The sequence below is a fragment of the Primulina tabacum genome, chromosome 13 (assembly GCF_025594145.1).
Source record: "Primulina tabacum isolate GXHZ01 chromosome 13, ASM2559414v2, whole genome shotgun sequence".
NCBI classification, from domain to species: Eukaryota; Viridiplantae; Streptophyta; class Magnoliopsida; order Lamiales; family Gesneriaceae; genus Primulina; species Primulina tabacum.
In genome coordinates this window covers 3,553,113-3,625,201 of record NC_134562.1, presented here as the reverse complement: position 1 = coordinate 3,625,201, position 72,089 = coordinate 3,553,113, and the positions used below count along the sequence as shown (strand labels likewise).

Sequence of the window (72,089 nt, the reverse complement as noted above, 5' to 3'; positions counted from 1 at the left end):
TCCACTCAACAAACTTACTCAGAAAAATTCGAAATTCATTTGGAATGAAGCTTGTGAAAAGAGTTTCGAAACCCTGAAGACAAAACTCGCATCCACACCAGTACTCATTTTTCCCGAGGATGGTAAGAATTTCACTGTATAAGTGACGCATCAAAGGAAGGATTGGGGTGTGTGCTTATGCAAGAGGGTCAGGTAATCGCTTATGCCTCACGGAAATTGAAACCATATGAGCAGAATTACCCTACTCATGACTTGGAGTTAGCCGCAGTAGTATTTGCGCTTAAAATCTTGAGGCACTACCTTTATGGAGTAAAATGCAAAGTTTTTACTGATCACCAGAGCCTCAAGTACATTTTCACTCAAAAGAAATTAAACATGAGACAAAGAAGATGGATGGAACTTCTCAAGGACTATGACCTATCAATCAATTACCATCCGGGTAAGGCAAATAAGGTGGCAGATGCGTTGAGTCGAAGGAACCCTGGGAAGGTGAACTTAAATTCCCTATCAGTGCAACCAAACCTCCGAGAGACCATCAAGTTGAAGCAGAGTCAAGACACCTCCATCCTTAAAATTCAAGAACAAATCCAAGAAGCAAAAGTTCCAGAATTTCAAATTGATGAAAATGGAATACTCGGGATGAAAGGACGATTGTATGTGCCAAACGTCGATGGAATTCGAGAAGAAGTAATGGCCGAGGCACATAAATCGAGATTTTCAGTACATCCAGGGAGTACCAAAATGTACAGAGACTTAAAAAATAATTACTGGTGGAACGGTATGAAGAAAGACGTAGCTGTCTTTGTTGCAAAGTGTTTGGTCTGTCAACAAGTCAAGGCGGAACATCAAAGGCCTGGAAGACTTTTACAACCATTGGAAATACCAGAGTGGAAGTGGGATAACATCTCCTTGGATTTCGTAGTAGGACTACCACGATCAAGGCAGGGTCACGATGGGATCTGGGTAATCATTGACAGATTGACCAAGTCTGCCCATTTCTTGCCAGTACGGATGAATTATAATTTGGATAAATTAGCCACTTTGTATATGGACAACATAGTGAGGCTACATGGAGTTCCAGCGAGTATTCTGTCTAATAGAGATCCAAGATTTGTATCAAGATTTTGGAAAAGTTTCCAGAAGGCTATGGGAACCAAGGTTACTCTCAGCACGGTCATCATCCACAGACTGATGGCCAAACCGAAAGGACAATTCAAACCCTCGAAGATATGCTGAGGGCATGTGCACTGGACTTTTCTGGAAATTGGAGTGAACAGTTATCCTGATCGAATTCGCTTATAACAACAGCTATCATAGTAGCATTGAGATGGCTCCGTATGAGGCTTTGTATGGAAGAAAGTGTAGGTCGCCCCTATATTGGGACGAGGTCGGAGAAAAAGCTGTTATCGGACCAGAAATCATTAAGCTAACCGTTGATAAAGTAGTAATAATCAAGGAAAGACTCAAGGCAGCCCAAGATAGGCAAAAGAGCTGGGCCGACCTGAAGAGAAGACCCTTACAGTTGGAAATTGATGAGAAAGCTTATGTCAAGGTCTCCCCTATGAAAGGAGTAGTTCGATTCAGTAAATCCGGAAAGTTGAATCCGAGATATGTGGGACCATTCGAGATACTGGAAAAGGTAGGAACCTTAGCCTACCGATTAGCGTTACCACTGGACATGGCCAGAATACATAACGTTTTCCACATCTCACAACTGAGGAAGTATGTCCCAGACCCGAGTCATGTACACAAAGTTGCACCACTGATGATTGAAGGAAACCTCAACGAAGAACTCAAATACGAAGAAGTCCCTATTCGAATAGTGGACACAAAAGACCAAGTTTTGAGGCACAGGACAATACCTTATGTCAAGGTACAGTAGTCAAATCATACTGAAAGAGAGGCAACTTGGGAACTCGAGGACAAGATGCGGTCACAATACCCTCACCTATTTGAATGATCAAGCTAATGCAAGTTTCGGGGACGAAACTTTCAATAAGGAGGGAGGGATGTGAGAACCTGAGATTTTACGATCCCAATTAAATAAGGTAAGAAATACACGAGCTTAAACTTAGCTTAATCTAAGATCAGAATACTTTCATTCTAATTATAAACTTAATTATGAACTTAGATTTTCAGCTAGTAACTCGTGGAAGTAACTTTAAAGCTCAGGGATTAGCTCAACAGAAGGCCGAGCTGCAAATAACCGCATCCATCGGAGAATTGTCACGGAAGGAGTAAAACCCCAGCTCAAGGACACGATCTGTCAGCTCGAAGCAGCTCAACCAAGTTTGTCCTAACAAAACCAAAAAGGGAGCTATAAGTTGAGTCAAGAGTTCGGACAAATTAAATGTGCAATAAATGACCTTCGCGTTAAACCATGAAGGAGCTGCGGGAGGAGCTAAGAGCTAGGACATATTGATGATGCAGGAAATGACCTTTAGAAAATCAAAGTGACATTTAAGGATGCATGAACTTTTGAACCCACCATTATAACTAGTCTTGAACTTGGAGAACAAATGGAATTTTGGTCTACAATTAATCACACCATTATGGCATTTCTTGTGCTCCAAGTGGTCGACCAAGGCAAGGTGAAAGGGCAAGAATTTTCTATAAATACCACCTAAAGTCACATACAAGAATGCACTTCAAAAATCACTCAAAAACTCTCCCAAATTTTCGGCCCTCTCCTCACCCCTCAAGTCTCGGCCGAAGTCAAGGAAGAAGGAGGAAATATTTTCGTGCAGTCTAGTACGAAAACCTTGTGCCGAAGTGCTTCCCGATCAAAGACAGTGTTTGTTAGAGTTGCGCCGAAGTGCTGCCGAAATTTCAAGAGAAAGCTTCGTACAAGAAATCAGTAAGTGGGCTTTTTATATATATTAGTTTGTATTTTAAAACTTGAATATGTATATCATGACATGCATGTATGTGTGTCTTCATTTTCGAAAATTGCTATCTGTTCTATTTAAAATTTCGATCGATTATGTGTTCTCTTTTATGCTTCGAAATTCGTTGATTCCGCTGTGTCGGTATGAAAACTTTGAAATCTGAAAATCTGAAAATTTCTGGCTGTTATTTCTGAATTCTGTTGCACTGTTACGATTTGAAGTTGAAATGGGACGAGAATTGTGATTCTGTCTGGCCCCCAATGGTGGGTATAAAACCATTTCTGTTTGGCCCCCAATGGTGGGTAGAAAACCATTTCTGTCTGGCCCCCACCGGTGGGTATAAAACCGAGTTCTGGCCTCACCCCTTAAAGGACTAACATATTGGAGACAATTTGACCATGGAAATGAGATGAGTAACAGTGTCTTTGTCTGTTATGAAATGATCTGAATTGTTTCTGTTTTGTTCTGAATCATTTGATAAGTTAGGTCTATTATTCGATTCTTTTCTGTCTTGTCAAGTTAAGAATGTTAATTTTGAAAGTATGATAAAAAAAAGTTTTTTTAAGAATTAAGTTCTATATGTATCTTTGGAATCGATCGACCCCCACTTGCTGAGTGTTTTCCCAAAACACTCACCCCTTACAATTTCAGATAAAAATGAAGAGCAAGTAAACGAGGAAGAGCAAGAAGCGTTCTGGGGATGGTGATCAGATTTCGAGATCAGAAAATCGAGAATTGTACTCCTTTTCTTTTGTTTAGCTTCTGCAACTCTGATGTAAAAGTTTATTCTTTTGTCATTGTAAGACAAAACTCTATTTATGAAAAAGACTGGTTTGATTTGATACGAGGCTTTATTGTTTTTCAATGTAATTGTTAAACAATGCCGGATGCCACCGACACTTCGGACTCGGGGCGTGACAATCCCCCACTCTGAGATATATCACTGCCACGGTTAGGACACACTTGAGCATAGTGTCCCACCTGGTTACACAAGTGGCAAGCTCCCGATACTCCTCAACACTGATCGGTATAATTTCTACCACCACACTGACCACAAGTCGGGCCTGAATATCCAGTGCTCTGAACTGAACCAGATTGTCTCGATCCACTAGAACTCAAAAAATTACTATCATGCCTCTTAAATTGCTTGCTTCTAGCCCTAAACTGCTCTCTTATGTTGCCACTATTACCGCCAATATTAGCCTGTCTGAACTGCTGTTGATTATGTAGCTGTTGCGGTCGTTGAATATACTGAGAACCTCTCTGCCTAATGATTACGGTTTCAGCTCCCTTGGCTCGATCAAGAGCCTCAAAATATGTTAGGCCTTCCGGTATTAACCAAGGTAAATATATCAGGGTTAAGACCATTTATGAAGTGATCGGCCTTAGCTTCTTCATCGGATGCTACATGAGGTGCAAATCTCAGTAAATTTGAGAACTTAGCAACATATTCATCAACATTCAGATTTCCCTGCTTTAAATTTGCGAATTCGGCTCCACTGTCTTTCCTGTAAGAGGTAGGAAAGAAACGCTGATAAATTTAAGATTTAAAAATATCTCGGGTAACAGTCGTACCTCGACCCTCTAAAGCTTTCTTGGTCATGATCCACCAACTCTTAGCAACATCTAATAACTGATGAACAACTAACTTGATTCTACGATCATCTGGATACTTAAGAGATTCAAATAATTGATCCATATTCTCCAACCAGTTCTCACACTCTGATGCATTCTCGGTACCCTTCAACATTGGTGGGTGCAAAGACTGAAATCTGACTAACAGTATCTCCATCGGAGTCGGAGTTATATCCATCTGAGTATGATTAGCACTGCCCTGATCTTGTGCCACTTGTATGTTCTATCTAGGTCTACCACGACCTCTACCTCGAGTAGCCATGTCTGATATACAATAGATCAAACACATATAAAATCACAATATCATAATCATCTCAATCTTGTATCAATCATCTCTGGCTCTCGAGAATCAATAATCTCAAAAATCTCGAATAAAGCTCAACAAAATAATATCTCATGTCAAACTAAAGTAGTGAACCAAAGTAATCAAAAGATCATCAAATAGCTCCTAAGACCTGAGAATCCCACTCTAACTCGTATCTCCTCGCCTGGAGCTAGACTATGGCATCCCAAGTCTCGCCTCACCTACCGTCAAACACATGAAAACAAGAGGTAGCCGACTTGACGGTGAGTATAAACCCAGTATGATACAATCAATAATATATGAGAAGTGAAAAGACAAATAGCTCATATAAATTCATAAAGTTGCAATATAATGCAGTGCATGATCAGAAGTTAGGGCTATCAATAAATCTCAAGATCAAGTTAATCATATGGTCATAGGGTACCCAAGGAGACCTCCGCCATATCAAATCTGAATCGACAAGTGGCTCAATATGCAATGTAATGATGCAAATCAATATCATCATCTCAATATCACAACAAACTCATCTCAAGACAACAATCATCATCAAATCACAAGTAATTCATTGAGCCATAGAATTTTCAATTTAAAATAAAAATGATACTTTTACCTCGTATATTACCGATCATAACCTACCTTTCAAATATTACCAAAAGAGATCGAAATGTGTAGTTGAGAAGTCTTGAACCTCTGAAGTATACTATCTCAAGAACTCGAATTATTTATCATAACAGAGCAGTTTTTGTACAAAATTCATAATTAATTCAATACTGCTTCAAATCAAGATCCGCAAATTGGATATGCAAGAAAACTCAAAGCCCAACAATTATAATTCACAAACTTTTGTCAACAAAGTTATTTACTTAGTCGTTCATAATCTGAAACATACAACATCATTCCCACGAATTCTGCTTCAATGAATTTCTGGCACATTTTAGTATTTTGAGCATAATCTCCTCAATATCCAATGGAATCAAGCCAATTTAGTATCATTATGAACCAAATTCAGAATCCCAACCGATTAACACCAGAATTCGAATAAACAGAAGACATGGACACAAACGCGGGATTCTAGACCAGGTTTAGTAAACATAGCATATTTCTTTCAGTGATTCATGGAACTGAGTGATTCTTGAACCAAATCGAAGCTAACTCGATGATATACATATTTGATGAAGACCCTAACTCCAAAATCCAAACACAACTGTATCATATACACGAAATACAGAAGTTGTAAAAAGTGTTCTTCACACATAAACAAGAAACCATTCTCATATCCCTTTTAAATTCAAACAAACTCAAATAAAACATCTTTAACATTTTAATATCTCAAATATCAATTCTAAATTTCAACTCATTTCCAAACTTGAATAAAAATGGGAAATACTTACATTATCGTGAAGCCCGTGATGAGAGGATCACAAATCTACCTTCATTTCAAAATTTTCTTGAGCAAATCTCTCTTAGATTTAAGAAGAAATGTAGAGATGGAAGGAGAGAAAGGTTTTCGATGGAGAAGAAGGAGAAAATTGATTGGAGGTGTGAAGATAAGCTTACATAGTCAATTTTCATGTCTGTAGCGCCGCAGCGCCACTTTCCAGCGCCTCAGCGCCAAATTTGCTCAAAACTAGTGCCTAGGCACTACTATTCTATCGCCGCAGCGCTTGAATAGTAACCTATGAACATTAACTTTTTTTTCAGATTTTTTTTAAATTTGAGCATTACACTTGGAGTAGGTCCTCCAGAATCTGAGCCATCCTCTCTGACTGTCCGTATGTGTGAGGGTGGAAGGCAGTACTGAATAGCAGCTTAATACCCAATGCCTGGTGTAGACTCTTCCAGAACGCAGACGTAAACCTCGGATCCCTGTTTGACACGTTGGATACTGGAATCCCGTTCAGTCTGACTACCTCTTTGATATAAATCTCTACGTACTGAGTCATGGTGAAAGCCTTCCTGATCGGTATGAAATAAGCTGATTTGGTGAGCCAATCAACTATCACACAGATGGCATTAGATCTCCTAGTAATCCTTGGAAGCCCTGTCACAAAGTCCATGGTGATGTTCTCCCAATTTCACTCGATAATAGGGAGTGGTCTCAGCTTTCCTGCAGTCTCTGATGCTCTGCCTTGACCTGCTGATAAGTCAAATGCTCGGAAACGAATCGTATAATATATCGCTTCATGCCCGGCCACCAATAAAGAGTCTAAAGATCCTTATACATCCACGGGGCGCTGTGGGCCTCGCTCAAGATATCTGCTCTAAGGGAATGACTGTCAAGAATCTGAAGACGATCTTTATATCTAACTTTGCCGTCCACAACTGTGTACATTCTCTGGCCCTTAACCCCCTCCCTTTGTCTCGACTTCTGCAACTGCTCGTCTGAAGTCTGCCCTGCCTGAATTTTGTCTCTTAATGTCGGCTGTACTGTCAGAGTAGCAAGATTTGGGGCGTAGCCCCTGGAATAGACTTCAAGCTCAAATCTCTAAATCTCCGCCTGTAGCGGTCTCTGTACCAAAAAAAAAACAATCACTGCGTGCTTCCTGCTCAGAACATCTACAACCACATTAGCCTTACTCGGATGGTAGCTAATGTCACAATCATAATACTTTACTAGCTCTAGCCATCTCTTTTGTCTCATGTTCAGCTCTTTCTGTGTGAAGAAGTACTTCAGTCTATTGGTCAGTGAAAATTATGCCTTTCTCCCAATCCAGATAGTATCTCTAAATCTTCAAGGCAAATATCACTTCTGCTAGCTCGAGGTCATGAGTCGGCTAATTATTCTCATGTACCTTCAAATGTTTGGACGCGTAGGCTATGACTCTGTCATGCTGCATCAGAATCGCGCCCAAACCGAGCTTCGAAGCATCTGTGTTAACCACGAACTCTCCCTGCCCTGATGGCATAGCTAGAACTGGTGCAGTGGTCAATGCTTGCTTCAGTCTGTCAAAGCTCTCCTGGCACTCAGATCTCCATAAACACTTGGCGTTCTTCTTTTTCAAGAGGTCATAGGCACCGCAATGGAAAAGAAGCCCTGAATAAACTTCCTGTACCACCGAGCCAATCCCAAGAAGCTACGGATCTCTGTCACGCTCTTAGGCACTGGCCAATCTTTGACTGGCTCGACCTTACTGGGGTCGACCTCAATACCATCCGGAGATACAATGTGGCTCAAGAACGCCACTCTGTCACCCAGAACTTGCACTTACTGAACTTGTCATAGAGCTGTCTGTCCTATAGCGTCTGCAGTACGGTCCACAGATGCTGGCTATGCTCATCTCTGCTCGTCGAATAGATCAGAATATTGTCAATGAAAACTATGACGAACTTATCCAAATATGGCTGATACACTCGATTCATGAAATCCATGAAGATCGCGGGCGCGTTAGTCAAACCGAAGGGTATCACCATAAACTCATAGTGCCCATATCGCGTCCTGAAGGATGTCTTATGTACGTCATACTCTCTCACCTTCAGCTGATGTTATTTGGATCAGAGGTCTATCTTTGAGAACAATGATGCTCTCTGAAGCTGATCAAACGAATTCTCGATCGTGGGCAACGGATACTTGTTCTTGACTGTGACCCTGTTCAGCTCTCGGTAGTCAATGCAAAACCTCATGCTGCCATCCTTCTTTTTAACGAGCAGTACCGGCGTGCCCCATGGAGAAAATTTAGGGCGAATGAATCCCTTATCTTGAAAATCATGTATCTGATCTTTCAGTTCTTTCATCTCGGCAGGTGCTAGATGGTAGGGTGCCTTAGAGATAGGCACGGTACCTGGCATGAGCTCAATAGAAAAGTCCACCTCTGTCTGATGGAATGCCCGAAACATTGTCAGGGAAAACACTGGAGAACTCTTTGACCACATCGACGTCCTCTAGCCTTTGATTGACTGGCTTTGACAATGATACAAAGCTGGTCAAAAACGCCTGGCAGCCTCTCTTCATAAGCTTCCTCGCACACATGCAGGAAATGACGTGCGGCAACTGCTGGTGTCTGGATGCCTCAAATATAAACGGCTTACCACTTGGCCGTCGGACAGATACCAACCTCTGTCGAAAGTCTATGACAACTCCTTTCAAAGAAAACCAGTCCATACCCAGAATAATGTCAAACTTGGCAATGGTAGAACTATCAAATCTTCATGCACCGCATATTTCTGTAACCAAAGTTCCAATCCCTTCACTATCTTGAAGGTGAACATCTGATCCCCGGATGGAATCGATACTCTGAACCCTGAAGCCATTGCCACCGGTATGATTCCTAGTCTCTTTACGAAAGATTTGGATATAACCGAATGTGTAGCTCCTAAATCTAGCAATGCATGCGTGGCTACACCTGAAATATATATCCTTCCTGCGACAAAACATACCATCAAATCTAATCGAGTTGAAACTTAAAAAAATTTCTGGCCAGTCATTATCCCAAAATCCTCAAAAATTTGCTGAATTAATCCTAAGTATCCCACAAAAAGTTCAAAATAATTCTCAAATTCGGAATTTTCATTTTAGCCCTTAAAGTTTTGAAAATTGCACTTTGGCCCTTACCAAATTTTTTTCAAAATTTACAGTTCGAGCTCCAAACATTTTCGAATTTTAACCCCAAAAATCGTAAAATTGTCGAAATATTAGAATTAAATCTTCAAAATTTCAGAAGTTTGGAAAATATCCCCCTAAAAATCTCGATTTTAGCAATTAGGTCCTCATATTATCAGTTATTACACTCAAGTTCTCAAATTTCTCAAATCACGTAATCAAATACTTAAAGCCAAACAGGTGGAACATGCACCCTAATCTTCTATGTTTGTAATTTCAGCAATTACTTCCCATAATAATCAAATCACTTAATGCATTCAAAACGGTAAACACATAAAACTTAAGCGTAAAAGTTATCGGTGATCAAATTAGAATCTGGCTCTGCCTCTGCCTCCTTTGCATGCATCACATAGGCCATGTCAGTCTTAGGGCCCTTGTTCCTGGGCAATCAGCAGCCTTGTGGCCCTCCTCTTTGCATAAGAAGCACCAGAAGGAGCCCCACATGCATTTTCCGTAGTGCAATATGTTGCATTGCTTGCACACATGTCCCTCTACTGGCTTAGGAGCCCCGGGTGCCTGAGGTGGCCTCTGCTGTCCAGGCCTCTGAAACTGCCCCTGGGGCTTCTGCTGCCCCTACTGACTCGGTGGCCCTGAAAACTGCTTTTTCTGCGGCTGGGAACTAGACTGAGTCTGCTGTCTCTTTCGCTGCATCTCAAAATCAATGTCTCGCAGAGGTCTCGTCATAGCTCGTCGGTCTAATCAACGTAACAACCGGTTCAGGGTGTGTCTCAGTTCATCCATAAAATTCTTCAGCTTCTGAGCGGCATCTCTAGCGATAATGGGCACGGAATGGCAGCTCCTGTCAAACTTCCGGATAAAATCTGCCACGGATTAGTCCCCCTGTCGGAGACTCATGAACTCCCTCGTCAGGCGGCCCCTGACATCAGCTGGGAAATACTAATCGTAGAATATCTCCTTGAACTTGTCCTAGGTGATAGTAGCCAAGTCCACTACATGAGCGGCTCCCTCCCACCATAGGGATGCATCATCCCTCAATATATATATGGCGCACCTGACCCGGTCGCCAATTCTCATCTGCAGATACTCATAGTGCAGCTCCAACGATCGAATCCATCCCTCTGCCAAGAATGGATCAGTGGCACCCCGGAACTCCTTCGGGTTGAACCGTCTAAACTGCTCATAAACATCAGCCTGAGGTCGGGGAGCCTGCTGAGTCTGCTCCAAAAGCCTAGTCATACCCTCAAGTACCCGGGTAGCTGCATCCAATGGCGGTGGTGGTGGTGGTACTCTGCCACCTCCAGGAATATCGTCCTGCCGGTATACGCTAGGGTCGCGTCTGCGAGGCATGATATCTGAACACAGTCCAATTGTAAACGTAACACATCAGGCTATTTAATCTAATTTTTAAAACGGTAAATCCTTAAATCGTGAAATCATTTAAACATGTACTTTAAACCACTGTAAAAACGTAAATCATACAATGCAGGTGATAGCAGTAAAACATTTAAAACGTAAAAGCTTACAGACTTGATGCATGAAGACTGAGCTGCAGTAGCTGGCGGTGGCACAACCCTAAACAGGACCCTTGCTCTGATACCAACTGTCACGTCTGCTCATTTTAAAATTCAACTGAACATTTTTTTAAAGCTCGCATTATCAAAAATAAATATTCAAATATTTTGCATACATGCCACCCTACTGAAAAATATGCCATTTAAAAATAATCGTAAATTCTTTGCAGATAAAATAGTGCAGTTTAAAAAGATAGCTGACAAATAAAATATTACAGTTTCAAATTTGTCGACATGGACATAATACGTGTACGTAAAAATAACTCAAATAAACTTCCTGATAATCATCACCATAACAAAATCAACGTATCAAAATGTTCATGCCAACTCATACTCATAAAAAACGTGATGTGCGGAAAAGTGTGGTCCTCGGGTCGTGTGGGAACATCCAGCCCTGCCTACTCAGAATTCGGCACCTCCTGTCCCCTCATCGACATGCTCACCTACAACAATCACTCTTAGTGAGTCTAAAGACTCGACACACCTGTACCGTAATAACAAATACATATACATATCATGCAGCAGTTAAAAATATCGGAATCAACATACATTTCATGATCATGAAAAAACGTATGCATAATTGTAACCTGTAAAAACATAATAATAAGCATAGTACATATCATCAAATCAACAAATATGTGTCCATTTTCTTAATTTGAGTTCCGATTATTAGTTGTGACTTTCGTATTATCATGTCAGTCGATGGATCCATCTACGTGTAACCGCGGTATCCGGCGGCGGGGACATAAGCGACAACATTACCCGCCCACTAAACCTTGGTCTTACATATCATCGTATTAACGTATTTGTATTAGTTACAACCAAATCCCTTCCTTCAAACATGTCATCATATTCATCACTTAATAAAACAATAAAACATGCATATACATAGACTTTTCATAAAATCAAGCATGCAACGTAATTTTCATAATTACATAAAAATCAGACCAGCCCTTACTGGACTCAGATGACTGTGACTTGCTGCCCCATGCAGCCCACACGACGCACGCACCCACTAGCTCCACCCAAAGCACACCCGAGCCAACACCAACGGCCCTCGCTCAAGCGGCCTCTAACCTAGTCCCAGCCACGTTCGAGCCACTCCAGGCCACGGTTCAGAGCCACCAGGGTCTGGTCCAGGGCTAGGGTTAACCCTTGCGTAGCCGGCACCCTAAAACCCTCCATGCTAGCCTCGCCGAGAACAACCCCGAGGCATACGCACGGCTCTCAATCAATCCTGGACTCCTTACTCGACTCCAGCCTATTGTGTCTTAAAACTTGGCATGATTCAGCCCCATAGGAACAGCAACCAACAGCCCCTTGCACCAACACATGAAAAAATGTGAGTTTGGAACTTGCAAAATGCGATTTTCGTGCCAAAACTTGAACAAAAACATAACTACATGTTAGATCAAACGTTGGACATGCATTTACATATATTTCAGCAATACTATGGAGTGAATGAGGAAAAAAACAAAATACAAGCATGCCTTCATATGTAGATGCTCAAAAACTCGAAGGAACGCGCGTCGGAGAAGCACCGGAGAAACGGAAAGAAAGCTTGTTTGAAGAGTAATGGAGGACCGAGAAGCTGCTGAAACTAAAGGGGATGGGCGGCCAAATTCTTAGGTTTAGGGTTAGGAATAGTTTAGGGTATATATAAATGTTAACATTGCACTAATGGGTCAAAAATAAAGCTTAAGAGATAACAAAAAGGTGTTGGGCCCATTAAGCACTAAATCAAACCCAACAAGCCCAAAAATGCTCCCGAAAATTTTTTTGTTTTGGTTTGGTTTTGAAATTATCGCCTGAGCCCTCAAAAGTCCTCTGAATCGTTAAATTTGTCTACCGGTCAAAATACAACTAGACAAGTAAAAATACCCACCAAAGCCCATTTTCGAAAAAACCCTTAAAAACAACTATATTAATTAATTAAAATTAATCATGTTATAAAAAATATTTTTTTCCCGATAATCACTTGTCTCCGTTCTTCGTCCGAGCGCGAAATGCATCTAGAAACCCTAATGCGTGAACTTTTAAAAATGTCATGAAATTAATCCTAACCATGCAATAATTATGCATTAAATGCATAAGAATAAATAAACACATGATTTAAATAAAATCTTAGATTGCAATCATTCAGGTTACGTAAATTTAAATTTCCTGGACCTTACAAAACATGTCATCATAAACGTAATAGTTTTCCCTTATTGAATTCAGATCATTATGTAACGTACCGTATTTTGAACTACTTGAAATTTGCGAAAAAATAAAAATTTTCTTAAATATAAAATAAACTTTCAAATTGTGATAGTAAATAAACTGTCCAACCAAAAGTAGTTGCAATAAGATAGATCACATATAAATTTAGCTAAAGAAAAATACTTGTTTAAACATCATAAACCAAAACGTAAAATCAGTGTAGTTGAAGCATTGCAATAAAAACTTAAAAACACGGGCGGTCCTCGGGTTTAGCCTCCCGCTCAGTCCAAGCCAGCTCACTGGTCCTCACCTCTCGTCTCCTCAAATTCATCCTCACCTGCATCCATCAATTCTAATGAGTCTAAAGACTCAACATGCATAAATTGAAAATAACAAGTAATACGTAATAAAACCACATGCATATTTAAAATAAGACGTACATACTTGAAACTTGAATGTAATAGTATAAACGTACTTGAAACATGAACGTAGTAGCATAAACGTAGACGTGCCATCATCATAAGAACTTTCTTAAACAAATTTGCATCATACATACTTGAGCATACATAACATCATTTTGCGTAGAGATATGTTTCAAAGCAAGTGACCCATACATAAATACGCCTGATCAGACTAAACCACAGTACTGGGCTGGTAGGGAAAGTCCCCGAGAACTCCGTAGGATTCATCCTCCTAAACCTTTCGTACACAACCCTTGGCCTGGGCCTCGCCCCCATGTCCACTGCCGCCTAGTTCCCCGCAAACTGTGCGAAGAACTGAGTCATACCTGCAAGAATCTGTGCCTGCATATCCGGCGGTGGAGGAGGAGGAGCGTCTCTCCCCTCCTCTCGAGCCTCTCTGTACTCATCCTTTGTTTCCCGGTTAATCATGCGTCTAGGAGGCATACTGTTCCAACAATTTACCCAACACGTAAAACCAATGTGCATGAATATAATATCAATAGCATAAGATGCACGTAATTTGAACTTAAAACATGGACATGCTGAAATCATGAGTTAATGCTTAGTACATGGAATAATTCAAAACCTTAAAACTTACATACTTGAGGTGTGGCTTCATGAGCTTCTCGCAACTGGCAGTAGGCATAACCCTTTACAAGAACACCGCTCTGATACCAACTGTAACGTACCGTATTTTGAACTATTTGAAATTTGCAGGAAAATAAAAATTGTCTTAAATATAAAATAAACTTTCAAATTGTGATCATAAATAAACTGTCCAACCAAAAGTATTTGCAATAAGATAGATCACATATAAAGTTTGCTTAAGAAAAATACTTGTTTAAATATCATAAACCTAAACGTAAAATCAGAGTAGTTGAAGCATTGCAATAAAAACTTAAAAACATGGGCGGTCTTCGGGTTTATCCTCCCGCTCAGTCCAAGCCAGCTCACTGGTCCTCACCTCTCTCCTCCTCAAATTCATCCTCACCTGCATCGATCAAGTCTAGTGAGTCTAAAGAATCAACATGCATAAACTGGAAATAACAAGTAATACGTAATAAAACCACATGCATATTTAAAATAAGACGTACATACTTGAAACTTGAACGTAATAGCATAAACATACTTGAAACATGAACGTAGTAGCATAAATTTAGACATGCCATCATCATAAGAATTTTCTTAAACATACTTGCATCATACATACTTGAGCATACATAACATCATTTTGCGTAGAGATGTGTTTCAAAGCAAGTCGGGATTTGACCTCGTTTAATCATTGTACTAAATCATAACATCAAACCCCAAAACAATCCCTAAAAAAATAATAAAAAAAAAAAATTTTAAATTTTTTTTAAAAGGGACACGGACCCCGTGTAAGGATCCGTGTCGGGGTTCAAGTAGATGCTGAAAAATTGCATTTTGAAGGAAAAATGGACATGGACTCCTTGTAGGGGTCCGGGAAGGGGTCCGGGTAGCCTCTGGACTTGTAAACTCGCGAAAATTCACTAACTTGTTGATTCATTCTTCCAATCCAAGCCTAGGGACCATGAACCAACACCTCGAGACTCATCCTAGGATGATATTACATTGATTTAAACTCAAACAAACGCCCCAAAACAAATGCGCATCACAAACAACACAACTCAATCCGTGAACTCGACATTTGACACAAAAACACATCCTACCACTTCTAATGCAAACAAGTGCCTATCGACGCGATCCGACACACCACAAACCATCCCAACATCATACTCAACATACTTAAACACAGCAGCGATCACCCGTCGGTTCCCAACGAAGCCTGCAACAATAAAACTTCAAGAACACATCAAGAACGTATTTTCCGAAAAACGCAGTTTGAGCAGTCCAACTAAAACAATCATAACTCACTCATTTCTTATCCAAATATTTCAAATTTACTATCAAATCGAAGGTATCAAAAATTTCTACATTTTATATGTTGAAAGGTTTTCCAGAAAATCGGCCAAAAAGTCGCAGTATTTAAAATGACAGTAAATTTCGAGTTTTCAAATCTAAAATCGTTTCAAAACCGATCCAACAAATTTTTGCTCAAACTTTTTACAACATACATGGATTTTTACGCATAATAAACGTAAGGACATATAATATAACAAGATCGATGCAGAAACAAAAGATTATACATGTCTTTTTATATTTAAAAATACCGAAACGACGACATCGAAGCGGGATAGATGCGAGGGACGATCCGGGACGAATGTGGCACGATTTTCTTGAAGAAAATCCAACGAAATCGCTAAGAAAATCAGAGAGGAGAGGCTTCTATGAACCCTAGGTTTTGTTCTCAAAAATTAAAACAAGACAAATGACATATGTGTGTGTGTCTCTCGTAAGTTTAGTGTGTGTAAAAATATGTGTGTGTGTGTTTTTGTGTGAGTTAATAATAGGGTTAATTAGGGGCTAAATTGTGCTAAAATTAATAATTAGCAAACAATTAAAAATGCTAACCCACTTTTAACTTAATAAAATCCCTTAATTTAAAATGAAATGCACACTTGCTAAACTTTAAAAGTTTTAAAATCTTAAAATCACTAATTAAATCAATTAAGCTTTAAAAATGCTAAAAACTAAATAAACCTTTTAAAATACCTCAATCCTAACTTAAAATAAAATACCACATTTTAAAATCGCCATAATCGTCGTCGGTCTCTTTTCCTCGATCCCGCATCGAATAATCGCCTGAAACATGAACCTCAAGAAAATATTTAACGTGCATAACATAAACATAAATAATTAAAATAATGCAATTTAAATAGATCATGCATCGTTATACATCATTTTAAACTTAAATAAATAATTTAACAATTTAAATAAATGCATGGGTTTTACATGTACTGAATTTGGGCTCTACACATTAATTGTGACTTTCGTATCAGCTGTTGTTCGATGGATCCATCTACGTATAACAATGGTACCAGGTGGGGGGACATTTGCGACACTCTCACCCATCAACTGAGCCCGGGCCTTACATGTTTCGTGTTCTTATAGTCACGACCAAGTCACCTTCTTCAAACATGTCATCATATTCCTCACTTCATAAAATTTTATGCACATACATAAATTTTCTTGAAAACAAGCATGCTACGTATTTCAGCATTTTTATAAAAATTCCATATTCATGTCAAATAAACATTTTAAACATGCATTACAAGGTGTCAGTAAACTAGCAGGACATCTTGAAAGCGGATCGGTTACGGTGCCCGGATACACAACGAAAGTTTCAAAACAAAATTTTTTACAAGAAAAACCGAGCACCCCTACATATAGTGTGTAACAAATAACATAAAACACAAAAAATGACATTCATAGTGTGTTTAGTATTTTACCTATCAATCACAAAGGATTGATGATGGCTCCAACTAAGTTGTTAAACAACTTAGCTCTTCAATGAATAGACAAATCTACAAGCCTCTTTTGAACACTCCTTGCTCAAAAAGTAAGCCCACCACCAACTAGGAATATCCCCTCTAATTTTGCAATAGAAAAATTAAAGGATTTTTCTTTTGAGAATATTGTTCTATCCTCAACAATTGAAGAAGTAAATTTTTGAGGGAAAATTACATCAAAATTTTGGCCAAGGCTTGTGGCGAGAAGGGGAGGATATTTTCTTGGTTGTGTAAAAAGTTAAAGGGTAAAAATTGCATGTGCATGCCATGCCATTAACTCAAAAGTTACCTTCAACCCTTCACTTTCCAAACATGCAATTTCTTTGAGCTTGTAACTATTACAAGGCACATGGACTTTTATTTAAATTTCTCAAACACATTTGAGACAATTTAAAGTTACTTGATTTTACTCAAACCCACTAGTTGAATAATTATTTCTAATTGGGCTTTACGAGGCCCAATGTTATGTAATTAATTCAACACTTGAATTAATTTAATTATTTGGACTCTACTAGGTCCGCTAGTGTTTAATTAATTCAACATTTGTATTTAATTAAATTTAGTTCATAATAATGTTTATGAAAATCACAATTTTTAAATACATTATTTATTTGGCCAACCTTTAATTTAGGAACATTTCCACAAATTAAAAGTCACATTCCCCATAATCCTCTTATAGAAGTCGTACTTCTATTTTGTTAGCGCTTATAAACTTCTTTATAAGCCGTTCAATACATTGAACTATTTTTCATCTCAACGGGATCTAGAAAGTTAGTACTTGTGTGACCCTCAATAGTTCAATGATACAACTAGCCGTGGGTTCACATCTCAATGTGATTCGGGACTAAACATGTCATTATATGAGCATACTCCAGTTGATCCATTCTTACTTATCAACTCCTTGATAATAAGAACATCAGAACTCAAGTATGATAATACCCAACCAATCATATTAAACACCTAGCAGCATCGCTTACATGATTCCCTAGGTATCAAATGATAGTGCCTGCAAGAACCAATCTATTATAGTTAGTGTACAGTACGGTCCCTTCATCTCATATATCCCAACCGATTCGACAACTATTGGTATATCGAGAGCTGTCAAAGAATCGATATTATGTGTCATGTCGTAGTTGCATCGATGGTGTAATCTATGAAACCCATTGAATTATTACCACCAACACTCTGATCAGAGATTTCAAACCACATACACATGAGATCACATAGGATATCCGGACCCGAAAGTAAGTGGTGAATCCCCGTACAATGCATCGACTCCTATATGTTTTAACAAAACACCCAACCTTGCCACCTGATGACCCCATGAGAGTCGGTAAACAAGTCAAAGTGCAATGCTAGCATATAGAGTTTCAATGTTATTCCGGGTCATAAGGACTAATGGTGTACAACCATAAACTAGGACGTTTCCACTCGATAATTGAGAACCACTTGGAATGTCCTTTATGGAGGGTTGTTCAGTGCACTCTACAAGAAGCACCTATCTGCATGTTCGGACATCACAATTTCCCCTACCAATGAAACATGGTACTCACATCGCAGATACTAGTCTCAAACTTGAGCAGCCTTTATCCTTCTTAACGGCGGCTGAATCGATTAGGAACTATTTAGAATATACAATATTTCAAATATGAGTTTCATGATACTCATCTTATGACATGTAAATCTCTTCCTTAATATCCCCATTAAGAAAGGCTGTCTTAACATCCATCTGTCATATCTCATAGTCATACCATGCAGCTATGGCCAACAATATCCTTATAGACTTGAACATTACAACTGGAGAAAAGATTTCCGCAAAGTCAACTCCTTGTCTTTTAGTATATCCTTTTGAACCCAATCGCACTTTGAAGGTCAATACCTTCCCATCCATCCCAATTTCGCTCTTGAAAATCCATTTACACCCTATGGGAACAGTTCCCTCAGGTGGATCCACAAAATTCCACACTTGGTTCGAATGCATGGAATTCATCTCAGATTCCATTGCTTCTAGCCTCTTGGATGAATCGGCATCAGATAACGCTTCCTTGAAGGTTAATGGATCAATCCATTGTTAGGCTCATCACGGACCTCTTCATGAAGCAGACCCTACCTCATAGGTGGTCTCGAGACTCTCTCGGATCTTCTAGGAGCTTGTATCTCCTCTCTTGGCTCTTCGAGCGTGGGTTCTTCAATTGTGAGTGTTTATCGAACCTCTTCGAATTCTAACATCTCCCCTTTTCTATCTAATAGAAATTTTTTTTCCAAAAAGGTTGTATTCCTAGAAACAAACACCTTTGTTTCTTGATGATGATAGAAAATGTATCCAACTGAATTCCTTGGATATCCCAAAAAGTAACATAAATGGATCGACTATCCAATTTATCTCCCACTGTCTGCTTCACATAAGCAGGACATCCCCATATTTTAAGAGAAGAATATTTCGGAGGCTTACCCATCCTTATCTCATATGGTGTCTTATCAACTGCCTTTGAATGGTATTGTTCAACAACAGTGCCGCTGTCTCAAGTGCATATCCCCAAAAGGATGGCGACAACTCCGTGAACCCCATAATAGACCGAACCATGTCCATCAAAGTCCGGTTACGATGCTCCGAAACACCATTCAACTGCGGTGTAGTAGGTGGAGTCCACTGCGAGAGAATCTCAATCTCCCTAAGATACTCTTGAAACTCGGCACTCAAGTACTCACTACCTCGATCCGATCGAAGTGACTTGATGTTTACTCCCAACTGTTTCTCTACTTCACTTCTGAATTCTTTGAAGCTTTCAAAGACTTTAGATTTGTATTTCATCAAATACACATACCCATACCTCGAAAAGTCATCGGTAAAGGTGATGAAGTAGGCATGTCCATGCTTAGTGGTAATGCTAAGCGGACCGCACACATCGATATGGATCAAATCCAATAACCCTTTGGCTAGCTCCACGTGGCTCTTTAAGGGAATTTTAATCTATTTCTTTTCAGACAGGATTCACAAGTCGTGAGATAATTAATATCAGACATATCAAACATGACTACTCCCACTATCTTGTTCATCCTTCTTAGGGAAGTATGTCCTAATCGAGCATGCCATAATTGTGCCGAATTTAGAGTATCTTGTTTTTGTTTGTTTGTTGTTGTTATTGCTTGGACATTTTTTAGTGGAATATCTTTCAATTTTAAGTTATAGAGATCGTTTTCAAGTTCTCCAGTACCAATTACACATTCATTCTTGTAAATGTTGCAAACACCTTTGCTAAATAAACAATAATATCCATCTTTATCAAGCATAGAAATGGAAAAAATGTTTTTAACCAAATCAGGTACAAACAAAACATCTCTTAAAATTAACTTAAAATCATTGTTCAAAAGCAAGAAACATCTCCAATATCCTTGGCAGCAAATCTTGCCCCATTGCCCATCCTCAAGAAGGTCTTACCTTCCCTTAGTCTTCTACTTCTTCCCATCACCTGCAAATCATTACAGAGATGTGACCCACAGCCGGTATCCAATACCCAAGAAGTAGAGTTAATTGAAATGTTTACTTCAATATAGAACATACCATTTCCAGAACCTTTCGAGGCAAGATATTCTCTGCAGTTACACCTCCAATGTCCAGGCTTCTTGCAGTGATAACAGATATCAGAAGTCTTGTCAGCCTTTACTGGTGTGGCTGCCACAACGGGATTCGGAGCTTGTCTCTTCAAGGGCACATTCTTTTTGGGGCGTTGGAAAAAACGCTTCTTTCCCTTCCCAGGTGGACCAGTCTTCGTATCAGATGAAGAACCCACATAAAGAACCGGCTTCTCTTTCTTGATGGTGGACTCAAAAGTAACAAGAATGTTGACCAACTCCTCAAGGGTAGGCTCTAGCTTGTTCATGTTGAAATTCACCACAAAAGGATCAAATGAGCAAGGCAGTGACAAGAGCAACACGTCGGTGGTCAACTCCGAAGGCAACGTAAGATCCATGCCAACGAGCTTGTCCACAAGCCCAATCATCTTTAGGCCATGCTCATGGACCGAGGCCCCATCTCGAATGTGTAAAGTGATCAGCTCCTTGACGGTAGCATGCCTAAGAGGTCGAGTCTTCTCACCAAATTGCTCTTTGAGATGCAAATGAATGTCAGCAGCACTCTTTGCATCCTCAAAACGCCTCTGCAGTTCATCATTCATAGAGGCCTGCATATAACACTTAGGTCGCAAGTCATGGTCACACCAATCCTTGTAAGTCTGCAATTCCTCAGGAGTGCAGCTAGTCAGAGCCTCAACAGGGGGCGACTCAATAAGTGTATATGCTATCCTTTCCGAATTCAAGACGATTTTCAAATTTCTTAGCCAATTGAGGTAATTAGATCCAGTTAAAACATGTTTGTCGAGTATTGCAGATAACGTATTGCGAATCGAAAACATTGTCAAAATTTGTACTGAAAAGTAAAACAGATAAATGTTAATAAATATTTTAAAATATTTAGTAAGATATAAAGTAAGAACTTTTACTTCATAAATTTTTGCTCCCACTGTATTGACATTTCTCACTACCCTCTAGTGAAAACGGGAAACTCCTTTCCTCAGTAGGTACGTAAGGTCCAATTAGCAAATTATGATCCCGAATAATATCAGTCAATCATAATTTCTAAAAGGTAGTTTTCAATTACATCTCCATGCAACCCTTTACGTAAACTTTTGTCTCACGTTTGATTAGGATCCAATAATATGACGTTGATCGAGCAAAACTTGCACTGTGGAATCCTTATTAAAAATATGATTTTGTATGCTCGAAAACTAATCGCAAGTACACGATGTCAAATAATAGTATAATGTACGAGAGTACGAGTATCGTTCCACTGAAGACTGTATTTTACAATTATTACTTCCAGTTATCAAATCTTTAGCAACGAAATTTGAATGGTTGTTTATTACTACTATGCTCAAATAAACATGCAAATAAAAAGGTTCAGGAATTTAATAATGAGATATAGTATATAGAATGGTTTATTAAAATTTAATGAGAAATGAATTTGTTGGGAATTTCTGTTTACCGACCCCTCGTTCATTAATTAATTCGTTCGATAGTGATTTACGCTTCCGACGAGATTTCCTATTCGATTGAACACGCCCTCTCTAGCTATGCCAAACTAACTCTACTCAATGAAGTAATTAAATGTCTATAATTATTTATCAAGAGTGAGTCGCATGTCGATCTATGAAATCCCCTAGTTTTCGTCCTACCAGACTATGACTATCGGCGTGTATCCAATTTCATATGTCTATGTAAATTGTAGATCCACGGACTATGCTACTCGATCCTATCACAAGCTATTCTCACGAACTCACTCGTAATATAAAACGTTGTGAAAGTTAGCTACACTTTAACAACACAATGAAAAACAGTAGCACACTCAAGAATAAAGCAAAAATCAAAATATAAATTAACTAAATCAAAGTTCGGGGTATGATCCCCTTAAATCCCAACAAATATTTTAGTGAGCTACTTGAATTCATAGTAAAAATAAATGAAACAATGTTTAAATGATGAATATTAAACAAGAAATACTAGACAAGACGAGATCTGTGAAGAACGATGCTCGGAAATCTTCGAATATTCAACTCCAAGCAATTTCTCCCTCTCTAGACTCCTTGGCTGCTGAATCAATCTAATTTCCATGCCTAGGGTTCTTCCATATCCTTCTCCATTCAGAAATAAGTAAAAAAATCGGCCAAGAATCTTTCCAAAATTACAAGCGCGCCCGGGCGGACATAAGTTTCCGCCCGGGCGGATGACTTTCGCAAATCTTGTTCCACATTTTAATCGACGCGCCCGGGCGGACATAAGTTTCCGCCCGGGCGGATGACCTTCGCGAAAATTTTTCTTTCTCACACCTTGCAGGCACCGAGCGGACATAAGTTTCCGCCCAGGCGGATGGCCTTCGAAATTTTATCATTATTTTCAGTTCAGTAAGAATTACCTGTATTTTCAACCAAGAGCCTTATGAGCAACCAGAAAACATAAATTATGCTAAAATAACACAAAACGCATGTAATTTAAACGATATATGCAACACAATGAGCTATCACACAATATTGAAAACACGTAAAATCCACCTATATCAACCCCCCAATACTAACCTTTTGCTCGCCTTCGAGCAAAACAGGTGACATGACAAAACGGGACATGACACAAAGTAGCTCGACAGTGAATTCATAGTCATCAATTAGCCTCGGCGAAACTCAACATGTTTCCTTGTCGATCAATGTAAAAGCACAACTCTTCGCACTTTCCTTGGTCTAGACATTGTTTCAAATAAAACCTGAACGTGTATGTGTGTGTCGCTAGTCCTAGCATCAGAAATGACAGAGGGATCCATTCTGAACCATTATCAGAGATTTAAATCGGCCTGTTAGTGTGAATCTTACTCTCCTCTATTCCTCTGCAGTAAGTAATCACCAGCAGCTTCTCTTTTATCTTTTTTCTTTCTTTTTTTTGACTGAATTGGAATACAGTAATAAAAAGACTACGTTAGAACCTTTCATTTCAGATTCAAATCCATGTGTTTTACAATTTTATCCAGGAATATGATTGCATTCCTCTATTCGGCTCCCCAACACCTTGCATCTCCAACTTTAGCCAGGAATAGGATTCATTCCTTTATTCGACTCTCCCACACCTTACATCTCCATTGTTCTCTTTTTTTAACGCTGCTGATAAATACCTCGATTCAAGAGAATATATTCAAGCTCAATTCATACCTTCAAACCTCTTCGTTCCCCACTTTGGTTTTAAAATTTCACCATCTTATCATGCATGCTTCTAGTTCTAACATTCGTGCAAATAGAATTCAATGTTTTAAATAAAACTTCATGTCTTCACCACATTATGTGATAAAGAAGTGCGAGTACACGACAGACAGGGCATGTCTCATCACCTCTTAATCATCCTTGGCTAACAAGTGCTACTTCGAACACTGTCGACTGACACACACACCAATGCAAAACGACTAAAACTAAATGCCATCAAATAAAACCAACAAAGCAAAAAAAAAAAATTGAACACACAAAACAACACCCTTCCACCCCCCCAATACTAAAGTCGAGCAGTGTCCCCAATGCAACAGACGATAGAAAAAGAGACAGATAGTGCAATACAAAATGGATGCAAGATAACCCAAGCATGCAACATAAACAGAAATAAATAAAATGATCTAAACGAAATGCAAGAAATAAAAGAAGGGACAGAAGTGACTCCCCTCTCAATGATCATCCTCCTCGTACTCCTCCAGGGGAATGACGCCAGCTTCTGGCTCTGGTGCATCGGCATAGTGGAACTGAAACGGCGGTAAGAAGGCTGGCATAGGCGGTGGCATGAGGGCCGGGTCAATACCACTGTGGCTCAGGGACAGACGTAGCATGGCATCAGTAGCGGTCTGATAAGTCTAACTCACAGCCTGCCACTGTAACTGATGGTCAGCGAATGCAGCAAATCCATCCATCCGGTCCTGAAGAAGGCAACGTCGAGGTCGCGGGGCTGGTGGTCGGGGCTGCTGTGGCAGTGGATCGAACATCAAGCCGTCCCATATAGGGCCAAACTGAGGAAAGGCCTTCCGCCGTACCGCGGTCTTCAATAGCCAGCTGGCGTCATCCAGGGCCTTGGTCAGTGGCAACCACTCATCGTCATCCTGAAAACAACCCCGGAGCCCGCACACAGCTCGGTGAAAATGTGGGGAAAGAATAATGCCACATTCGGGTTGTGGATACTCAGCTGGATCTGTGAATGAATAATTTTCCCCACATTGACTGGCATATGGGTTATTAGTGCGTAAAGCAACAGTCCCCTCTCCCTCTGTACTTCGCTAGTGTGCCCGACTGGCATCAATCGTGTGGCCAAAAATGCATACCACATCGCAGCCGGGACTAACAAATATTTCTCGGCAAAACAAGTGTACGATCCAGGTGTCTTTGAGGAGACCCCGGATAGCAAATTCTGCGCATCATCAAATCTAAGTCGGGGTCTGCAGCCCATTCCATATATACCGAATTATCCACACCCGGTGTCTCAAGCACCCTATTAATCTCCATTGAACTAAAATCCACCAAATTCCCTCGCACAATTGCTTTTTGATCGCTCCTCTCAGCCGCATTGGCGTAAAACTCCCGCACTACTGGCGCCACCGCGGCTTGCGGTTGGCTACAAAATTTTCCCCATCTTCTATTTTCAATTTGATTTATAATAAAAATTTTTTACACAAGCTGAAAACCACGTTCCCGAATCGGGGCTCGATGTATCTTTTCATGTTCATATCGTTCCTTAGCAGCATTATTCACAAATAATTGGGAATTACGAGATGATGAGGAAGAAGCATCGTGACTTACCCGAGCTTTCTTAGGCGGCATAGTTTATGATTTGTGAAGAACAAGATGCCCATAGTAAGTGGCGTGTCGCCGGAAGAATTACTCGCCGGAATCCGAAAGAGGAAGCGTCGTAGAATCACAGTGGCGGCTGGAAAGTTGCAGCGGTGGCCGGAGAAACAAAGGGGTGGCCGGAAAATTGACTTCTTGATGCTTGGTGAAGGTGGTGATGCAAGATTTTACCTGAAATTTGCACCAAACAAGTGATTTTAGTGACATTGAGAGAGGAGGTGGCGAAATTTTGAAGGAGAAGGAGTAGGGTTCGAATGGGGAGAAGAAAAGGGGTCTGCATCTTAAAAAAAAATCGATACCCGCCGGGCGGACATAAGTTTCTGCCCGGGCGGATGACTTGTGACTTTTTGAATTTTTTTTTAAAAGGGGGCGCGCTCGGGCGGACATAAATTTTCGCCCGCGCGGACCTCGTTCGCTGCCCCTCATTTTTTTTTGTAAATCGAAAAAAAGTAGAATAAATAAATAAATAACGAAATAGTAAAATCGGAATAAGTAGGGAGAAGAGGTGGTTCTCAATTTATAGTCGAGAGCTGGACTGTCGGTCAGTTTCAGTTCAGATTATCCTGGAACCGGGTGATTCCAAGTTGTGGCTCATTTGTTCCACCCATGTAGTGCTTCAGTCGCTGGGCATTGACCGTAAATGTCCCATCCTTTCCATTTTGCAATTCTACAGCTCCCAATGGGTACAATTTAGAAATCACGAATGGACCAGACCATCGTGACTTAAATTTTCCGGGAAATAGTCGCAACCGGGAGTTGTAGAGTATGACATTTTCGCCTTCTTTGAATTCCCTTTCGATGATTGGCCTGTCATGAGTCCTCTTTGTCTTTTCCTTGTATGATAGTGCGAGATCATATGCCAGATTCCGGAATTCTTCCAACTTATCCAATTGAAGAAGACGTCGATCACCTGCATAAGTAAAGTTAAAGTTTAGTGCTTTTGTTGCCCAATATGCCCGATGCTCTAACTCTACAGGTAGATGACATGCTTTACCAAACAATAACCTATATGGTGTAGTGCCTATAGGTGTTTTGAAAGCAGTCCTATATGCCCAAAGAGCATCATCTAACCTCATTGAACAGTCTTTACGACTGACGCCTACCATTTTTTCCAAAATCTGCTTGATCTCTCTATTCGACACTTCCACTTGACCACTCGTCTGGGGGTGATAGGGGGTAGAAATCTTATGTGTGACACATTATTTACTCAAAAGTTTCAAAGAGTTTGTTACAAAAATGGGTGCCACCATCACTAATGATTGCTCGTGGTGTCCCAAACCTGTTAAAAATATTTTTCTTCAGAAATTTCAGGACCACTTGAGCATCATTAGTGGCATATGCTTCTGCCTCTACCCACTTAGATACATAATCAACCGCAACCAAAATATATTTTTTCGTGAACGAAATGGGAAACGGTCCCATGAATTCTATCCCCCACACATCAAAAACCTCACATTCAATTATATTATTTAAATGCATTTCATGACGGTTTAGGATGTTACCTGTCCGCTGGCATTTATCACAGGCTAGCACACAAGAACGAGCATCTTTAAAAAAGGTTGGCCAAAAGAAGCCACATTCAAGTAACTTAGATTACGTCCTTGTTGGTCCGAAATGACCACCTACCTCAAGGTCATGGCAATGGTTGAGAATTTGACCAAACTCTTCCTCTGCAACACACCTTCTGATCATAGAATATGCACATATTTTTAACAAGAAGGGTTCCTCCCAAAAATAATATTTCAGGTCCGAAAAGAATTTCTTTCTTTGGTGAATTGTTAAATTTGGGGGAGGGGTGAGCCTGTAACAAGAAAATTCACAAAGTTTGCAGACCAGGGACAATTTTTCACCACTAGCAGCTGCTCATCCGGAAACCAATAATCTATCTCATCGTTTTCACAATTTGTACTAACATGCTCTAGTCTAGAAAGATGATAAGCTACCACATTTTTTATCTTTTATTTCGAGGTCAAACTCTTGGAGAAGTAATATCCACCTAAGCAATCGTGGTTTGGCCTCTTTCTTAGCAAGCAGATATTTAAGGGCAGAGTGGTCAGTAAACACAATTACTTTTGACAAAACAAGGTATGAATGGAACTTGTTAAGTGCAAATACTACTGCAAGTAATTCTTTTTCAATGGTGGCATAGTTTAATTGCGCTTCATCTAGAGTCTTACTTGCATAGTATATAATGTGAAATACCTTGTTCCGCCTTTGGCCAAGGACAGCACCAACCGCAGTATCACTGGCATAGCACATGACCTCGAAGGGTAGATCCCAATATGGTGCCACCAAGACAGGATCCGTCACCAAGCGCTCTTTCAAATCCTCGTATGCCTGTATGCAGTCAGAATTAAAATCAAAAGGCACATCTTTCATAAGTAAAGGAGGATAGAGGTTTGGCAATTTTTGAAAATTCTTTTATAAAACGCCGATAAAAACCGGCGTGGCCTAGAAAACTTCTAACTCCCTTTATGGATGTCAGAGGTGGTAAGTTCTTGATAACTTCCACTTTTGCCTTATCCACCTCTATTCCATGTTGTGATATCTTGTGCCCCAACACTATGCCTTCCTGCACCATAAAATGGCACTTTTCCCAATTTAGTACCAAATTCGTCTCCTCGCATCTCATCAACACCACCTTCATATTCTGCAAACATTCATCAAACGTTGCAACAAAGATAGAAAAGTCATCCATAAATATTTCAAGAAATGTTTCAATCATATCATGGAATATAGCAGTCATGCAGCGTTGAAATGTACTAGGGGAATTACAAAGACCAAAAGGCATACGGCGAAAAGAAAAATTTCCATAAGGACAAGTGAAAGTGGTTTTCTCTTGGTACTCAGGTGCAATAGTGATTTGATAATACCCCGAATACCCATCTAGAAAATAGTAAAACTCATGCCCCGCTAGTCGCTCTAACATCTGATCAATAAAGGGAAGGAGAAAGTGGTCTTTACAGGTAGCATCATTTAATTTCCTATAGTCAATACATACTCTCCACCCCATAACAGTCCTCGTGAGAATAAGTTCATTCTTTTCATTAGTGATCACCGTAATCCAACCTTTCTTAGGCACACATTGAACAGAACTTACCCATTCACTATCTGAAATAGGATAGATAATACCTGCATCGAGAAGCTTAATAGTTTCGGTCTTCACTACCTCTTGCATCTTTGGATTGAGTCATCTTTGAGGCTGCACGAGAGGTGAGTACTTTTCTTCCATTAATATCTTATGCATACAAACCGATGGATTGATCCCTTTGATATCCGCCACTTTCCATGCAAATGCGCTCTTGTGCGCTTTCAAGACTTTCAACAGTTTGTCCTCCATCACATCTGTCAAAGAAGAAGAGATAATCACAGGAAGTTTATTATTCTCGCCTAGATAGACGTATTTCAGATGTGGAGGTAATGACTTGAGCTCCAGAGTTGGTGGCTCCTCTAGGCTTGACTTCTGAGGGATCAAGTCTCTTCGATCCCCCAAGTCCTCTAATCTCATCCTTATTGGCGGCCTCTTCCATGGCTAGTTGGCATTGAGGTATGCCATTATCTCGGCTTTCTCTGCATCCAATTCGTCTTCTCATGATTAAGTAATGAGAGTGGCTTCTAAAGGGTCCCTAAGAGCATCCTGCACATAAATGAACACAAGAGAATCAAAAGAATCAATTCTATAACAACTATCAGAATGCAGTGTGTGCTTAAGTGCATTAAAAACGCCAAAAGTAATCTCCTCTTCTCCCACTCTCAATCTCAACTTCCCTTCCTGCACATCAATTAGAGCCTTGCTAGTTGCAAGGAATGGTCTCCCCAAAATTAAAGGCATCTCTATATCTTCCTCCATGTCGAGCACCACGAAATCTGCAGGAAAAATGAATTTGTCCACTTTCACTAGCACATTCTCAATAACTCCCCCAATCCAAGTTTCCTAAACACAGACAAAGGCATAAGATTAATACTCGTACCAAGATCACACAAAGCTTTATGCAAAACAACATCACCAATCATGCAAGGAATAGAAAAACTCCCTGGATCCTTAAGTTTCGGTGGGATCTTGTTTTGCACCAAAGCAGAGCAATTTTCAGTTAGATTAACCGTGTTGTGATCATCCAATTTTCTCTTGTTTGCTAAGACGTCCTTCAGAAATTTAGCGTAGCTTGGCATTTGCATTAGAGTATCAGAAAAGGGAATATTGATGTGCAATTTCTTGAATACTTCTAAGAACATACCGAATTGCGCATCTAATTTCGCCTTTTTTAATGCTGCAGGAAAAGGTGGAGGGATAACAATTTTAGATTGTGCAGTGGGTGCTGGTGTAGAGTTAGAAGACTTACCTTTTGATGACTTAGTCTGTTCATCCAGTACTTGATTTTTTATGGCCCTCTAGACTCTAAAATTTTTCCACTCTTCAACTCGATGGCCTTCACTTGCTCTTTGGATTGATCATTGTGTTACTTGGCAAGGTGCCCGGCTCTCTACTTGCTATCATCTTTGCTAACTGTCCAATCTGATTCTCTAGCCCCTTTATCGATGCATCTTGATTTTGGAGTCTAGTTTCGGTAGATGAGATGAATTTAGACATCATCTGCTCCAAATTGGACTTTTCTTCTATAGGAGGGTCAGATCTGTACATTGGTTGTTTTCCATATGATTGTCCTCCCTATGGTCGATTCTGACTATTTTGGCCACCCCATGAGAAGTTGGGATGTTATTTTCATCCAGGATTGTATGTGTTCGAATATGGATAATTACATGGACGATTTTGGACTCCCACTTGATTCACTGGTGCCCCTTCTTGCACATAAAAAGGACCACTGTCTTGAAAGTCCTTAATATAGTGTTCTCCTCCGCATTTTTCACAAAATATCTCTTGAAGAGGCATAGCCGTGCAACCCATATTCAAGCCGTCCAATTTTGTATTCAAGACATCAAGTTGTGCAGTAATAGCGGAAATGTCAGTTACCTGATGAACTCCTGCACTTCTTCGCTGGTTGTTCCTTTCAGATTGAGGATGATAGCTGCTAGCAGCCATCTCCTCTAATAACTCGTATCCTTCCTCAGCAGTTTTTCTCAAGAGGCTTCCACAAGCAGCAGCATCTATCATAGTACGATTAGGAGTAAGCAAGCCATAGTAAAAGGTTTGAACGACTAACCCAAGTGGCAGTTCATGATGAGGGCATCTTCGTAATAAATCTTTGAAACGCTCCCATGCCTCATATAAAGACTCCTGCTCGAACTGAGCAAATGTGGTGATGTCTGCCCGCACCTTCATGGTCTTAGATGGAGGAAATTATTTAATGAGAAACGCTTTCGCCATGTCCTCCCATGTGGTGATCGAACCTACAGTAAAACAATTTAACCATGCTTTAGCTTTGTCACGTAAGGAGAAAAGAAATAAACGCAACCTAACAGCATCATCAAAAGCTCCATTAAATTTAAAAGTATCGCAAATTTCAAGGAAATCTGCGATGTGCGTGTTTTGGTCATCTACTGCAGATCTTCCAAACTGGACTGTATTCTGAATCATTTGAATTATGGCTGGCTTGATTTTGAAGTGGTTTGCCCGCACAATAGGCCTCACAATGCTGGGGCGTGCACCATCCAAAGAAGGGTGGGCATACTCTAGCATCGGTATGCGGCGTGGCATCTCAACATGTCTGCCTTCATGGTGTTCCTCCTCATGCTCGTGCTCGTGCCTCTCCATCAGTTCCTTCAGTCTCTGCTGCTGTCTTCATCTGCGGAAAGTTCTTTCAATTTCCGGATCAAACTGCTCAAGCTCCACGTCAAGTGACTTTGGCATGCACTGGAAAAGATATTTGGAATAGAATGTGGAGTGTTAGCTCAAGAAAAATAAAACAATGCTAAAGAAAATAACTAAAAATAAAATTTTGAATTAACAGTCCCCGGCAATGGCGCCAAAAACTTGATCGAGCAAAACTTGCACTGTTGAATCCTTAATAAAAATATTATTTTGTATGCTCGAAAATTAAACGCAAGTGCACGATGTCAAGTAATAGTATAATGTACGAGAGTATGAGTATCGTTACACTGAAGACTGTATTTTAAAATTATTAATTCCAGTTATCAAATCTTTAGCAACGAAATTTGAATGGTTGTTTATTACTACTATGCTCAAATAAACATTCAAATAAAAATGTTCAGGAATTAAATAATTAGATATAATATCTAGAATGGTTGATTAAAATTTAATGAGAAATGAATTTGTTGGGAATTTCTGTTCACCGACCCCTCGTTCATTAATTAATTCGTTCGATAGTGATTTACGCTTCCGACGAGATTTCCTATTCAATTGAACATGCCCTCTCGAGCTATGCCAAACTAACTCTACTCAATGAAGTAATTAAATGTATTTAATTATTTATCAAGAGTGCATCGCATTTCGATCTATGAAATCTCCTAGTTTTCGTCCTACCAGACTATGACTATCGGTGTGTATCAAATTTCATATGTCTATGTAAATTATAGATCCACGGGCTATGCTACTCAATCGCAATATAAAACGTTGTTAAAGTTAGCTACGCTTTATCAACACAATGAAAAACAGTAGCATACTCAAGAATAAAGCAAAAATCAAAATATAAATTAACTAAATCAAAGTTCGGGGTAGGATCCCCTTAAATCCCACCAAATATTTTAGTTAGCTTCTCAAATTCATAGTACAAATAAACGAAACAATGTTTAAACGATGAATTCTAAACAAGAAATACTAGACAAAACGAGATCTGCGAAGAACGATGCTTGGAAATCTTCGAATCTTCAACTCCAAGCAATTTCTCCAAGCTTTTCTCCCTCTCTAGACTCCTTGGCTGCTGAATCAATCTAGTTTTCGTGCCTAGGGTTCTTCCAAATCCTTCCCCATTCAGAAATAAGGAAAAAAATTGGCCAAGAATCTTTCCAAAATTATAAGCGCGCCCAAGCGGACATAAGTTTCCGCCCGGATGGATGACTTTCGCAAATCTTGTTCCAACATTTTAATCGACGCGCCCGGGCGGAAATAAGTTTCCGTCTGGGTGGATGACCTTCGCGAAAATTCTTCTTTCTCACACCTTGCAGGCGCCCGGGCGGACATAATTTTCCGCCCGGGCGGATGGCCTTTTAAATTTTCCCATTATTTTCAGTTCAGTCACGAATTACCTGTATTTTCAACCAAGAGCCTTATGAGCAACAAGAAAACATAAATTATGATAAAATAACACAAAACGCATGCAATTTAAACGATATATGCAACACAATGAACTATCACACAATATGAAAAACACGTAAAATCCATCTATATCAGACAGCGTTCATCTTTACGTGCCAAGACTTACCCATCGATATTGAACCTTAATGAACGGTCGCCATGAGTTCCCTCAATAATATGAGCCGAAATCATGGGAGTTTCACGTAGTTCATATCACCATGTCAATGGATGTCACAGCTTTCTGGTATCCAGGGCTCTCCCAATAATATGAGCCGAGCCCCGAGCACGGGTAGCATTCATCATGCTTAATGAACGGTCGCCATGAGTTCTCTCAATAATATGAGCTGAAATCATGGGAGTTCCACGTAGTTCACATCACCATGTCAATGAATGTCACAGCTTTCCGGTATCCAGGGCTCCCCCAATAATATGAGCCGAGCCCCGAGCACGGGTAGCATTCATCATGCTCCCATTGTCGATGGAAGACATGGAAATTATAAACACATTTATAATTCTCCTTTTCGGGCTTGATATTAATTTTGAATCTTATTCAAAATGAGGGTTTTTAATTTTGAAAGATCTCATCATTAATTTTGTTTAAAAGCTCGCCATGTTTGATCGTATGTTTTCCGGATTCATGCAACTTTGTTATTATCATAATAATAACGCATATACTCATTATTTATAATATATCATGCATATATATTATAAATAGTAAACTAACCAAGGAGATCAATCATCCCAAAAACTAATGGCCCGTGTGAGCCAAACACGAGCCTAGGTCCAATCATAGGGAATGCATTGGATTCAAATGCACAATTACATAAGCCTCCAATATTTACATGTCTTCGATCTTCATAAGAATCATGGACACCATCTTCCAATCTTGATCTTCCACTATACTAATATTTACAAATAAATATCCATAGCAAATAGGGATACATCTCATGGGGTGGGAACGGGCTATAAACCAAGCCATTTATAAATTGATAATTATTACAATCATTCAACACAAAATATCCTAGCATACACCTAACAAATTGGGCTTGGGCTTTTGATCATCCTTCATGCATAATATCACATATCATACACCATCAATTAATTATCACAATAATTAATTGATCTAATATTATATATATTGCTCCAATTACTAACCGTCACGATTATAAATTAAATCAACAAAGTAAACAAACTCTTTTGCCAACTTTCTAATTAATTTATTTATAACCGAATTTCTTGTAAATAATAATTTATTATAAATAATTAAAGTCAAACTTCAATTATTTATTTTATGAGAAAATATATACAAATTTTGTGGATTTAAACTTAAGGGCCCAACAAGACATTTTTAACAAAAACATTTTGGCCCATTTAAATTCACAAATTGTGTTAGCCATCTAATGGTCCAACAACTCAAGGCCCATGACACTTTGATATTCAAAAATATTTTTGGAAACCCTAGTCGTCATCGCCGTTGCCGGAGCTACGTCTCCGGATTCTGCCCGAAATCCTCCCAAAACCGGCCTTGATTTGTTGCGACGAATTTCTCATGCGGTTAGAAATAGGTTCTCAATATAATATCTTGTATTTGCTACACAAAATAGTAACCTTAGCTAATGATACCACTAGAAAACGGATCGGTTACGGTGCCCGGATACACAACGCAAGTTTCAAAACAAAATTTTTTAAAAGAAAACCGAGCACCCTTACATATAGTGTGTAGCAAATAACATAAAACACAAAAATGACATTCATAGTGTGTTTAGTATTTTACCTATCAATCACAAAGGATTGATGATGGCTCCAACTAAGTTGTTAAACAACTTAGCTCTTCAATGGATAAACAAATCTACAAGCCTCCTTTCAGCACTCCTTGCTCAAAAATTAAGCCAACCACCAACTAGGAAGATCCCCTCTAATTTTGCACTAGAAAAATTAGAGGATTTTTCTTTTGAGAAGGTTGTGATATCCTCAACAATTGAAGAAGCAAATTTTTGAGGGAAAATTACATCAAAATTTCGGCCAAGGCTTGTGGAGAGAAGGGGATGATATTTTCTTGGTTGTGTAAAAAGTTAAAGTGTAAAAGTTGCATGTTCATGTCATGCCATTAACTCAAAAATTGCCTCCAATCCTTCACCTTCCAAGCATGCAATTTTGTTTGGGCTTGTAACTATTACAAGGCTCATGGACTTTTATTTAAATATCTCACACATTTGAAATCATTTAAACATTACTTGATTTTACTCAAGCCCACTAGTTGAATAATTATTTCTAATTGGGCTCTACAAGGCCCAATGTTATTTAATTAATTCAACACTTGAACTAATTTAATTATTTTGACTCCACTAGGTCAACTAGTGTTTATTTAATTCAACACTTGAATTTAATTTTATTTAGTCCTTAATAATGTTTATAAAAATCACAATTTTCAAATACATTATTTATTTGGCCAACTTTTAATTTAGCAACATTTTCACAAATTAAAAGTCACATTCCCCATATTCCTATTATAGAAGTCATACTTCTATTTTGTTAGCGCTTATAAACTCCTTTATAAGCCGTTCAACACATTGAACTATTTTTTTCCCAACGGGATCTAGAAAGCTAGTACTTGTGTGGCCCTCAATGGTTCAATGATATAACTAGCAGTGGATTCACATCTCAATGTGATTCGAGACTAAACATGTCCTTGTATGAGCATACCCCAGTTGCTCCATTCTTACATATCAACTCCTTCATAATAAGAACGTTAGAACTCAAGTCTGATAGTACCCAACCAATCATGTTAAACGCCTAGCAGCATCGCTTACATGTTTCCCTAGGTATCAAATGATAATGCCTGTAAGAACCAATATATTATGGTTAGCGTACAGTATGGTCCCTTCATCTCATATATCCTGATCGATTCGACAACTATTGGTATATTGAGAGCTGTCAAAGAATCGATACTATGTGTCATGTCGTAGTTGCATCGATGGTGTAATCTATGAAACCACTTTCATAATTACCACCAACACTCTGATCAGATATTTCAAACTACAAACACATGAGATCACATAGGATATCCATACCCGAAGGTAAGTGGTGAATCCCCGACTACAATGCATCGACTTCTATATGTTTCGACAAAACACCCAACCTTCCCACCTCATGACCCCATGAGAGTGGTAAACAAGTCAAAGTGCAATGCTAGCATATAGAGTCTCAATGTTGTCCCGGGTCAGAAGGACTAATGGTGTACAACCATAAACTATGACGTTTCCACTCGATAATTGTGAACCACTTGGAAAGTCCTTTATGGAAGGTTGTTCAGTGCACTCTACAAGGAGCACCTATCTGCATGTTTGCACATCATAATGTCCCCTACCAATGAAACATGGTACTCACATCTCAGATACTAGTCTCAAACTCGAGCAGCCTTTATCCTTCTTAACGGCGGCTGAATCGACTAGGAACTGTTTAAAATATATAGTATTCCAAATATGAGTTTTATGATACTCATCATATGAGCATCTCATATTCTTTCTTTCTACTATTTATATATTCAAAAACTTTATCTATGCAACTAGCATGGTTATACAGATAAAGATGTGCCAAAACAATAATTTGAAATATAATTAAAATAAAGATTGTTTATATATAAAGTTTCAACATAAACTATCGGCCAACACTTGGCTCGATGGACACCTACTCTAACACATTTAACTCAATTCTAGTGCAAAATGACCATTTTTCTCTTGAAATCCTAATTTAACCATTTTACCCCTGGACCTTAAAATTTCGACTTGAATCCATCCAAACTTATTATAACACATTAAAACATACTTATAATCATTTCATAGACGTAAACTCGAGCACATGCATTACATTCAAACAATCATTTTAAAACATGGACCCGAGTCCCGGTCGGGTCCCGGTTTTAACCCGAATCAACCCGAAACGCAACCAAACATTCCCAAACTTAAACCATGACTTAACGACACCTAACCATGCCTAAAACACTCATGTTCAGACCATACAAGACCCTCAAAAGACCCTTGCAACCCGCTGGAGTTTCTGCATCTAAGGACCGAAACCCTATCTCCAATCCAAGCCCATATCTCGACTCTAGCCCAAACCACGCCAGACCAGCCTCGAACCTACCACCCCTAGGACTTACCTGAACCATCCTGTACCGACCAAGCCCCTGGCTACAACCCCTGCTCACTAGATCGCTCGAAAGAAACAAGCATGACCTTCGCCCGGCTTACCCTTTTTGACCCAAGCCACACGTTACCACCAGCCGTACATGGGCTGTCTTGAGCCTCTGTCCAGACCCCCAGGGTCGGAACCATGGCTCCAGTCGGTCCCATGCACACTTACCCTCAACCCTTAACCGATTGAGCCCAAGAACGTGCCAAACCAATAAGATCCAATCGGCCACCTACGAGAACGTGTTCTAGATCTGATGTTCCACCTAAATCCATGATAAACCTGTTGTAAATCACCTTCACAATTCGATCCAGGCAGCCCGTCCAACCATTTTAGAATAAACTCGACTAAACTTATTAAATTTTTTAGAATAAATATTTTCTTAACTAAAAATAAAATTTTAGTTTTTAAATCTTTAACATATTAATCATCTTCGGTCCTCCAGCCCCGTCCAACCATTGATATTCGTATGAAAATATTTAAATTATGGAATCAAACAAAATACACAATTAATAATTGAGTCACTCAAAATATATCATTCATACGTCCAAAATCATTTAATTAAATTAATTTCCTAATTTTATAATTTTCATGCATGGGGTCTACGTTGTTATACCTATATGTCTGCCCAAATATTTTCGACGATTTTATTTATTCCCCCAACAGTTTGCTGTTCCACGGAAGATTTCTTTTCTTTCCAAATATTTCTTCTGCAAAGCTTGTAGTTTTTCCTTTCATTGTACTTAATCGAAAATATCCATTTATAGAATTTTGATACAACTTAAACGAAAAGTTAACTTTGTCTATCTATGTGAGACAGAGCCATGATCCCCATGCTCGTCTAGTGAAGATGTCATCTTCAGTGAGTGATGAAACAAGAGGTGTTTAATTCTCCGGAGGATCCTTGATAAACTTCTGAATGTTCATATCTGGTCTTCTCAACTTGATGAAGTGAAAGGTCATGTGAGGCTTTCTTGGCTAGTTCCAGCGCTGTACTAAAAAAATAAAGCTCTCAAATATCTCATATTGACAAATAATGATTACAGATTATTTGTCCATGTTTCATAAACAGCTTCCTAGATTTTTGATAGTGCTGAGATTTCTGAGAAGTTGGGTGATGTAGTATAAACTAAGACAAGAGTCCCAAATTCATACCATGTTGTGAGTGTGAGTAAATCTAATTCTCAAAATATGGTGAGAGGAGAAAAAGATGATGAATATGATATGGAAGACGATATGAGAATAAGAATGAGAATTGGGTAAGGAATGGACGTGATCAGGGATTCGGGAGAAAAGAGGCTGTACGTGGGAGATACAACAAAGGATGTAGTGAACATGGTAACATAGGTAGAATTAAAATGAAGATTTTGTCATTTCATGGAAAATCTGATCCAGAAGCCTAATTAAAGTGGGAAAAGATGGTAGAGTTTTTGTTCGACTGTCACCACTACTCCAAACTCAAAAAGGTTAAGTTGACGATGGTTGAATTTTTAGACTGTGCACTTATTTGGTGGGATTAGCTTGTGATCACTATGAGAAGGTAAAAAAAAAAAAGACCAATCAATACGTGGAATGAGATGAAGAGGGTCATGAGAAAGAGATTTGTGCCCACCCATTACTATCGTGAGATGTTTAAGAGGCTACAAAGTTTGATGCAAGTTACTAAGAGTGTCGAATATTACCATAAGGATTTCAAAGTAACCATGATAGAACCAACATATAGGAGGACGATGAGGCTACAATGACACGTTTTCTATGTGGTTTGAACATTGAGAGTCAAAGCCAAGTAGATCTTAGGCACTACATGGACTTGGATAAGATTGTGCAAATGGTGATCAAACTAGAGCAACAAATCAAGAGGCGAGAAGTTGATCTCACCAATCAAGTGGGAAGTTCATCATTTTCTAGGCGTCCAAACATTTAAAAACGTGAAGGTAAAGTGGTGACCAAGCCCAAATTCAAACCCAAGCAAGAAGAACCTATGCAAGGAGTGCAAGATAAATCTAAAACTCGTACAATAGTTCTAGAGATATTAAATGTTTTAAATGTAAAAAATTTGGTCATATTGTTATCCAATGTCCAAAAAAGAGAGTTATGACAATGACTGCCTATGAGTAGTTGGAATCTGAAAGTGAAGAAGATAATGAGGGTGATGATGATGAGATGCCCTAGTTGAAGGATCCTGATGAGGAATAAGAGATTGTTGTAGGTGAAGCACTTGTAATTAGACGTATCATGGGTACACAATTTAATGAGGAGGAGACTAATGAAAGGGAAAACATGTTCCATATATTTTTTGTGAATGAGAAGGTTTGCAAGCTTATCATAGATGGAGGGAGTTGTATCAATGTGGTTAGTTGTGAACTTGTGGGGAACTTGGGTTTGCCTACTTTGAACCATCCACAACCCAATAGATTAAAGTGGTTGAATGAATGTGCTGAAGTGAAAGTGAACAAGCAAGTTTTTTTATCCTTTTCGATTGAGAAGTATGTGGATGAGGTGTTATGTGATGTAGTACCAATGCATACTTTTCATATTCTATTGGTAAGACATTGGCAATACGATAGGAAGGTGGTACATTATGATTTCAAAAATAGGTACTCATTTACTCTAAAGAAGGAATCTATTACACTTCTTCCATTGTCTCGAAAGCAAGTGTTAGAGGATCAAAAAAAAATTGGTCAAAAAAATAGTGACCAAAAGAGTGAGGTGACCATAGAAAGGAAAGAAAATGAGAGAAAAGAGGTCGAGAAAAATACTTATATGACCCAAAAAAGTGAGTTGAAACAAATCCATCACACAAATGATCCACTTGAGTTAATTATTTATAAGGAGTTTCTCCTAAACACAAGTGATATAGCTAGATTACTTCCGAGCATTGTTGTTTCCCTTTTTTGTAGGATTTTGATGATGTATTTCTGGATGAGCTATCACAAGGACTATCACCGTTGAGAGGAATTGAACACCAAATTGATTAGGTACCCAGAAGTGCCTTGACATACAGACCAACATAGAGGAAAAACCCGAAAGAGTCTAAGGAGCTTCAGCGGCAAGTAAATGAAATTTTAGATAGAAGATTTGGACTTAGTAATGCGCCAAGAATTTTTCTGAGATCGGTTGAATATGTTTTGTGTGCGCATATAGGAAAGTTTGTTGTGGTATACTTTGATGATATACTAGTGTATAGCAAAAACTTGGATGAACATGTTGAGCATTTGAAACTTGTTCTAATAACACTTAAAGTTGAAAAGTTTTATGCTAATATAAAGAAGTGTAATTTTTTCACAAACAAACTTGTTTTCCTTGGTTTTGTTGAGTTTACAAGATATACAAGTGTATGAGGATAAGGTAAGTGCTATTAGAGATTAGCCAACACCTATTACTATTGGTAAAGTTTGAAGCTTTCATGATATTGCAAGCTTCTATGGGAGGTTTGTAAAGGATTTTAGCACGTTAGCGGCACGCATCACGATGGTGATTAAGAAGAACGTCCAATTCAATTGGAGCAAGGAGCAAGAGAAGTCTTTTAATGATATTAATTACAAATTAATTAATACTCCTTTACTTATTTTTCCTGAATTCGCTAATACTTTTGAAATTTAATCTGATGCATCAGGTGTATGTATTGGATGAGTGTTGGTCCAAGGAGGATGAATCATTGCATACTTTAGTGAGAAGCTGAATGGAGCAGCCCCGAACTACCCAACCTATGACGAGGAGTTATATGCTTTGGTGAGATCCCTTGAGACGTGGAAACACTACCTTAGGCCTAAGCATTTGTGTTTATACGGATCATGAATGTCTATATCACCTAAAGATGCAGCAAAATCTTAACAAGAGGCATGCCAAGTGGGTCATATTCATTGAAACATTATTTTACGTGATCAAGTACAAAGAAGGTAAGGAAAATATATTGGCCGATGCACTATCACTGAGGTACGTACTATGTTGGATGATTACTTTAAGGAGATTTTATAGACATGTATGCATGGTTCACATAATAAAGTTTACTTGCATAATGGTTTCTTCTTAGAGAAGATAGATTGTGCATTCGTAGATCTTCAATTCCTGAACTGCTTGTTAAGGAGCACATGTGGAGGTTTTATGGGGCATTTTGGTGTAGCTAAGACATTGAATACACTGCATGAGCACTTTTATTGGGCTCATATGAAACGTGATATTGAACATGTTTGTGATAAGTGTATAACTTGTAAGCAAGCTAAATCTAGAACATAATCACATGGTTTATATACTCCACTTCCCCTTCCTAACGAACCTTAGGTTGACATTTCTATGGATTTGGATTTGGGGTTTCCTAGGACTAAGAAGGGGAGGGATTACATATTTCTTCTTGTCAATAGGTTTTGCAAGATGACACATTTTATAGCTGGTCATAAAACCGATGATGCGTCCAATATCACATACTTTTTCTTTAGAGAAGTTAGGTTGCATGTTATGCCTAGGACAATTTTCTCTGATCTTGATGCTAAGTTTTTGAGTTATTTTTGGAAAATTTTATGAGCTAAACTTGTAGTAAATTGCTAATTTCAAATGCTTATCATTCACAAACGAATGATCAAACTAAAGTTGTTAATATAACTTTAGGAACATTGTTACTTACCATAATTTTTAAAAAAATTAAAGAGTTGGGAAGAGCGCCACTAGTAGAATTTTTGGTTTTTACTTCGCCACTGGTTACTTCGACGATTATTAATTATGCAGTATTATATACCAATTAACTTCGGTAATAACACCGGCGAAGTAAAACATTATTTTTTACTTCAAAATTTAAAAAACACGGACTTCACTTCTAATTTTTTGTAACATTTACTTCGACAGAGTAGTTTTGATTAAGTAAAAAGTTCAAAAAATTAACATTTATATTTAATAAAGTAAAAAAATGAACCATACTTAACTTTTAATTTCCTTTAATTACTTTGTAAAAGATGAACCGGTAGTTAACTTTTAATACAACCCAATAATTGTGAAGTCATTCTTTATTAATTACTTAACTATAATACAAAAAAAAGTCTGTCAAATCGACTAATTCGTCAGTAAATGTAAATTGTGAAGTAACAAAATACCAAATACATCAACAAATAAAATTATGGTGAAGTTATATAATATATTTACTTCATCATAATTTCATAACAACGAAGTCGTTCGTATCAATTACTTCAGCATACAAAACCTATGAAGTTATACAAAACATTTACTTCGTCAATAAATGTAAACTATGAATTCACTACAAAAAAATAATGAGGTAAAATCGGAAAATTTTGCGAAGGTTGTTACTTAAATGGTCGCTAATTAGCGCACTTAGCAACAGTTAAATATAGCGACGATTTTTGGAAAAAACGTCACAATTAGCGACGGTTTATTGAAACCGTTGTTATATTTAGCAACAGTTTATTGAAACGTCGCTATAATTAGCGACAATTTAATATAAATAACAATGGTTTTTGGATTCTTTATTAATTACTTTACTATAATACAAAAAAAAATTGAGTCTTTCAAATCGACTACTTCGTCAATAAACGTAAATTGTGAAATAACAAAATACCAAATACTTCAACAAATAAAAATTATGGCGAAGTTATAGAATATATTTACTTCATCATAGTTCCATAACAACGAAGTCGTTCGCATCAATTACTTCACCAAAATATAAAACCTATGAAGTTATACAAAACATTTACTTCGTCAATCAATGTAAACTATTGATTCACTACAAAAAAATTATGAGATAAAATCGGAAAATTTTGCGACGGTTGTTACTTAGACTGTCGCTAATTAGCGCACTTAGCGATATTTAACCATCGCTATTTATAGTGACTGTTTTTGGAAAAATCGTCGGAAGTAGCGACGGTTTCAATAAATCGTCGCTATATTTAGCAACAGTTTAATATAAATAGTGACGGTTTTTGGATTCTTTATTAATTACTTCACTATAATACAAAAAAAATGAAGTCTTTCAAATCGACTACTTCGTCAATAAATGTAAATTGTGAAGTAACAAAATACCAAATACTTCAATAAATAAAAATTATGGCAAACTTATAGAATATATTTACTTCATCATAGTTCCATAACAACGAAATCGTTCCCATCAATTATTTCACCAAAATACAAAACCTATAAAATTATACAAAACATTTACTTCGTCAATCAATGTAAACTATGAATTCACTACAAAAAAAATTATGAGGTAAAATCGGAAAATTTTGCGACGGTTGTTACTTAGACGGTCGCTAATTAACGTACTTAGCTACGGTTAAATATAACCATCGCTATTTATAGCGACGATTTTTGGAAAAACCGTCGCAATTAGCGACAGTTTATTGAAACCGTCGCAAAATTTAGCAACAATTTATCGAAACGTCGCTATAATTAGCGATGATTTAATATAATTGTCGCTATTTGTAGCGACGATTTTTGGAAAAACCGTCGCAAGTAGCGACGATGTATTGAAACCATCGCTATATTTAGCAACAGATTATTTAAACATCCCTAAAATAGCGACTGTTTAAATAAATCGTAGCTCATTGAGACCGTTTGTCCAAAAATCGTCGCTATTTTTTCAAAAATCGTCGCAAATTGTCTATAATTAATACCTTCCCACTAGGTTCATGTTCCTTCACACCACTTCACATCTGTGATAAATTTATCTTTAGGCGATTTTAGTTTCGATTTGCGGTAAGTTTTTTAGCTTCAATTTTTGGTAAATTTTTTATGTTGGAATCATGAATTTTGTTATCATGTATCCACTAATTATAAAATTAAATTTTTTATTGAATTATAAAACAAAAAATATTATATATATATATATAAAATCGTCGCTAATTAGCGACGGGTTTTGATATATTCAGTCGCTAATTAGCGATGGTTTATTTCAAAAATCGTCGCTAATATCTCTAAACCGTCGTTAATTAGCGATGGTTTTTTAAATAAATCGTCGCTTTGATTGCGACGGTGACTTTAAAGTTCCGTCGCTAATTACAAATTTTTTTTTTGTAGTTTTATAAATGCTATTATTTCTGAACTTCACGAAATCGATAAAGTAAAAGACGTTGTTTTACTTCGGCACCTGTCTAATTCTGGACCGGTTTTCTCTCATTGAACCGGCCAAATACTTCGCTAATTTCTTGGATACGACTTCGGTTATAATGCGAAGTAAAATGATACCATATTACTTCACGTGCGTCTACTTCGGCAATTTTCTACATATGACTTCATTGAAAATGCGAAGTAAATCAAAGATATTCTACTAGTGAGCATTTGACTTTTGTCGAGTTTGCTTATAATCGTAGTGTGCATTCTACTACGAATTTTTCTCCTTTTGAAATTGTTTATGGATTAACTCACTAATTCCTATGGACTTATTATTTTTTCTTATGAGTGAAACGTCAAACATGAATGATAAGAAAAATGCGGAGTTTATTCGAAATCATGAGAGAGTGAAGTCCAACTTTGAGAAGAAAAACTTGCAATACATGAAGCAAGCCAATAAAAGGAAGAGTAAGATGACTTTTGGACCGAGATACTGGGTGTGGTTGAACTTGAGGAAGGAAATATTTTCAAAAAAGAGGTGTTTGAAGCTCTTACCAAGAGGTAATGGACCATTCCAAGTGATTGAGAAGATCAACAAAAATACATACTGACTTGACTTACCAAGTGAGTATAATGTAAGTTCAATTAGTGATCTTTCGTTGTTTGATATAAGAGATGAGCAAGATTTGTTGAAAAATCCTTTTTCAAGAAGGGGATGATGTTGCGATCATGGATGAGCCTCGAAGTGATCAAGCTTCTAAAAAGGCATGAGATCCATTTAAGTTGTCGGAATGACCAATAACGAGATGACGAAGCATAAAGTTTAAGGATGCTATTCAAAGACTCATGATGAGCATCCAAGAAGTGCCCACAAGCATGGCGTCGAGACTCGAATGGTTCAGCATTCATGAGAAGCAATTTAGAGATCATTTAAATATCATTCAAGTAGTAAAAGTTGAAGAAGACAGCATGCCCCATGCTACCGCGTGCCCGGACCGCGCAGCCACGCACACATCACAAATTGGCTATCAAGACCGCTGATGCCTCGTAGTCGCGCACCAACGCCCAAAAACAGTGTGGTCATGTGTCCGCCTATCTGATGCAATAATTTCAATAACATCAACACACCTGAATGTTTCTAGGGCACACTGGCACACGATGACGCACAAAAAATATTTTTTTTATTTTTGACAATCTATACGATTTTACCTCAAAAATAAGAATACTAGAAGTGAAAATTTTAGATCTCAACGTAAAAGTTTTAACATCAAATAAAAATGTAATATAATCTTAACATTTTAATCTGCACGTGACATATATCCTCGTACGATATTCTTTAATCTTTGATCAACACGTGTTTTTAAAGCAAATCCCCTTCCTTCCTTCCACCCTTAACCTTCATAGCCAGAATTTGATGATTAAAACTTTTAGCCATCTCCATTAAAATACTCCACAAATTTTCAGCCTTATTCTTTTTCTCTCCATGCACAAGAGAAAAAATATGAGGATTTCCAGTGAAAAAGACCTTCCCATTTTCGCTCTTCTTCTCCTTTCTTGCATAATATCAGCAAAAACCCAGGAAAGATCCGCCGATCACGATGCTGTTTCAAGCGTAGAACACGCGCAAGCTGGCTCGATAAACCCCACTTTAAGTTCCAAGAATCTTTCAGCTTCTCTGGGGAAGAAGAAATCTCCATCCCCAGAAGTTGATCGCGCCGCGGATTGCAGCGTGTGGAGCGAGGCTTGTTCGGAAGAGATCCTGAGAATCGCGAGGAAACCCTGCAACGTGAAATGGATAAAGTCGATCCGGAGGAGGATCCATGAGAACCCTGAACTTGCTTTCGAGGAAGTCGAGACCAGCCGACTTATCCGCCGGGAACTCGACGAAATGGGAGTGCGTTACAAGTTTCCGGTGGCGAAGACCGGAATCAGCGCCTCGATTGGCACCGGCGGACCTCCTTTCGTGGCCATCAGGGCGGATATGGACGCTTTGCCCATTCAGGTTTCACTTTTTTTTTTTTTTACCCTTTTTATGTTTAGGTTGTAATGGTCCATCAAACATAGGAATTTCACGAAAACTTGTGGATTTCCACTTTCCTTTCTGCTGTATGGTTGGCCTCTTTTGATGGTGTTTTTTCAGTTCTTTTTGTATTGATATTGATGATGGCTTTAAATAAGTAGAACACAAGGGGCCCATTAATGTACGTAATAGGAATAAAAGGACATTTACTTTGGTAAGTTTGGATGGCTGAAAATCGGGGGAATTTACTTTACATTTATGTCTTCTTAGGAAGAAGTTGAATGGGAGCACAAGAGTAAGAATGCAGGAAAGATGCACGCCTGCGGTCATGACGCGCATGTGGCTATGCTCGTGGGCGCGGCTAAGCTCTTGAAGACACGGGAAAAACACTTGAAGGTTTGCTCTCTTTTATTTTTCCATTGTCGATCATGCTGCGTCAAAACGATGTCTATCATGATGATAATATAGTACAAAAAATATAAAATAAAATAATCAATAAGAACAAAAAAATTCGCATTGTTCATCCAATATAGGCAAATAGCATCAACAGAGCGAGCTACTGCAAATCTTTATTAAAGAGAGAAAATTGCAAGTATGTACAAAACATTCAATATTTTACAGTCTCGACCTGGGTATAACCGTGAACATAATTTCTCAAACTCAATGATAAATAAACTTATTTTTTTTCATTTGAGTTGCTCTCTTGAGCTTGAGATGCTTAGAAAGCTTGGATGAGATATCAAGCAAAATGATCAAATGAGCTATATAAGGCAAACTCCTCAAATGTGAAAACCAAATATAAATTCTAACTTTGCTAGTCACCATTTGGGTAGTAATGCAGATGTTCGCATTGGACGACATATGTGAACATAGACAAAATTTTCTTGCCTACAATTTTTGTAACGTACCGTATTTTGAACAACTTTAAAATTTGCGGAAGATTTAAAATTTTCTTAAATACAAAATAAACATTCAAATTACATTACAACAAATTGCTCATCTAAAACGATTGCAATAAAACAACCACAACCAAGTTTGTCAAAAGTAGTAATCGTTAAACGTCATAAACCACTTCATGAAATCAGAGTACTCGAATCAACATGGATAAAAACATTCTTAAAAACATGGGCGGTAATCGGGTTTAGCCTCCTGCACAGTCCAAGTCGGCTCATTGATCCCCACCCCTCGTCTCCTCAAATTCATCCTCACCTGCATCAATCAAGTATAAAGACCCAACATGTATACACTGGAGATAGCAAGTACTAGATAATAAAACCACATGCATCTTTAAAGTAAAACGTACATACTTGAAACTTGAACATAATAGCATAAACGTAGACGTACCATCCATGCTTGCTTCATACATACTAGAACATACATAAACTTCATCATTTTGCGTAGAGATATGTTTCAAAGCAAGTCACTCATACATAAATGTGTCTGATCAGACTAAACCAAAGTACTGGGCTGACAGGAAAAATAAACTGCAACATACAAGAGATCCCCGGTCATGCTTTACCGGGTGGATTGGTCCCAAGTCATGCTTTACCGGGTGGATTGGTCCCAGGTCATGCTTTACCGCTTTTCAATCCTGATCTAAACCCGGTCATGCTTTACCGGGGTGGAGAGGTCCTTGGCCATGTTCACCGACTTCCAAACTCGTTCATAATTTGGTCACAAGACATTTAGCATACCACAAAAACATAAAAATATTTTCTTTTGCACGTCGAACATACTTGCTTGACGTGGAGAGATTCGTTGGATCTCGCTTGGGGCCACTGCTGCACGTACTAATATGAGTTCAAACACTTATCTTTCATAACTTAGACGTATTAGTCATGATCACACCCAAAATGACAAATTAACTTATGACGTTCTAAGTCTCTCGGGACTTGACCTCGTTTAATTATCGTACTAAATCATTACATCAAACCCCAAAACAGTCCAAAAAAAAAATTATTTTAAAAAAGAATACACGAACCCCGTATAAGGGTCCGAGTAGGGGTCCGGGTAGGTTGTGGAAATTCAAGTTTCAAAGGAAAAAGGGCACGGACCCCGTGTAAGGGTCTGGCTTCGGGTCCGTGTAGGTGTTGGAATTGTCAACAAACGAAATTCCCTACACTTGTGACTTAATCCTGCTCACTCGATCATAAGGACCGTGAACCAACACCTCAAGACCCATCCTAGGATGCTAAGGCACTGATTCAAACTCAAACAAACACTCCAAAACAACTATGCATTGCAAACAACACAACCTAATCTGTGAACACGACATTTGGCACTAAAACGCATCCTACGACTTTTAATGCAGACAAGTGCCTATCGATGTGAACCAACACACCAAAAACCATCCCAACATCATACTCAACATACTTAAACGCAGCAGCGAACAACCGTCGATCCTCAACAAATACTGCAACAATAAAACTTCAAGAACACATCAAAAACGCATTTTTCAGAAAAATGCAGTTTAAGCAGTCTCACGAAAACGATCATAACTCACTCATTTCTTATCCAAATATTTCTATTTTACTGTCAAATCGAAGGTATCAAAAAGATCTACGTTTTAAATGTTGAAAGCTTTCCAAAAAATCGATCAAAAAGTTGCAGTAATTAAAATGACAGCAAAATTTTGAGTTTTAGATCCAAAAACATTTCAAAAATCGATCCAACATATTTATGCTCAAACTTTGTACATCAGACATGGATTTTTACGCATAATAATCATCACAACACATAATACGATGAGATCGACGCAAGAATAATAGAATATACATGCCTTTAATCTTTAAAGTTACCGAAACAACGACACCGAAGTGAGGAAGATGCGAAGGTTGATCCGGAACGATTTGTGGCTCGATTTTCTTGAAGAAACACAATGAAAATTGCTGGAAACATTTGAAGGGGAGTGGCTGCTGATGTTTTCTCTATGAACCCTAGGTTTTTTTTTAAGAGAATAAAATGAAATGGGAAGGAAATGAAGTGTGTGTGTGTAGGCATGAGTGAGTGTGTGAGATTGTGTGTGTACGTGAGTTGTGTAGTTAAATTAGGGGAAATTATTGCTTAATTACACAATTAAGAATGTTAATTAAAATACTAATTGAAATATTAACTCACCTTTAACTTTACTAACAAACCCCAAATTAAAGTTTAAAATACAAACTTGATAAACTTTAAAGGTTTTAAATTCCTAAAATCACCAAATGAATAAGTTTGAATTTAAAATGCTAAAAAACTAAATAAATCATTTAAAATGTCCCTTTATAACTTAAATAAAATACCGCATTTTAAAATTGTCAAAATCGTCACCGGTCTCTATTCCCCGGTCCCGCATCGAATAATCGCTTGAAACATGGAGCTCGAGAAACATTTTAACGTGCATCACATAAATATAAATATTTTAAAATAATGAAATTTCAAAAATCATGCATCGCTAAACTCATTTTAAAATTAAATAAATGATTTAACAATTTAATTAATGCATGGGTTTTACGTGTACTGAATTGGGCTCTACAATTCTTTCCCCACTTAAATAAATTTCTTCCTCGAAATTAAACTTACCAAACAGTTTCGGGTAACGAATTCTCATATCTGCCTCGAGCATCCAAGTGACCTCCTCCACTGCTTGATTTAGCCACCGGACTTTGACCAGCTTAGTCACCTTGCTCCGAAGTCTCCGCTCCTATCTGTCTAGGATTTGGATAGGTCTTTCCTCATACGACAGATCTGGTGCAAGATGCAACGGCTCATAGCACAAAACATGCGAAGGATTCGCTAAGTATTTTCTCAGCATCGAGACGTGGAACACATTGTATACACCGGCCAGATTCGGCGGTAGGGCTACACGATAAGCTAGTGTCCCAACTCTTTCAAAAATTTCAAACGGTCCAATAAACCTCGTACTAAGCTTGCCTCTCTTCCCAAATCTCATAACACCCTTCATAGGTGCTAAACGAAAACGTAATCACCTATGGCAAACTCAAGATCCCTTCTCCTCTTGTCAGAATGACTCTTTTGACGACTATGGGCAGCCTTCATTCTGTCTCAGATCTTGACCACAACATCTTGTTAGAGTAGGTGCCCGGAAAACCAACTTGTGGCTTGGGCTTTATTGACTCTAATGTAAAACAATCTTTATTTTAATAATATTTTACGATTTTATTCGATTATGGCATTATACTTTATCTGTATACCCATGCAAGCTGCATAGATAAAAACCTTGAATATACAATAGGTAACATGAGGTCTGCGTCGCAACGTAACATCATGAAACTCATTAGGAAGTGTATCGTATATTCTAAACAGGTTCCTAGTCGAATCAGCCGCCTAAAACAAGGATAAAGATCGCTCGAGCTTGAGACTAGCATTTGTGGTGTAAACGCCATGTTTCATTGGCAAGGGCATGGAGATGTCCATTCACACAGATGGATGATCATATGATGATGCACTGAACAACCCTCACTCGGACTATCCAAGTGGTTCCCACTTATCGAGTGGAATAGTCCGCAGTTATGGTTGTACACCATTAGTCCTTTGACCTGGGACAATGTAGGGGCTATATGTACTAGCATGCACTTTGATCCGTTTACCAACTCCATCGAGGGTCATCGGGTGGCGAGGTTGGGTGTAGTTTCGAAATACGTAGGTGCAAATGCATTGTAGTCGGGGATTCACCGTTCACCTACGGGTAAAGATATCATATGTGATCTGATGAGTTAATAGTGCAAGGAGTCTCTGGCCAGAGCAAGAAATGTGCTTTAGGGAAAGGTGTTTCCCTAGTTGCACATGCAATGCCACTATTAGTAATCAAAGATAAATCATATCGTTATCGAATTCATATGCAACTTTCCATATACCAATGGTTGTAGATTCGATCGGGATATATGTGTTGAAGGGACCGTACTGTACGCTAATTATGACTAAAGGTTCTTGCAGGCACTATCAGTGATACCTAAGAGATCATGGGGCGATGCTACTAGACGCTCTTACCATGATCCGATGGGTGCAATAAGAAATGAGTTCTGACATTCTTGATCAAGGAGTTGATGAAAAGAATGGGGTTAACTAGGGTAAACCCGAATAAGAATAAATATTATTCTGAATCACATGGAGATATGAACCCACGACTAGCTTTATCCCTGAACCATTGAGGGTCACACAAGTATAGGATTCTATATTCCCGTTGAGATAGTCAAATTTCAAGGAGTTGGAATTTGGCGACTATAGTTTGATGGAGATCAAACAGGAAGCTTATAAAGGAGTTTATGAACTGATTCCATATGATGGAAGAAGTGGAAGTTAGCATGATTGCTAAATAAGGAAGGAGAGTGGAACTGTCTGTTTTGTGAATGAGTTCACTAAAACTGGCAGCTGCCAAATATGGTAACTGTCTTATAGTAAATCGAAAATTTTGATCTTCGAAATTTTCGATTTTCACTATATGAACAAGATTTGTATCTTTGGTACATCAGCGCTCTCGGATCGTCGTTCGGTGTTATAATGAGTTCGGAATCATTTTTTTAGTGAATTTGGAATTTACTAATTAAATTATTGTGCTAGTAGTGGTGACTACTAATATGCACAAATTCCCATAAATATTCTAGAAGAGTCTAGAATTAAATTAACCAAAGAGTTATGTTATAAATTAAATAATAGTTATTTAATTAAATATACATATACATGTATATATTTTATATAGTGATATAAAATATGTGTATATGATATTATATAATGTATTATTAATGGTTAATAAATACATTATATATTAATTATGTGGGAGTTTAAATATAATGAAATTATTAGAGTCCTTGTGGGAGATGGACTCCTAATTAGATTAGGAGTCTCACTCTATAAATACACCATTAGGGTTCATTGTTGGGTGATGAATTATTCTTCACACAAAAACACAAGAAAATTCCTTCCTTTTCTCCCTTGGAAGTCACGGCCAACACATAGAATTATGGGAAGGAATTTTGGCAAATTGATTTGTTTACTTGTTGATTAAAATCAATAATTAATTGTTAATTATTGGTTAACAATCAATTAGCCAAAATCTATGTTTATGAACAATGATCTCTCGGCCATACTTTCGAAATATTGAGAAAAATTTCGGCCAAGTGATTTTCTTCCACCGCCGTGCCACTTCGTCTCCGGATTTTGGAAATTCGGAGGATACAGTCTCAACATAAAAATCGCTTGTAATTTCTAGTGCAATCCAAGCGAGGAACAAAGTTTTCGATCGTGGACCTAATTAGGCGATCAAATCTTAAGAGAAGCTCGTAGGAAATTACAAGAAGGACTATGAATGTTTTTGAACACACGACGCCCAAGCAAAAAATTTTTAAACTTCCGCTGCGTCTTGGGTGCGAGAATACGATGTACTAACAGTGGTATTAAAGCCGGTTATTCTCAATCGTTTGTTTTAATTAAATTGTGTTGAGTTTATTATTTCTAACCGTACAAGAATTTTTATGAAAAACGCCACGAAAAATTATTTTTGAAAAATCTGTTTTTGAAAAAAAAAATTAATTTTGGGCTGCCCGGAATTGTTCTGGGCAGACGCGCAAGCAGCAGCCGCGCGGCGTGCGCCCAGCGCGCGCGCGGCTGCTGCACGCGCGCGGCGCCGCAAGGCGCATGCGAAGGCGCCGCACGGCAGGAGTGGCACGTGCGCATGGCGCCGCACGGCGGGCGCGCGGCGCGCGCACGGCCAGCGCACAGCCCGCCTGCCAGGGCCCGATCGGATCGGGCAGCGGGCGGACGGCGCGGGCGGGTACCCGGGAACGTCTCGGGCACCGCGCTGGGTCGTGGGCTTGAATTGTTCATGCCAGGGGCGATTTTCTGATTTTTTAAAATTTTGGGTTAAATTGATATTTTATGAAAATACGGACGATTTTACCCCTACAATAATTTTTATAAAATCAATTTCTTACAAAATAAATAATTGAAATATGATTTTAATTATTTATGGTAAAAGGTGTTTTTCAAGAAACTTAATTATATAAAATTAAATAAAAGTGTTTATTTAATTTGATAATTATGGTGGTTAGTCATAATTTACGAGATACACGATTTATTGATAGTATGTGATATTATCGGATTTATATAATATATGATATTATATGTTAAAAGGATAATCGAGAGCCATGACCAATGTGCTAGGTGTATGCTAGGATATTTTACGTGTGTAATTTTTGATTATTTGATAATTAAAAGTGGCCCTGGTTTATGGTCCGTTCCCACCCCCTAAATTTGTATCCCAATGTTCCATGGATATTTTATGTAAATATTAGAATTAGTGGGAAATCAAGATTTGAAGACGGTGGGCCCGATCCTCGGAAGGAGTTTTGAAGATCGAAGACATGTAAAATATTGGAAGCTTATGTAATATTGCATTTGCATCCCTGCATTTACCTAGGTTATGGACATGGATCCGTATGTGGCTTGTACGGATCAATTAGCTCTCGGTTATCGATCATATTTTATTATTTTATGATGTATGTGATATATTATAAATAATCAGTATGTGCGTTATTATTAATATAATGACAAGAGTTGCATGAATCCGGCAATCATACAAACAATCGTGGCACGAGTTTTAAAATTAATGATGAGACAAATTTTTAAAATTAAAATCCCTCATTTTGGATGAGATCCAAAATTTAAATCAAGCCTATTAAAAGGATAATTAAAAGAAAGTTTAATAATTCATTGTCTTCCATCAACGGTGGTTGCATGATGAACGCTACCCGCGGTCAGTGTCTGGCTCATATTATTGGGGAGGCCTGGACGCCGGAAAGCTATGACTTCCACTGACATATTTGATGTGAACTACGTGAAACTCCCATGACTTCGGCTCATATTATTGAGGGATCTCATGGCGACCGTCCATTAAGTTTCAACATTGATGGGCCGGGCTCGACACATGAAGAGAAAGGGGATCATATTATTGGACCCTCCTCAAACATGAGGCAAAATTACGTAAGGGTTGCAAGGAGTTGCAATTGGGCTCTACCTTTTGGAAGTTATGATTGGCTGATATTATTCGGGATCATAATTTTGCAATTGGGCCTTGCGTACTCACTAAGGAAATTGGATTTCCCGTTTTTCATCAGAAGGTGGTGAAAATGTCAAAATAGTGGGAGGCAATTCGTAAAAACAAAATTCCATATTTTACGTCTTACAAAATATTTTAAAATAGTCTGTAACGTTTATTCTGTTTCCATATCAGTATATTTACGATTTCGTCACGTAATCTATTTCTATCATTAAAACAAGCTAACCGAACACTAATTTTCAAGATTGGCTGGGAAAATTGTTCTAAATTCGGAGAAAATAGCGTACACACTAATGTCAGTCTTGCTGAACTGACAAAGCATGCAAGATGGTAGGATCATAGGATGCAAGCTAAAGTGTAATATGCTTGCTTCTATGTCAAATGAACTGTAGAGTCAGTTTGAGAAAGTTTTGAATGTTGTTGACATTCAAATACACATGCAAGAGTTGCATAGTGCATAAAACTCGCATAATGATACACATTACTTTCAAGGAACACATGACTACAAGCATGCAAGATGGGGCTCTTGCCCATGAGAATGGTGTAAGTATGATTGGGCCTAATGAGAAGGTGGTGGGCCTGAAATTTGACAAAGCCCGATAATTTAGAACATGTATGTTTCACTGCTAGAAGCCTGGACATAAGAAATTATCTGGGCCAGAAATGTTTTGGCAATGATAAGTGAATGTCCAAGTAAACACGATTTCAATGACAACCAAAAGAAAACAAGATAGTCTAAACCAAACACATTTGTGGCACGTTAGGCTAGGACATATTTCCCAAAGAAAGATGCACAAGTTAGTGGGAGAGGACATGTTTGACTCGTCAGACATAAACTCTCTAGAGACGGGTGAGTCTTGTCTGAAAGGAAAAATGACCAAGGCCCCTTTCCTAGGGAAAGTGGAACGTGCACATGATCTGTTGGATTTGAGCCATACAGATGTGTATGGCCCGCTAAGTGTTAGCACGAGATTTGGCCATTTCTACTTCATTACTTTATCGATGACCATTCGAGGTTGGGTATGTGTATTTAATGAAATACAAGTCTGAAGTCTTTGAAAAGTTCAAAGAATTCAAAGCAGAAGTAGAGAAACAATAAGGAAAAAGTATTAAAACACTACGATTAGATCGAGGTGAAGAATACTTGAGTACTGAATTTCAAGACTACCTTAACGAGAATAGGATTCTCTCACAGTGGACTCCGCCTGCCACAAGCCAGTTGTATGGTGTGTCAGAACGTTGTAATCGGACGAGATGGACATGGTTCGATCTATGATGGGATTCACTGAGTTGCCGCTATCCCTTTGGGGATATGCTCTTGAAACAGCGGCAAGGTTGTTGAATCAAATCCATATAAAGGCAGTGAATAAAACTCCATATGAGATATGGATGGGAAAACTGCCCAAATATTCTTACTTAAGAATATGGGGATGTCCTGCTTACGTGAAGCAGACAATGGGAGACAAATTGGATAGTAGAGCCAATTTGTGCTACTTTGTGGGATATATCCAAAGAACTTTATTGGATATTACTTCTATTATCCCAGTGAAACAAATGTGTTTATTTCAAGGAATGCCACCTTCTTAGAGAAGGAGTTTCTATTGGATAGAAAAGGCGGGATGATAGAACTCGATAAGATTCGAGAACCACATACTACACAAGTAGCATAACCCATATCCCAACAGCCTATCAAAGAAACACAAGCTTATAGAAGATCCGAAAGGATCTCGAGGCCGCCTAATAGGTTGAGCCTGCTTCTTGAAGAGGGCCAAGGTGAGCCCATTCCTGGATGTGATCCAAGAAATTTCAAGGAAGCATTGTCTGATGCCGATTCATCTAAATGGCTTGAAGCCATGCAGTCCGAAATGGACTCCATGTATTCGAACCTAGTATGGTCCTTAGTAGATCCACCTGAGGGAATTGTTCCCATAGGATGAAAATGGATTTACAAAAGGAAACTTGGAGCGGATGGGAAGGTGGTGACCTTCAAAGCTAGATTGGTAGCAAAATGATATATTCAAAGGCAAGGTGTTGACTATGAGGAAAATTTTTCTCCAGTCGCAATGTTCAAGTCCATTAGGATACTGCTAGCCATAGCAGCATGGTATGACTATGAAATATGGCAAATGGATGTGAAGACAGCGTTCCTTAATGGGGAGATTAAGGAAGAGATTTACATGTCTCAACCTGAAGGATTCACATCAATAGGAAGTGAGCATAAAGTATGCAAACTTCAGAGATCCATTTATGGACTCAAACAGGCATCAAGGAGCTGGAACCTCAGATTTGACAACACTATCAAAGAGTTTGATTTTGCCAAAAATCCTGAGGAACCTTGTGTATACAAGAAAGTTAGTGGGAGTGCAATGACATTCCTAGTACTTTATGTTAATAACATACTACTCATTGGGAATGATGTAGGGATGTTGAAGTCAACTAAAGTAGGGTTAGCTGGTAAGTTCTCCATGAAGGATATGAGTGAAGCATCATATGTATTAGGAATACAGATATATAGGGATAGATCAAAAGGATGCTAGGGCTCATTCAATCCACATATATCGATACCGTACTGAGGAGATTCTCTATGGAGGAGTCCATGAGAGGATATCTCCCAATGTCACATGATGTGAATCTATCCAAGTCTATGTGCCCTAAGACGGATGAAGAGATAGAAACCACGAGCCGCATTCCAGATGTGTCTGCCATAGGCAGTATTATGTATGGTATGATATCTACTCGACCTGATGTGGCATATGCATGTTGCCAGCTGATATCAGTCGAATCCCGGTCCACTGCATTGGAAAGCAGTGAAGGACATTCTTAAGTACTTAAGAAGAACTAAGAATTTTTTCTTGGTATACGGGAGTGGAGAACTAAAATTGGAAGGCTACATTGATTCTAGCTTCCAAACAGATGTGGATGATTCGAAATCAACCTTTTGATTTGTATTCAAGCTCAATGGTGGTGCTGTCTCTTGGAAGAGTTCCAAGCAAGATGCCACGGCGGATTCAACTACTGAGGTCGAATACATAGCTGCATTGGCTACAGCAAAGGAGGGCGTTTGGATGAGGAATTTCATCCAAGAGTTGGATATCATTCCTCAAACAGTTGAAGTTCCGGTCTACTGTGACAACACCGGTGCCATTGCGCAAGCAAAGGAACCGAGGTCTTATCAGCAATCTAAACATATACTGAGGAAGTTCCACATAATCCGGGAGATTGTGGGAAGAGGAGACATTTCGGTAGAGAGAGTCGCCTCCGCAGATAACGTTGTTGATCCACTGACGAAGTCCCTGCCAGGACCATTGTTTGAGAAGCATCGCGAAGCAATGGGTCTAAGATCTATGGGTAGTTGGCTATAGAGCAAGTGGGAGATTGTTAGAGTAGGTGCCCGGCAAACCAACTTGTGTCTTGGGCTTTATTGACTCTAATGTAAAACAATCTTTATTTTAATAATATTTTACGATTTTATTCGATTATGGCATTATACTTTATCTGTATACCCATGCAAGCTGCATAGATAAAGTCCTTGAATATACAATAGGTACCATGAGGTCTGCGTCGCAAACTAAGATCATGAAACTCATTAGAAAGTGTACCGTATATTCTAAACAGGTTCCTAGTCGAATCAGCCGCCTTAAACAAGGATAAAGGTCGCTCGAGCTTGAGACTAGCATTTGTGGTGTAAACGCCATGTTTCATTGGCAAGGGCATAGAGATGTCCATTCACGCAGATGGGTGATCATATGATGATGCACTGAACAACCTTCCCTCAGACTATCCAAGTGGTTCCCACTTATCGAGTGGAATAGTCCGCAGTTATGGTTGTACACCATTAGTCCTTTAACCCGGGACAATGTAGGGGCTATATGTACTAGCATGCACTTTGATCCGTTTACCGACTCCATCGAAGGTCATCAGGTGGCGAGGTTGGGTGTAGTTTCGAAATACGTAGGTGAAAATGCATTGTAGTCGGGGATTCACCGTTCATCTACGGGTGAAGATATCCTATGTGATCTGATGAGTTAATAGTGCAAGGAGTCTCTGGCCAGAGCAAGAAATTTGCTTTAGGGAAAGTTGTTTCCCTAGTTGAACATGCAATGCCACTATTAGTAATCAAAGATAAATCACATCGTTATCGAATTCATATGCAACTCTCGATATACCAATAATTGTAGATTCGATCGGGATATATGTGTTGAAGGGACCGTACTGTACCTAACAATGACTAAAGGTTCTTGCAGGCACTATCAGTGATACCTAGGGGATCATGGGGCAATGCTACGAGACGCTCTTACAATGATCCGATGGGTGCAATCAGAAATGAGTTCTGACATTCTTGATCAAGGAGTTGATGAAAAAAATGGGGTTAACTAGGGTAAACCCGAATAAGAATAAATGTTATTCTGAATCACATGGAGATGTGAACCCACGACTAGCTGTATCCCTGAACCATTAAGGGTCACACAAGTATCGGATCTATGTTCCCGTTGAGATAGTCAAATTTCAAGGAGTTGGAATTTGGCGACTATAGTTTGATGGAGATCAAACAGGAAGCTTATAAAGGAGTTTATGAGCTGATTCCATAGGATGGAAGAAGTGAAAGTTAACTTGATTGCTAAATAAGGAAGGAGAGTGGAACAGCCTGTTTTGTGAAGGAGTTCACTAAAACTAGCAGCTGTCAAATATGGTAACTGTCTTATATGGCAAGTTCTAAATTTGGTAAATGAAAATTTTGATCTTCGAAATTTTCGATTTTCATTATATGAACAAGATTTGTATCCTTGGTACATCAGCGCTCTCGGATCGTCGTTCGGGTTTATAATGAGTTCGGAATCATTTTTTTAGTGAATTTTGAATTTACTAATTAAATTATTGTGCTAGTAGTGGTGACTACTAATATGCACAAATTCCCATAAATATTCTTGAAGAGTTTAGAATTAAATTAACCAAAAAGTTAGGTTATAAATTAAATAATAGTTATTTAATTAAATATACATATACATGTATATATTTTATATGGTGATATAAAATATGTGTATATGATATTATATAATGTATTATTAAAGGTTAATAAATACATTATATATTAATTATGTAGGAGTTTAAATATAATGAAATTATTAGAGTTCATGTGGGAGATGGACTCCTAATTAGATTAGGAGTCCCACTCTATAAATACACCATTAGGGTTCATTGTTGGGTGGTGAATTATTCTTCACACAAAAACACAAGAAAATTCCTTCCTTTTCTCCCTTGGAAGTAACGGCCAACACATAGAATTGTGGGAAGGAATTTTGGCAAATTGATTTGTTTAATTGTTGATTAAAATCAATAATTAATTGTTAATTAATTAATTATTGGTTAACAATCAATTAGCCAAAATCCATGTTTATGAACAATGATCTCTCGGCCATACTTTCAAAAGATTGAGAAAAATTTCGGCCAAGTGATTTTCTTCCACCGCCGTGCCACTTCGTCTCCGGATTTTGGAAATTCGGAGGATACAGTCTCAACATACAAATCGCTTGCAATTTCTAGTGCAATCCAAGCGAGGAACAAAGTTTTCGATCGTAGACCTAATTAGGCGATCAAATCTGAAGAAAAGCTCGTAGAAAATTACAAGAAGGACTATATCCGCCTAAACACCGGAATAGTTTGGAGTCCAAGCGTTGAGAACGCAAAGGTACAATTCTACACGCCCTATGAATGTTTTTGAACACACGACGCCCAAGCAAAAAAATTTTAAACTTCCGCTGCGTCTTGGGTGTGAGAATACGATGTACCAACACGTCTGCAGTCTGCTGAACAATCTCTAGACCAAGTTCTAATCTCTCACTGACTTCATCCCAATGAATCGGTGATCTTCACTTCCTCCCGTATAGTGCCTCGTAAGGAGCCATACCTATAGACGATTGAAAACTGTTGTTGTAAGTAAACTCCACTAGAGATAGCTTTGATTCCCAATTCCCATGAAAATCGATAACACAAGCTCTCAACAAATCCTCCAAAATCTAGATCACATGTTCAGACTGGTCATCTGTCTGCGAGTGAAATGTTGTACTAAATAGCAACTTCGTCTCCATGGCTGCATTGAAACTCTTCCAAAAGGACGATGTAAATCTTGGGTCCCTGTCAGACACAATAAAAACTGGGATTCTGTGCAATCGGACTATCTCCCTGATATAAAGCTCCGCATACTGCGTTATGGAGAAAGTCGTCTTCACTGGCAAGAAGTGCGCTGACTTAGTGAGTCGATCCACTATAACCCAAATGGCATTGGATCCTCTGACTGACCTCGGCAAATAAATAACGAAGTCCATGGTGATATTCTCCCATTTCCACTCGGGGATAGGGAGCAGCTTAAGCATTCTTGCTGGCCTTTGATGCTCTGCCTTTGCTTGCTGACAAGTGAGGCATTCAAACACAAATCGATGGATGTCTCGCTTCATAACTGGCCACCAATACAGAATCTGCAAATCCTTGTAGATCTTAGTACCTCCTGAATGGATGGAATACGGAGATGCATGTGCCTCTGACAAGATATCTTCTCTGATCAAATCAACATTAAGCACCCACATTCTCCCTGTGTATCTCACAATACCATCAGATACTGTATAGAGTACACTGCCCTTTGCTTCATCCTTCAGTCTCCATTTCTGCAACTGCTCATCTGAAGGCTGACCTCCATGGATTCGGTCAAACAACAAAGATTGGACTGTCAGATTAGACAGCTTAGGAGCTCTGCCCTTAGGATAAACATCTAACAAAAATCTCTAAATCTCTGAATGAATAGATCTCTGTACTCACAGCTGTGCTACGACTGCAACTTTTCTGCTCAAAGCATCTGCCACAACATTAGCTTTCCCCGGATGGTAGCTAATTTCACAATCGTAGTCTTTCACTAACTCTAACCACCGTCTTTATCTCATATTTAGCTCTTTCTGTGTGAAGAAATACTTGAGACTCTTGTGATCAGTGAATATCTGGCATTTCTCACCGTACAAGAATGTCTCCATATCTTCAACACAAAGACGACAGCGGCTAACTCAAGATCATGGTTCGGGTAGTTCTTCTCATGCAACTTCAACTGTTTGCAGGCATAAGCTATGACCCGACCATGCTGCATCAAAACTGCGCCTAAACCGAGCTTAGAGGCATTGATGTATAGCAAAAAATTTCCTTGCCCTGCTGGCATGGCTTACACTGGTGCTGAAATAAGAGCTTGCTTCAAAGTATCAAAGCTCTTCTGACATTCATCACTCCACACGAACTTGACATTCTTCTTGGTCAATGAGGTGAGTGTCACTGCAATCGAAGAAAATCCCTGAATAAATTTCCTGTAGTAGCATGCTAATCCTTGGAACCTGAAAGGATTGGTTAGAAGGTGAAAAGTATTTAGAAGGGGAGGTTGAATAAACACTCACGGATTATGTATATTTTTCAAAAATTGGGTTCAGTTTAGTGACAAACTGACACTCGTTATCTCGTCAGTCGATAACAATCAGTTTAACTGAGAAAACAGTTGCGGAAGTAAACTGACTGAGAGATAGAATAACTGACTGAAAATGATAACTGAAATAAAATGTACACGGTTTGTTTCTAGATATTTGAAGAATAGAATAACTCCTACGTCACCCCTTCTATCACGAAGATAGGATATCCACTAAAAGACTTTGATCGAATACAAGAGTTGTACTGACCCACTTCAGTTTGGACTTAACACTACCAAAACTGAAACTCTTAGTTCACAAAATTTTTTACAGTGCGTGACTGAATTTATCACAACTGAATGAATATATCAAAGATTTCAAAGTGTTGATAAGATCGTAAATGTAGCCTCGATTGCTACTGATATATCTGATAATAGTGAGCTTTTGATATTTGAATACGAGTAGTGATTTTAGTAGCGTAACAACAAGCTTGAATAGAATAGTTGTTCGTTCTTATTTTCTCTGCTGCCTTCTTCACCAATTTATAGGCTTCTCTTCCAACGGTAACAATAAATATAACTTGAATTTTATATCCGTTGATTGACACGTAAATATTCTCTGACATTCGTACATTGTAGATTCTAAAACGCGACGTTCCACTCCGAATTGCAATCTGCTTTGTACTATTGTCGGTTGAATGTCCTTTTCAACTGATGACGTGTTGCAATAGCTTGTGTGTTTTCGACTGAATATATCGACTGATCGGTTTACGACTGATCAGTCAGTTGACTTGAAAATTCAGTTACGCTGGTATCAGTTGCCTTTAATATTATGCGCATTAATCTTCAGTTAGGCAACTGATAGTTGATTTGCGTAGCCTGGATACTTGATCAGTTAGTCCAATAAATACGATGCTTAGTTTGTCAAATAACTGAAATTTAGTTTCCAACAATTTCCCCATTTTTGGTGATTGACAAAACTTGGAACTTAATAAACTGATCAGCAGAAGTAGAGAGAATACTTTAAAACCTTGTAGATAAAATAATTTTTCTAGTGTACAGATTCGTACAAAGAAAACAAATATCCTTCAACTAATAACTGACAACAGTTGTCTCTGCAGTTATGATCCTCTCTTATTCCTTCATCAATCTAGCTGCTTCCCCCTTTTTGTCAAGCACATCGACTTTTCGAGATAAAATTCGACATCAGCTGCAATATCTTTGACAGCTGACAATACAGTGGTTTGCAGCAAGTCGATTTTATTTGAAACAGATATCTCCATAGATTCAACTCATTTGCTGATTGAGTCTTGAGATAGGGAGAGACTCTCAGCTAAGCCTCTGTTCCTTTTAAGTTCATCGATCGTAAAGGAGATAGAGGTCACAGCAGTTTGAATTGACTTCAGTTTCTCTGAATTAAATTCACTTGAGTAGTTCAGCTTCAGAGAGTGAGCAAGTTGAGTGTGTTGAATTTCCTTAATTTCTTTCATTATCTTTGACATGTTGTTCTGAATGTCCTGAATCTCTTCAAGTACTAAGTCCATTTCTGAGGATGAATGAGGAGATACAGATCCAGATGGCCTTGGTTCTTGTTCGTTGGTATTTTGATCAAAGACCACCAAAGTCCTGTCAGAAACTTTCGTTTCAGCATGTATCAGCTCTTGTAGATTCTGGGGAGGAGAAGAGATAGTAGGAGGATCCAATGAAGAAGATGGTTCTTCAGTTTGTTGAACTATTGGTACATCAGTTTGCATATTTTCAGTTGAAACTGAGTTCAGTTGAGCCTCTTCTGTAAAACTAAGAACTGCCTGTTCAATTATAACCACCGACTGAATTGGTTCATAAAGTACTTCAAAATTAGCCATTTCGGCTTGTTCTTCAATTGCTTCAGCTTGAACATCTGCTGGTTTTTCAGTTGATGCAACATCTTCAGCTGTTCTGACTGTTTCAAGCTGAATGTCATTCGTAACTGACTCGATGACCTCATCTAGATTTGCCAATGTCAATTCAGCTTCAGATTAAAGCTGTGGATTATCAGTAGGAGGTACAGAAATTGGTGATGTTGGAGCAACTAAAGTTGAAAGAACAGTTGCTTTTTGAGAAGAAGTAGCAACGTCCCGAGGAGACTCTTGAACTGAATCTTCAGTTGAGAAGTCTTGAGTGGATGCTGGGATGATTAACTCTTGATTCATTTCCCAATGTTTGATTTCCATTTGTAGTCTGATAAGATCCGTTTCCAGTTGAGCATACACTGCTTTATCATTGAATGCGATTGGACTGGTCGGATCAAAGTTTTGCCGCAGCTTAGCAACTATCTTCTGTAGTCTCTGTACTCTCATAAGATCGAAGAAATACTTCTTTCTTTCAAGAACTTGAGTAATGGTCGATGCCTTTACTGTCTTCATCACCACTTTTTCAAGATCAATAAACCTCCTTAGTTTAGATTTCTTCTGAAGTTCTTTGGCAAAGACATGAGTCCTGAATCTGACCCATTCATCAAAAATTTTGAGCTTCTCTGCTGAAAATTCATTAATCTCCTGCCAAACGAGATCAATGTGTGCATGTATAGCATTTGTAGGTCTGTGCTCTTCTTGCATCTTTTCTTTGCCCTTTGGATCAGTCAGGATATGTGGAATGCTTAATCCTGAAGTAGGTTAATCGATACCTTCTCTGATCACTACACCTTTTGGTCTGGCAAAAGGTAAAGGACTATATCTGGAGATTTTGATCAGTGGAGCCGTAACTCCAACAAGCTTCTTCTTGTCACTAGATTCAGTGACTTTCTTCTGTAGCAGAATCTTGGATAGAGGTAACTGATCCTCAGTTGAGGGTTCAGCTGGGATTGCTTTCAAAGGGACAGCCTTGATGGGCTGTTGAGTTTCTGATATAGTCACTCTATCAGTTGGGATAGTGCCAACTATTTCAGCAGGCTTGGTCTTCAAAGTCCGTGGTTATTTGATGATCTTTGGAGATGGAGTCTTCTCAGATTCAGATTCAGTTACAATCAACTTGCGTTTGATTGAGCTTTCTTCTTTTGGACTGATTTGGGAGCTTGTTTAGTCCCAATCTCCTTCTTGATCTTCAAGAATTGTTCAGGAGACATTTCCAACTTTGATTTTGGTGGATGAACGTTTTTGGCGTTGAAAATTTTCAGTTTTGATGATCTCTCTGACTCGTCAGCCACCAGTCCTTTGACTTTCATCAAATAACTCAGCTGCACTGCGAATCCTTTGGACTTCTTGGTTAATTGAAACATATTCCTCAAGATATTAAAGATAAGATGCTTCCAGTTCAGTCTTCGACCAGCCATAATAACAGTAATGGCCTGAAATTTCTCCAAGGTTAGTGCAGCAAATGATCCTGCCTTCGCTAATAGCCCCTTGGCTACAATATCAGCCAACAAATGAACTTCTGGCTTCAGTTCCTTCTTTGGATCAGAAACTTTGATTTTCCGTCCATCAGCAGAAAGTAGAGTTTGCATCTCTTCGACATCAGATGCCTTAACTTCAGCAAGGTTTGCTAGCCCATCAGAAGGCAGCTGGAATGAGTCGCAGAAGAACTGTTCCTCGATGGCCAGCAACTGCCCATTCACAGTGGTGGTGATATGTCCGTTCTAATCGACGAAGCCATTAGCATAGAGATCTTGAATCTCTTTGGTATAAATTTCTTGGGAAGATAAACCCAGAAATTTCTTCAGTCCGGCCTATTCTAGTTTAATGAAGATGTTCTTCATTGCGTCATCAGGGACAGTCATAACTGAATCGAAGTCAATAGCCATTGCGTTCATGATGTGAGCTGGAATCTGATTTTTCATTATAACTGAATGATTTTTCTGCGAAAAAGAAAGCTTGAATTTGCTTTTGCTCTGAGAATCTTAGGTAAGAGTAAGAAAGAAAAACTGAAATGGAGCGGGCTAAGTACTTATGTACGTGACTGTTCAAATTATTGGACACGTGTTAGTCCAGGAAATTTGAATAAAAGACGTGTGTACGTGTAGTAAAAACGTGTGTTGAGAAGACATGGATTATATGGGTCCACATTTCAACCTAGTATTTGTTGAAAGACAGCATTTAATGCCTTGATAATCATTCACGTCACTTAATATAGAATATTTTTCGATTTATCAGTTAACGTATCGGAGAAGATCAGTTAAATTAGCTCCTGACTGACCAGTTGAGAACTTAGTCAGTTCAGCTGAAAACCACTGACTATTGTCTTCTCAGTTAACTTTTTAAATCGTCATTCCCCCTCAATAAATGCATATATAAATTACGAGAAATTAAACAAGGCGAATTAAAGTAAATCTTATGCTTAATCGTCTGCCGTAATGATTTCGTCCTTTCAGCTTCCTTGACCATGGGCTATAAATAAGAATAACTCGGTTAGTTTCAAACATATTAGCAAATAATTATCCAAAACTTATAATGGCATGTGCAAGTAGCTCGAAGACTCCTGATATGGCCGAAGCATTTATGAACTCAGCTCTGGAGAAAAGAATGACTGCTATTGAAGATGAGGTCTTCCACAAGATTCTCCGATATTGGGAAAAGCTTCAAGAACTTCAGTTCCTCCAGGAGTGTGGAATGGCCACCACCCCCAAACTGGTGGCAAAAATGAAGAAATATCGGCAGCGCTTGCACGTTGCTGATGAGGTGGACATCTTCGCAGATGACGGTGTCTACCTACTAATGTTCCAGAAGGAAAGGAAGATCTTAGAACAAATTGCTGAATCAGATAGCTTCCTTAAGACTTCCACCGGAGTTTTAAACGGTTGGTTGGCCAAGTGGAGGTCTGCTGTTGAGGAAGAATATTTCACTGTACTCCGTGCTTATTACTTTTAAATGAATAAAATGTTTATCTAGTTTATCTTTGTCTTTTATCTTCCTGCAAGAGTTAATCTCATCAGTTGATAAGTAAATCACGAACTGAACTTAATAGCTGACAAATAACAAACTGACAAGCTGACATCAGTTAAAAATTAAGAACTGATGGATGACACAAATTAATTAACAATTGATATATTTGCAGTAAAACTGATTAGGATAAATCAATTAATACAAGTATATTGCGAAAGTGAGAAAACTTAGTCTCGGCCAATGGTTTGGTGAAGATGTCAGCTGCTTGTTGTTCAGTTGAGACATATTCCAGTCTTATGTCCTTCTTCAAGGCATGATCTGTGATAAAGTGATGCCTCACATCTATGTGCTTGGTCCTTGAGTGAAGAACTGGGTTGTATGTAATAGCGATCTTGCTTGTATTGTCACAAAATATGGGCGATTCTTTGGCACTAACTCCATAGTCTTTCAGTTGTTGCTGAATCCAGAGCAGTTGAGCACAGCAACTACCAGAAACAAGATATTCTGCTTCAGTTGTGGAAGTAGCAATGGATGTCTGCTTCTTGCTGAACCAAGAGATCAGTCTGTCTCCTAGAAACTGACATGATCCACTTGTACTTTTACGATCAAGCTTACATCCTACATAATCTGCATCTGAATATCCAACTAGATTGACAGAGGAGTCTTTAGAATACCATAACCCAACATTTTGAGTTCCTTTGAGATATTTTAAAATACGTTTGGCAGCTGAAAAATGTGATTGCTTAGGGTTTGCTTGAAATCTGGCACAAATACAGAAAGAAAATACAATATCAGGACGACTAGCAGTTAGGTACAATAATGAACCTATTAAACCTCTGTAAAGTGTCGCCTCAACTGATATTCCCCCTTGATCAGTGTCTAGTTTGACTAATGAACTCATGGGAGTACTTGTAGCTGAACATGATTCCATGCCAAATTTCTTCATTGACTCCTTTGTGTACTTAGTCTGACTGATAAAAATGTCTGTCTCCAGTTGCTTCACTTGTAGTCCAAGAAAAAATGTCAGTTTACCCATCATGCTCATTTCAAATTTATCCTGCATCAACTTATCAAATTTCTCGCATAATTTGGGGTTAGTTGAACCAAATATAATGTCATCAACATAAATTTGAACGAGTAAAATGTGATCATTCTTTGAAAATTTGAACAATGTCTTATCAACTGATCCAACAGAAAAATCGTGATCAGTTAGAAATTTTGAAAGAGTTTCATACCAAGCTCTTGGAGCTTGTTTAAGACCATATAAGGCTTTGTTCAAATGGTAGACATGATCAGGAAAATGGTGATTGATGAAACTTTGAGGTTATTCAACGTAGACTTCTTCTTGCAACTGATCATTTAGGAATGCGCTCTTTACATCCATCTGGTAGACTTTGAAATTTTTGAATGATGCATAGGCAATAAATATTCTGATAGCTTCCAGTCTTGTAACTGGTGCATATGTTTCATAATAGTCAATTCCTTCTTCTTGCATGTATCCTTGTGCTACCAGTCTCGCCTTATTGCGCACAAATGAACCATCTTCATTCAGTTTATTCCTGTACACCTATTTTGTACCTATAACAGTTTTTGAAACTGGTCTTGGAACTAGGTTCCAGACATTGTTATGGGTAAACTGATTCAGCTCCTCTTGCATTGCATTTGTCCAGTTTGGATCAGCAAGAGCTTCATCAGTTTTCTTCGGTTCTAATTGCGATATGAAAGCTGAATGAATAAATAAATTGAGCACCTGATTTCTAGTTCTCACCAGATCAGATGTGTTATCTATTACCAATTCTGGAGGATGTGATTTCTTCCATCTGTATTCAATATTTGTTGTATCCAAGTCAGCAATTGCTTCAGTTTGCAACTGGGTGTTTTCTTCAGTTTCAGTTGCTGCTGCTTCAGTTGGTAATTGAATATCCTCAATAGGCTCCGCCAACTGATTATCAGGAACAGCTTCTTGTTCAACTGGTTGATCTAACACTTCTGGTTCAGGTGTTTGGAGGTTGTCTTGATTGATATGATTTTCTTCTTCATCATCATCTTCTAAATTGATATCTGTAAATCATCTTCTAAATTGACATCTGTAAATCTATCCACTAGCTCAACTGGATCAGTTGGCTTGTCAGTTAGTATAGTTTCATCAAAAACAACATGTATAGACTCTTCAACATTTAGTGTGCTCTTGTTAAAAACTCTATAATCTTTGCTGACTGAAGAATATCCCAGAAATATTCCCTCTGCAGATTTAGCATCAAAGGCTTTTAAATGATTTTTGTCATTGTCAAGAATAAAACATTTGCAGCCGAATATTTTGAAGTAAGAAACCACACTTTTTCGTCCATGCCATATCTCATAAGGTGTTTTCAAATGATTTTTATTAATCATCGATCTGTTCTGAGTATAACACGCAGTGTTTACTGCCTTTGCCCAAAACCTTTGAGAAATACCAGAATCAGCAAGCATTGTTCTAGCAGCTTCTTTAAGGGTTCGATTTCTCCTCTCAGCTACACCATTTTGCTGAGGAGTTCTAGCTGCTGAGAACTCATGCTTAATTCCAGCATTTTCTAAAAAATTTGAAAGAATTTGATTGATGAATTCAATTCCTCGATCGGATCTGATTCTATCAATTCCAACTGATTTCTCATTTAATAGTCTTTTGAAAAGCTTGATCAGTTGTACAGCAGTTTGTTCTTTGGATTTGAGAAAAATAACCCAAGTAAATCTTGAAAAATCATCCACAACCACCAAGGTGTATTTCATTCCCCCTAAGCTCATGACTGGTATTGGACCAAATAGATCTATATGTAACAGCTCTAAGCATCGGGAAAAAGATTTACGGCCCTTGTTTTTAAAAGAAGATTTTACTTGTTTACCAAACTGACATACTGAACAAATTTTATCTTTGGTAAAATCCATTTTGGGCAAACCAGTGACAAGATCGTGATTACTCAGATATGCAATAGATTTAAAGTTCAGGTGGTTTAATCTCTTATGCCTCAACCAGTTTTTAGAAGATTTTGAAGCAATAAAACATACTGGTGCATAAGGTTGATCATTCCAACTGACTTTGTAAGTGTTTCCACACCGTTTGCCAGTTAGTATGACCTCATCAGTTGAGTCTTTGACTGAACAAAAATGTTTGTCAAACTGAACTGAGAATCCATTATCGCATAACTGACTGATGCTAATCAGATTATACTTGAGATTCTCAACTAATAAGACATCATTAATGATAAAGTTACCATGGATAAGCTTACCCTTACCCACAGTTTTACCTTTGGAATTATCTCCGAAACTGATGTTTGGTCCAGTGTACTTGATCAGTTGAGATAACAAGTTTGCATCTCCCGTCATGTGTCCTGAGCATCCACTATCCAAGTACCAGATTGATTCCTTGCTTGTACCTGTTATCTGCAATCACACACAAGATATAATTTTGGTACCCTTAGTTATTTGGGTCCTACACTGATTAGTCCTTTAGAAACCCAGACTTGGATCAGTCTAACTGACTGTCCAGTTGCTGTATTCCAGATGGTCTTTCTCGATTTGTGTGTGCTTGGTGTGTAGTGTGTAGATGAGACAATATGTGATTTAGCTTTGTTCAACTGATTGTTCAGCCGATATCTTTTTTGAACTGGCTTGTTGTTATAGTAATTGGAGTAGCCATTTGAATAATTCCTGCTGAATTTGTTTGACGACTGACTGCGTGAGTCAGTTAAAACTTTTAGAATATAACCAATACCATATCTTCTAGCCTTGTTCGTACTTTCAATAGGCTGTTAAACCAGTTTACTTGGTTCAGTTTGTTCTTGTACCACAACTGATTTGACAAAGTGAATGTATTTCTCTTTATCCATATTCAGTTTTGGTCGAGTATCATTGGAAGACATTTCATCTTGGTTACTGAACCCTAAACCAGTTTTATCAGTAACTGATTTCTATGAGTTCTGTATTTCAGTTAATGCATCAGATGATTTGTTCCAAGCCTGAATAAGCTCAGTTTGCTTTGAATTCTCAAGCATCAACTTCTGAATCATTGATTGATTCCTGCTTCTTTCAGCATTGAGCTCAGCAATCTCCCTTTTTAGACTCAACACATCAACTGATTCATCAGTTTTAGTTTTATTGTCTATGGGATCAGTTTGCTTTGCTCTGGCCTTTTCAAAAGATAAGGCGAGCTTGTGGTATTCATTAACCATGTCGTGAAGAGTTGAAATAAGTTCTTCTCTAGTAAAATCAGGTGAGCTGAAGTCAAATACCTGTTGACTGCTTGACTCCACTTCTGTATTATCAGCCATTAGACACTTCACTTCCTCTTCACTATCACTGGAACTGCATGAGGTTTCTGGCTCTGACTCCTCGCTGTCAGTTTCTGCCCATTTGGACTTGCTTTCTTCAGCTAAGAGCACCTCATGCTTCTTCCTAAAAGACTTCTTATCATCCTTGGATCTCCTTTTGTGCTCATATGACTTCTTCTTTCTTTCAGTCGAGCCTTGACTGTCCTTCTTGAGTTTGGGACAGTCAGCAATGAAGTGACCGGGTTTGCCACAGTTGTAGCAAGAATTTGATTCCTCTTTAGAATTGTTTCTCTGATAATGCTTCTGGAAGTTCCCTTGATTTTTCCTCATAAACCTTCCAAACTTTTTGATGAACAATGACATAGCATCATTGCTCAGTTGATCAGCAGACTTCTCGACTGAACCAGTTGGTTCTGTTCTGACAGCAGGTAAAGCAGTTGTGGCTGCTGGAGTAGAAGGTTCTCCTTCTCGAGTTTGCAGCTCAAACTCATAGGCCTTCAGATCAACAAATAGGTCATGAAGCTCAACCTTGTTTAGATCATTGGATTCCCTCATTGCCATGGTCTTAACGTCCCACTCCTTCGGAAGACCTCTGATCACTTTTAATACAACTTCTTTGTTGGTATACACTTTTCCAAGTGCATTTAGATCATTGATGATACAACTTACTCTTTCATCATACTCATGCATCGATTCTCCAGCTCTCATCTTGATGTTGTCAAACTTCTGAACAGCAACAGAAAGTTTATTCTCTTTCGTTTGTTCATTTCCTTCACAAAGCTGGATCAGTTTTTCCCAAATTTCCTTAGCTGTCTTACATATCTTGATTTTACTGAAAGTTACTTTATCCAACGTTTTGTACAGTATATTCTTTGCACATTGTCCAAATTTGCTTTTCTCTTATCCTCAGCAGTCCATTCATCTCTGGGCTTTACAATTCTATGAGGTTCCCCATCGGTGATTGCAACTGCTGTGTTGGCTTTCAATATTTTAATCGGACCTTCAGTGATGACATACCACATGTCATTATCTTGTGCAGCTAAGTGAGCCTGCATCCTGATTTTCCAATCATCGAAGTCTTCTCTGGAGAACATAGGGATTTTATTGAAAGATGCCATGATAATCAGTTTGAGTAGAAAATATTCTGAGACGAGATACAACTGCTCTGAAACCACTTGAAAGGATCGGTTAGAAGGTGATAAGTGTTTAGAAGGAGAGGTTGAATAAACACTCACGGATTATGTATATTTTTCGAAAATTGGGTTCAGTTTAGTGACAAACTGACACTCGGTATCTCGTCAGTCGATAACAATCAGTTTAACTGAGAAAACAGTTGCGGAAGTAAACTGACTGAGAGATAGAATAACTAACTGAAAATGATAACTGAAATAAAATGCACACGGTTTATTTCTGGATGTTCGGAGAATAGAATAACTCCTACGTCACCCCTTCTATCACGAAGATAGGATATTCACTAAAAGACTTTAATCGAATACAAGAGTTGTA

At 38.5% G+C, this 72,089-nt stretch overlaps 2 protein-coding genes and 1 non-coding gene across 3 annotated transcripts; 2 read left to right on the top strand and 1 right to left on the bottom strand.

The window, feature by feature from the left end:
- Positions 1-29,062: 29,062 nt before the first annotated feature.
- Positions 29,063-30,745, bottom strand: LOC142521792 (uncharacterized). Its single transcript, XM_075624976.1, has 3 exons — positions 30,226-30,745; positions 29,539-29,735; positions 29,063-29,401 (listed from the first exon to the last, which is right to left on the bottom strand). Exons 1-3 carry the CDS (start codon positions 30,743-30,745, stop codon positions 29,063-29,065), a joined length of 1,056 nt encoding a protein of 351 aa, XP_075481091.1.
- LOC142523507 (small nucleolar RNA R71) lies at positions 30,636-30,741 on the top strand. The gene has a single exon (XR_012814697.1). It is a non-coding gene; the product is annotated as a small nucleolar RNA R71 (small nucleolar RNA).
- A 14,496-nt stretch (positions 30,746-45,241) lies between the features above and the next one.
- LOC142521791 (uncharacterized) lies at positions 45,242-58,617 on the top strand. Its single transcript, XM_075624975.1, has 4 exons — positions 45,242-45,920; positions 46,209-46,334; positions 56,973-57,157; positions 58,581-58,617. Exons 1-4 carry the CDS (start codon positions 45,402-45,404, stop codon positions 58,615-58,617), a joined length of 867 nt encoding a protein of 288 aa, XP_075481090.1. The 5' UTR covers positions 45,242-45,401.
- The last annotated feature ends 13,472 nt before the right edge of the window (positions 58,618-72,089 follow it).

Coding starts and splice junctions, on each gene's coding strand:
- LOC142521792 (XM_075624976.1), bottom strand. CDS start 30,745: ATGAAGGTGCGGGCAGACATCACCACATTTGCTCAGTTCGAGCAGGAG. Junction 29,736..30,225: donor GGGAGTCCAAAATCGTCCAT/GTAATTATCCAT, acceptor CTTTTCCTGCAG/CATTAAAAAAGGCGAAATTA. Junction 29,402..29,538: donor CTGAAAATTGCTCTGCTTTG/GTGCAAAACAAG, acceptor GTCTGTGTTTAG/GAAACTTGGATTGGGGGAGT.
- LOC142521791 (XM_075624975.1), top strand. CDS start 45,402: ATGCACAAGAGAAAAAATATGAGGATTTCCAGTGAAAAAGACCTTCCC. Junction 46,335..56,972: donor CACGGGAAAAACACTTGAAG/GTTTGCTCTCTT, acceptor GTCTCTTGGAAG/AGTTCCAAGCAAGATGCCAC. Junction 57,158..58,580: donor GCGCAAGCAAAGGAACCGAG/GTCTTATCAGCA, acceptor CTGATTCCATAG/GATGGAAGAAGTGAAAGTTA.